Source organism: Camellia sinensis, chromosome 9 (genome assembly GCF_055761805.1).
Source record: "Camellia sinensis isolate YWXY chromosome 9, ASM5576180v1, whole genome shotgun sequence".
Lineage (NCBI taxonomy): Eukaryota > Viridiplantae > Streptophyta > Magnoliopsida > Ericales > Theaceae > Camellia > Camellia sinensis.
In genome coordinates, this window is record NC_138969.1 from 186,749,087 (window position 1) to 186,821,175 (window position 72,089).

A 72,089-nucleotide genomic window follows, 5' to 3' on the forward strand; every position below is an offset into this window, starting at 1 on the left:
TCAATGAAATTATGCATATAAGTGAAATGGTAGGATGCTCCAAGAGGGATAGGGGAATGAAACATTTAAATGAGTTCTTTGGCAAAACTGAGCTTCATGATTTACCTCTCCATGGAAGGAAATACACTTGGTGTAATGCCCAGGAATTAGAGAAATGGAGCAAAATTGATAGAATCTTGCTAACCCCTGAGTGGCTGATTAATTTCACTATGAAACTCTGGGGATTGCCCAGGTTAGTTTCAAACCACTGCCCTTTGTTGATGATGGATAATGAGAGAGATTGAGGGCCAAAACCTTTTAGGTTCTAAATTGCATGGACTCTCCATCCTAATTTTTCTCAGCTTTTTGTTACCTTTTGGTCAAATACTACCTTTGCTGGTTGGTCTGGATTCACACTTCTACAAAAGCTCAACCATCTTAAGTTGATTTTAAAATCGTGGAATATTGAGGTGTTTGGGAATACTCATTCCAAAATCAAGTCATTAGAGGAAGAGTTACATGCATTGGACATCATTGTAGAAGAAAGGGCACTGGTTGCTTTAGAAAGGCAAGAAGAACGGTGGTTAGAGGTGAGGTGTGGAAACTTTACAGAATGATAGAGTGGATATGGCATCAAAAATCTAGACTGAAATGGACTCTCAACGGGGATAAAAACACTAAGTTCTTCCATGTTGTTACTAGTACCAAGCAGAGTAGAAATATGATTACCTCTTTTTCAGTTAATGGTGTGTCTTTTGAGGAACCTAACAGGGTCAGGTAGCAAGTTTTACACCATTTCAAGACTCAATTCATTGAATCATGGATCAAGAGACCTATTTTGGGAGGGGTGTTCAATACTATTGAAGCAGATTATGTTTCTCAACATCTGGTAGTTGAGTTTAGTGCAGCTGACGTCCTAGCAGCAATTAAAGATTGTAACAACAACAAAGCTCCAAGTCTTGATGGGTTCAACCTATTGTGCTATTAGAAATTCTGGAAAGTTATGAAGCCAGACATAATGCAATTTTTCAAGGAGTTTCACTCCAACAGCAGGCTCACTTATGGCATAACAGCACATTTATAACTCTCATCCCCAAGTTAGAAAATCCAGTTGGTTTATCTGACTATAGACCTATAAGTCTAGTGGGATCCATTTACAAAATCTTGGCCAAAGTTCTATGACATAGATTGACATTAGTGCTTCCCTCAATCATTGGTGAAACTCAGACTGCATTCATAGGAGGGAGAAATATTCTTGATGGGGTGTTCATTGCTAATGAAGTGGTGGATGGTTAGAAGAAGGCCAAAAGGCAAGGATTGATTCTTAAATTGGACTTTGAGAAAGCATTTGATTCTACCAACCAGGAATTTCTATTCTCTTTGATGTCCAGTTTTGGCTTTGGGGATAAATGGATGTCTTGGATGAAAGTTTGTGTATCCACAACAAGAATTTCCATTCTAGTGAATGGATCACCTACTAAGGAATTCTCCCCCCAAAGAGGTCTTAGGCAGGGAGATCCACTCTCATCTTTCCTATTCAACGTAGTGTTTGAAGGGCTTAACATTCTCCTAGTCAGAGCACTTAACCTTGGTATTCTTAATGGTGTGAAAGTTGGGACTAATAATGTTCTTATTTCTCATTTGCAATTTGCCGATGATTTTATTCTTTTTAGTGAAGCTAATTAGGATCAATTGGCATTGTAGACCACTCGAATTTCGCTCCGCGCGTGAGGGTGTGAATTGTAGTTCTAACTACCACAGTTCGGACTCCTGTCACGGTTCTGAATCTAATCTCACAAAGTGCAATGTAAGACTGATAAATCACCAAAGAGTTCAAATCTGGCAAATCGTTTTGGAAAATCGATTTTAATCAAAAGCGCCAAACATGGACTGCTTTGCCAGATTTCAGAGTCGCCACCTAAATATTTTATTTTAGGAAATTTAGGAAACCCTGACTCATGCCTAAGGCCCTGTGTCCGTCATCACCAAAGTTGCCTCGGCTCGGGAACTTGGGTACGAGAGGGGAAGGTCCTGAAATGAGTACCCCCGCTCGTCCGATCAAAGATCGGCCGCTACTAACATGATATGTTGTTTTTTAAAACACATGTGTTCTTATTCCGATTTATTAGCTAACATTACTACGTGATACACACAGCACACAAGTATAGACTAAATCACTCGACTTGGAACAAACCACCTCATGTTTGTTTTTCGAAAAATGGTTTGGAAGTGCTACTCGCAAGTAGGCTAAAACGCGGATTTGCCACCCTCAAGTGGGCTTTAGAAAAACACGATTTTGCCACTCTCAAGTGGGCTTAAAAATACATTTTGATAAATTGTTCCAATTCAAGTAATAAAGCCTTCACCCACAGGCATTCATACAGTTAAACATTTAAGTAGTTAGCCTCATGGCAAGCATGCTATCATGGCAGTCACTTACACACATGCAAGGATGCTAAAGCATAAAAGTGTACTTCGAGCCAAAAAAGAAGCTAGTTAGAAATCATGCATGATCCTAGCTATGTCAATAGTGCCTAATGCAACACATGCAAAAATGCAACTAAAATAGGCTCGGCTATCTAAGATGGCATATGAATGCGACATTTGATACATGTATTCAAAGAAGTGTATTGAAATACAATGTGATTTGAATGATGCGCCGAACCCGGTGCGTGCAACACGAATGAATGATGCATCCATGGAAACATAAGTATGCTAATTGAAATATGCCCTAAACTAACCATCGAAAGCTGATAAGTAAAAGGGAGAAAGAAATGGGGTTGGAAGACATGCATCACACATACGCACGCTTATTATAACACTTGCCCTCTCGACGAAGGGTCCAAAAGAATAAGCTAGGCTAGCTACACTAAGCTAAGCTACTTAATTATTACAAACCAACTAATTCACTAACTTAGCTAATTAATTATTACAAACCGAATTGAATCAACTAACTATTCTAAGTTAATTAAGTACAAACCAAATTAGTTAATTAAACACTTAACTAACTAATTACAAAATAACTAGGCTAATGAACTAGTTTAGCTAAGAAACTTAAACAAATGGCCTCGGGAAGCGAGGGGGATTGCATGCTCAGTCGGCTTCGCTTGGAAATCCACTACCGTGCCTTAAGATGCCTCTGTTTGCACACTTCTGTAGTTTTCAAAATTATGCCAACTTGCAGAATGTTCCTGACCCACCTTAGGAACATGCTGAGGGATGGTCAGCTAAGAGGGATGGCCATCAGCCAAAGTTGATGGCCATCGGCCACTTCTGATAGCCGACTGGCAACCTTGGTGGCTGGTCGGCAGCTTGGATGGTCGGTCGACCACTGCTTCCTGCAATTTCTCCTTTTGCTACAGCAGAGCACAAATAGAGGCATGACAGTGTATTTGCAAAGGAATGTGTGTCCAACCACACTCCTTATCATGTCTCAAGCTCAAAGGAGTGTAGTGCTCGACTCTAAAGCCATCAATCACGCATCTCGATGCATGATGGCCAAGGAGTCAAGCTTGCACAATGTTGATGAATGCACAAATAACACATAGGACTCGATGAACCTCCACCTTATCATGCATGATCAAAGGTGTCGGTAACAAAGAAATGAGGCGCGTTTCATCACTTCGAGTATGAACCGCCCCTCGTTTCTCGTGTTTGGATTAACATCCGATCCAAACACAATGCAATGCAACACACATGCAAATAACATGCTAATCTTGACATGTTAAGGTGGTATGCGTAAGACTCTTAACATGCAAACAATGCATGCATGGCATGTTTACGAGCTAAGGCATCAAGGCAAGTGAAGTGTATCACACATGAAGCATGTACTACAATGCTCAAATGGTCAAACCAACCCCAGACAGATGTTATGCATGCCAAAACAATGGCCAAAACTCAACAAAACTTAGGCACGAAAAGCATGGAATGCATACTCAACTCATGGCTCGCAAGCAAGGCATAAAGGCACAACTCTTAAATGCAATTAAAGAGTGATATGCATGAGAATATGGCAATGCTATATGCTCTGAAATCAAGTGTTTAATGATGCCAAATCACACAAATAACACAAACAAGGCATGTTAGAGGGTCTAGAGCATAAGGCTAGTTAAGAGAATCACACAAGAGGCATGCAATACATAGCACAACTAACCAAACCAGCTCTGGACAGAGCTCAAACAGGCCAAGTTAAGGGCCAAGAACATATTGAAATGGAACCTAAGAGCTTAGACAAGCATGCTTGCAAATTGGCTCATGATCAAGGCATAAAGCATAACCCTCCAAAGCATTGAAAGAGTGATACACGCGAGGGTATGACATTGAAACATGCTCTGAAATCATATATTAAATGATGCTATATCATGTAAATAGCCCAAGCAATGCATGTCAGTCGACCCAAAACACAAAGCTAGAGGAGGGGCTTTACACTATGGCTATACAAAGCAAAGCATATATGATCAAGACCACCCAAATCAGACCTAAAGCATGTGAAATCATGGCAAAGAACATGCTGGAGTGGAGTCAAAATAGGCTAAAATGATGGTCCAAAGCATAGAGCATGTTAGGCTAGCAAGTAGAATTACACTACAAGTGTATGAAGCATTCAAGAGACAACCAAACCAGGCAAAAACAGAGTTATATCAGGTCCAAAAACTCACAAAAACATGCTCAAACTAAGCCTTAAGAGGATAGAAATACATGCTCACTTGGTAGGCCCTCTATGCATACAAACAAGACATAAAGAGAGGGGACCACCCCCCTCTCATTCTAAGCCTCAAAACCAACTTTCTACCACTGAAATTCCTCTGAGTTTCAGTGGTAGAAAGGCCAAACAAAGGTCACAACAAAGGCTAAGAATGGTGGCTCAAGAGGCTTTACAAGCCATAGAGCAAAAGAGAGGAAACATCCCCTAACCAAACAAGACTCAAACCCACATTTCAAAGCCTTAAAAATAGAGTTTTAAAGAGGCTAAAACCAGCCTTAAAGTAGCATGCAAAGGTGGTTAAGCTATTAATCAAAACAAAGCCTAAAAGGGGCATATGCTTACCCTTAAAGACCCTTGAAGAACAACAGCAAGCTAGCAACCTTTGAGGCAAAACCAAGCCAAAATCACTCAAATGCAACCTCGAAGAACCTCAGCTCAAGAGTGAAGGTGTTTGAGTAGGTGTTTATGTGCAAAAGTGTGAAGAAATGACACTTTTGGTTCAAATATAGTGTAAATATAGAGAGGGAGGAGAAATATATATATAGAGAGATATGTTTAGCCCTAATGCAATTTTTTCTGAACCTCTAAAAGGGGAGAGGAGCCTCCCCTCTTATAGAATCCATGTCTAAAGCTTGTTGAACAAGCTAGAAGCTTGGTGCAATCCCTCCATAGACGTGTATGGAGGATGCATTCTATGCTTACCAGCTGGCAACAAAATATCTGCAAAAGCAAAAAAAAGGGCCTCGACAAAAAAAAATGGCTGACCGGCCATTAATGGGGCTGACCGGCCATCAGTGATGCCGACCGACCACCACTTATGGCCGATGGAAAGAGGGCACAGCCGATGGGCATAGGGCCTGGCCGATGGATTGTAGGGCTGGCTAACAGGCCACCCCCTTTCCTCAGAAATAAATCCACAAGCTCTTGGTACACAACCAAGCACAAAACAGACAAGTTGAGAGGCTCCAAGGCAAGGTACACAGCCGAGACCTTCAGGAACTCAAAACCAACACGAGCATGGATGATCATCGAGTGTTCAATCGATGACGTCCAAGTCTTGAGGACGGTGAAAAATGAGGTGTCTACAGTTGCCCCTCTTTGACAGAACTCGAAAGTCATAAGATGACGAGAGTGAATGTCAAAGCCTAGAGATGACCCATTTTTGACAAGGCCGAAGACTTAGACAAACATACAAAATAACGATACAGAGATGCGCCCGCGGGCTGGAGCACATTGCAAATGACATGCACAATGCAGAACATAACTTATGATTATGCAAAGAGGACTGTAATGAAGCATCATGCAATTGTTATGTAAAGAAATACTACAGCAAACTCGTACATAAGCAAGTAAGTGAACACACCAAGCGCGGGAATTACAGGCCGAACTACATTTCATGCAGAAAGGATGTAAGCAAATTATACAATTCTCCCTACGTCTCACGTGGAGAAGGCTAAAAACGACTACCGAGAATACCCAGAGTCTCAAACACAACATCTCTCAGCGTATCACATGCAGAGAGGAAAAGGTAACATCTCTCAGCGTATCATACGCAAGAGAGGGAAAAGCAACATCTCTTAGCGTATCACACGCAGGAGAGGAAAAATCAACATCTCTCAGCGTATCACACGCAAGAGAGGGAAAAGGTACACCTCTTAGCGTATCACACGCGAGAGAGGGAAAGGTGCACCTCTCAGCGTATCACATGCAAGAGAGGGAAAAGGCACACCTCTCAGCGTATCACACGTAGGAGTGGGAAAATGTACACCTCTCAGCATATCACACGCAAGAGAGGGAAAGGCGACACCTCTCAGCGTATCACACGCAAGAGAGGGAAATGCGACACCTCTCAGCGTATCACACGCAAGAGAGGGAAAAAAGTACACCTCTCAGGGTATCACACGTGAGAGAGGGAAAGGCAACACCTTTCAGCGTATCACACGCGAGAGAGGGAAAGGTATACCTCTCAGCATATCACACGCAAGAGAGGGAAAAGGTACACCTCTTAGTGTATCATACGCAAGAGAGGGAAAGGTACACCTTTCAGCGTATCACACGCAAGAGAGGAAAATGCGACACGTCTCAGCGTATCACATGCAAGAGAGGGAAAGGAAGCAGTGCAAGCACTGAGGAGTTGTATAGACATCAGAGTGCGTCCCAATGCTTCTAACAAGGGTATAGCGTAAACACCGAGCGCACCTGAGTGTTTCTAACCAACGAGCTGCTAGTGTAGACATCGGGCGTGCCCAAATGTCTCTAACTGACAAGGTATCGGTGTAAGCACCAGGCGTACCCGAATGCTTCTAACCGACGAGAGGGTTTCGAGGGGATAGGAATGATCTTACTTGGAATTCCTCCGAATGAACCGCACACACCATATCGTTTGGTTATGCCAGCTTCAAATGAACCGTACATATAATATCGTGCCTGCATAAAAGAGAAACTTTGACAGGTACAATATAGTAGAGACGCAGATTCAACGTCACATTAGGATACAATTTCAATGTGAGATAAATGCGTGCATATACGATGCAAATGGAAAGGTTCATAACAATGCATGGGAGACGTGCATAACAATGCAAGCGAAACGGTGCATAACAATGCAAGTGAAAAGGTGCATAACAATGCAAGTGGAACGTGTATAAGAATGTACATGGAACGTGCATAACAATGCAACTGGAACATGCATAACAATGCAAGTGAAAAGGTGTATAACAATGCAAGTAGAGTGTGCATAACAATGCAATGAACGATGCATAACAATGCAACTAGAGTGCATAACAATGCGACTAGAGTGTGCATAACAATGCAACTAGACTGTGCATAACAATGCAATGGAGACGTGCGTAACAATGCAAGTAGAAGTGGTGCATAACAATGCGAGCCTTACGGTGCATAACAATGCAAACCTTGCATACATGACAAAATGCACTAACACAGCACATTCAAAGGCAATTCATCGATCTTGCGGTATACAAAAGGATACAAAAAAGGATACACCTTGTTCGTACTGAGTGCCACGCACTGGAAACACAGTTCTGAGCTTTCACGAAAACTGCTTGAGCTCAAAGGTGTATTTTCTTGAATTTTCTTGAGAGATGAGGATACAAATCAACAGAGAAACCCCAAACAAGGGCATTGGAGGTCCATCGGCCACAATAGGGATCCATCGGCCACCCATTGGCCACCAGATAAGCTAATTGGCCAACAAAGTGGCCGATCGGCCAAACATGGCAGATTTGGGATAGTTTGGTCCATTTGCCTCGAGTCTTTAAGTATAGGGTTCCAAACCCTATTATTTCACTTTCTCAAGCTCGAAACTTCTTCCCCTTGTGCTCTAGGTCAATTTCCTCCTTCGATCCGTGCTTTATACACACTTTCAAGCGTCCCACAAACATTCGATTCGCGAAACCCTTGAGATTTCAAACACTTTGAACCGATTGAAAAGTGTTTTTGTTGCCTCATTCTTGACTTCCATCACTTGGGGTTTGTTTCCCCCAAGTTACCCTTGATCTTCATGCCCTCTTCCGCACTTTGACCTTTTCTTCCATCTTTCACCCCTCGGAGTTGACTTTTTGTTGCCTTTTGGCATTCTCACCTATTTTCCGCATCTTGGACTATTTTCTCATCCTTCTTGAGATGGCGGATGACATTCCACATGATGGGGCTCCTCCAAGGATGGAGATGGATCCCAAGTTTGAGCCTTTGCTGCTCGGTATTCAACCCTTTGATCCAGGGTCTTATGACCTTGACGTATACGTGTTCCCCCTCGACGGCATTCACCAGTTCAGGAGATTTGCGCGAGGTGCTCTGGAGGACCTTCTGCTACGTGAGCCGGAGTTACACTTATCCTATGGCACCGCTGAGGTATACTCTTCCTCTTTACTTTCTGCAATGCAGGTCAAATGTCTTGGATAGCCAATATTGCTCTTCATTTGATTAGTCCAAACACACTTGCACATCACATGCCTAGTTTATTCTGAGGACATTCATACATGACACTTCTGTCAACTCGAACATATGTACACACTGCATTTTTATCAATTCTGAACACATGCATGCATTATATTCCTGACCCTACTTTGCATTTGTTTATCTTGGACACAGGGAGATTCATATGCCTTCCGGGTTATGGGACACCATTGCATGAGACTGGTACATGGAGCTACCCGATGATGTTCGCCACATCGTCGATGAGGCCGGTTTTGGTGTATTCTACATGGGACTCTCGCGCCTCACTGCGAGTCGGCCTCTTCTAGGTGCCTTAATGGAAAGGTGGTGGGACACCACCGATTCCTTCCACCTTTCTACAGCAGGGGAGATGACGACGACTCCTTTCGACTTCTCCATGCTCACCGACATAGGAGTAGGGGGTGATCCGATCCTTTTCAACACTAATATGGGCGAGTGGGATGCTGCTCAAATTTTTTTGCTAGGGACTCGCCCACTTCTCTCCCGACCTGGGATGGTGCAATATTCGTGGTTCGCTGATCAGTTCAGGGGGAAGAAGCCGATGACCCGCGAGGAGGTCGAGCACTATGCCCGGGGGTTCTTCATGTTCTTGCTTGGCACTACTCTATTCGTCAACCGGGCGAACACCATTGGCCTCTACCTCTTGAGTGCACTGGTAGACGTGTCTCGCATCCGGCGCTACGACTGGGGCGACACAGGCTTGACCACACTGTACGGATACATGAGTTCCTCATCTCGCTAGAGTGGGCACCTGCTAGGAGGTTACTGGAGAGCCTGAGAGGTACATCTTTCCCTTCTGCTTTACGGTCCTGTTTTACATTATCTGTACACCACACACACTGCATAACATGCAATCTGCTTTACACTAGTTGTACACTGCACACACTGCACAAGACACTGCACATCATTATCTGATTTCTGCTTTATCTGTATACTGCTTTACTGATAAACATACTCATTATTACCCTTTCACATTATGTAGTTGTGGGTATATGCCTACTTTCTGAGGCTTGCCCCAGAGCCAGAGGTAGAGGCGTCCCCCATGGTTCCATATTCACATAGGTACGATGTGAGATGTGAGCGGAGGCTGCGAGAGTCTTTCTCATTTTTCCGCCGATATTTTGACACTGTAGCTGCAGCGGAGGTATTTCCAACCATACAGTTCATTTGAGCTTTGCTATAGATTTCCCTTTCAATAACAGATAACAACATGTATATCCATCATTTGCAGATCACCTGGCAGTGCTGGGTAATGCTGCCTGACGCAGTTAGAGACCGGTATATGGGCGCTCGAGAGACTTCCCGATTCCGGGTTTTGCTTGAGGGTCCAGTCTGTCGAGCGTGGTACTTGGGTGAGCGCTTCCTGCGACAGAGCCTTGGTTTACCCGAGCCGGTGGTTTCGATGCCACCTCTTTCGCACATGAGGCAGACAGAGAGATACACCCCGCAGGAGATGGCCGATTTCACGATAGGTTGGGATGCCGACTTCTTCAGGCTCGACGGCGACTACACCGTCTTCATCCAGACATATCTCATGCAGACTCTGGCCAGTGTTCGCCGAGGTGAGAGAGAGAGACCTGTAGCCACAGCAGGAGGAGTAGGAGGATCCAGGGTGACCCAGGCCCATGGTAGGAGGGGTTTCCAGAGAAGACAGAGGGCGGAGTGGCCAAACCTTCATACTACTATGACATGCCGAGGAGGGGCTGGAGAGACTTATCAGATTCCCATCGCTGCTCCCCCCATCTGATCATGAGCTTATCGGAGTTCGAGGCTCGACCCTCATATATGTTATACTTTACATTCTGTACATTCATTTCATTTCAGTTGATATCCTGCAGATTACTAATTACCTCAACACTTTTGCAGGCTTCCATAGAGTACACTAGGCAGGCTCTGGAGCTGTCGGCTTCAGTGATGGGGGTGCTGCAGAGGAGCATGGACCTGCTCAGTATTTATGGTATTCCAGTAAGTTCTTTCAACCTCCATCCCAAAACCCTCTATAATCTACTCCATATTGATCTGATGCATCACATTATCAATACTGCATTTGATACACCACACACATATACCACTCACGGCACCGATGCACTTCATCTCATATTCTGGCCACGACGTTCATATACTGCAATCATTCATCGATCACGGTGTTCATATACTGCTCACAGCATTCATATATTATAATCATATACTGCATTTGATACCATACTCAGCTTCGCATAGCATAACTGATGCATTTGCCAAATTGTTCTTTTCAGGCCCCATTTCAGATACCAGCCACAGCGGGCGCCTCAGTGGGACCTTCAGTGCCTCCTCGAGCAGCAGGGGGAGCGGGACGAGGGATGCCGGTACACAGCCGAGGCAGATATAGGCATACTCATACCGAGAGTAGTTTGCGGGAGCCTGCCCTAGATGATGATAAGTCTGACGATGAGACAGTGAGTCTACAGTCAGAGTCGTCTCAGGATAGAGATGAGGTTGGAGATGGTTCGGGTTCAGACTCAGGTAGCGGAGCTGACGGCGGTAGTTCTGGACCTTCGCTGAGGAAGAGGACGAGGAGGGCTTCCCGTGCTTGAGACGACTGGCGCCGATTCAGATGTTTTGTTTTTGCTTTATTTTTTTCTTTTTGCTTGTAGAGTTTGCACATTATACCGCCTCAGGTAGTTTTATTTTCTTTAAAACTTTGTACTTTTACAAAAAACAAACCATGATGGAATGAAAACAACTTTTTGATTGAAAAAGTGTTACATTTTACATTCTAAGCATCGTATCGCATCACACAGCATGTAAACGAGATTGAACTTTGTTTGAAAACTACACACTCAAATTGCATTGTCTTAATCAGGTAGTGAACCAACTGACAACTGAAAGAACAAAACAACTCGATAAACAAAACCAGGACTTGACATGCTAACCAAATGTGAATACAACTCAATAAACAAGACAATAACTTAACAATCAACGCAAAATACAACTCGATAAACAAAAATGCAACAACTCGATAAACAAATTGAAGTAACACAGGCGCGACTTCACAAAATCATCACAAAAAGCATTCGAAATGGAACAAGACACAAGTTCTCAACACTTCCAACACATAGACAGCTCAGAGAACAAAGGAAGAGGCTATCGGCCAAGGTGGGAGGCCGCCGGCCACCATAAAGAGCTATTGGCCACAAGAACTAGCCGATCGGCTATAAAGATGGTCGGTCGGCCATCAAATTGGCTGGTCGGCCATTAATGTTGAAAGTGCCCAGATTATTGCCACCTGTCTTCCACTTAACACCTTATCTTCTACAAAAGCCTCAGCTTCGTAGTTTTCTCCATTTCAACTCTGTTTTTGCTCCAAATATAAGTATTTCTTGTCCAAAATCTCACAAATTGGATTGCTAACTTGGATGGCTCGGAAAAGCTAAATTTTCGGGGCTTCAGAATAAATGCACTATTCACGCTGAGCCGCAGCCCGCTGTGTTTTCCGTTCCTCCATGCCGCGGCTAGGTGTTGGAATCCGGTAACTCATGTTTTTAGCTTTGGCGGACAAGAGATGTGTCCCACTTTTGAAGATTTCCAAGCTTTGATGGAGTCTCGACGCGAAGAAGAGATCATGCCCCAATTCCGTTTCGGCCATACCTAAGCCTTAGGACGGATGTGCGGGCTTACTTTGCATGACGCTCAGTCTTTGATTCGCGACAGAGAACTGGACATTCCGAGCCTGATTCATCGATTTTCTGATGCCGGTGACCGTAGCGATCATCATTGGCAGAGTTTCCGGCGAAATGCGCTTTGCTTGTGCATGTTATCTCATTTCTTGCTTGCCCCAGGCTCCGGTGGGTCTAGCGTCCGTTTGATTGAGGTTGCCCAAGGCTTAAAAGAGGGCAAGAGCTGCATTGCCATGACACTAGCTGAGACACTGATGGGTTTGGATGCCTTCCATCGCCGAGAGACGACTAGATTCGCAGGGAGTCCACTACCGCTGTAGGTAATGTTTCCCACCCTATCTCACATATATTTCTCACATCACTCGGCCCTCAGGCTCAGTTTTTCTCTCAAAAACCCTTTTCTCACTTTTCTCTCCACGTACACCTCTCTATTCTTTAATCTCTCATTTTTCATCCCTCCCAGATATGGTTGGTGGATAAGTTGAAGGTTGTGGACTCATGCCCAGCATATTCATCTTGCGGCTATTTCTTCCGGCAACGCCTAGTTGATGCCCCAAACGAGGGATGGTAGTGCGAATGGATGCGCAGTCTGTCCGCTGTCAGCATTGCTTGGTGCTGCCTCTGGTTTGACTTGCCGGCGATGAGCTATAGTATGTCTCGCCAGCCCAGGATTCAGTTGATTGGCCTGACACACTGTGTCTTTTACTTCCCATTTCGAATCCGGCGTCAACTTGGGCATGATCAGACTTGCCCGGAAGATGGGGTAGAGTACCCTACTGCATTTCTAGTCCGAGGCGCACAGCTAGCTCGGTATGCCACAGCATGGAGAACGAGAGAGCTTCTGGCCTTCGCTCCCACTTTCAATTGCACCCTCTCTAATGAGTGTATAGCTTAGCTCGATAAAGAGGTGCAGGTTGGGCCTACTTTGGCATTAGAGGCTTCCATAAGCTCTGGGAGGGGGCACTGGAACACCTGACTTATCCATGCCCCGAATTTATTGCTTTATTAGTACTTTCAAGTTTTCTTTATGAATGTAATAAAAACAACTTCAATTTGTATTCAAGAGTAGGAGAACTCTGCATTGAAATCAATGTAATTGAAGGTTGTGGGTACTGAAAATTTTTCGTTTGGTCTAAAAATGGTCTAAGTCGTAAAAAGATTAATTTGAGCAAAATCAACTTTTATTAAAACTTTTCAAAACCATTTTCGATATGGATCACAACTGGACACGCTCGAGATCTATCATTGAGATGTATAACCTTAGATCCAGCAACCAGAAAGTTACCCCTAGTTTGAATAGCACTGTACTGGAGATCACAACCGAGACCTCGAATGCAAAATAGACAAAGAGGACTAACATAATCACATGGACAAAGTCGATTTGGAAGTGTTTATGGTTGGACTTCGGAAAGAAGTTGCCTACGTATCCCAAAGATGGAAATCAAGCCTTACGTAGTTCGGTTCAGGTTCACTCGTATATTAACACTCTCCTTTTGCGCTCTAACTTTTGCCAAGGCTACCCTTTCTGGATTTTCAACCTTGCGAGCTCAGTTTTTATTATTTCAAATTTTTCATGCTCTAACGTTTGCCTGGGTTACCCTTTCGGGTTTTCGGCCTAGTGAGCCACTCAGGGATAGTATTTCTTCAACTTGTCCATGTTGATCGGCTGGGAGAACTCAAGGCCATCTAAATCCATCAGAATGACAACTCCACCCGACCAGATAGACTTGATGATATAAGGGCCAGTCCAATTGGGTCTGAACTTGCCTCTAGGGTCGTGGATGGGAGCTCGGTTGTCTTTGAGCACTAGATCCCCCTCTTTCAAATTCCTGGACTTAACCTTCTTGTTGAAAGCCGTGACAATTCTTTGTTGATAACCCTAGACGTGATACAGTGCTTTCGGCCTTCTTTCATCAAAGAGCATGAGTTCTTCGAACCTGCTTTGCTGCCTGACACTCAGTCAATACTCGTAATGACGGAACCTCAACTTCGATAGGCAAAACAGCCTCTATCCCATAAACCAAGGAACACGGAGTTGTCCTAGTAGAAGTTCGAATTGAAGTCTGGTAGCCCCAAAGAGCAAATGGCAGCTTATCTGGCCAGTTCCTGTAGGTTTCCACCATATTCTGCAAAATGTGCTTGATGTTCTTGTTGGCGGCCTAAATTGCTCCGTTGGTTTGTGGCCGATATGTAGATGACTTATGGAAAGTCACGTTGTACTTCTCTAACAGGTCGATCACCTCCTTCTTGAAGTGGGAACCATTATCCGAAATAATCTCATTCGGGACCCCGTAGCTACAAACGATGTTGTTCTTGATGAACTTAGCGACATGCGATGCCTTCAACACCGCGTAAGATGGCCTTTTCAGTCCTCAGTGGTGGCATTTCTAAGATGGCCTTGATTTTGGAAGGATCAACCTCGATACCCCTTTGTGTGATCAAGAACCCCAGTATTTTCCCTGTTGAAACACCAAATGTACATTTCTAAGGATTCAGCCGCAACCGATACTCTCTGATTCGTTGGAAGAATTTCTGCAAGGCGGTGTAGTGGCCCTCTCTTTCCTTGGACTTGACAATCATGTCGTCCACGTACACCTCAACCTCCTTATGGATCATATCGTGCAAAATCATGGTCGCAGCCCGTTGATATGTAGGCCCAGCATTCTTCAACCCAAACGGCATCACCCTATAACAATAGGTTCCCCACGGGGTGGTGAAAGCAGTCTTCTCCCTGTCTTTGGGTGCCATCAAAATCTGATTGTAGCCAGAAAACCCATCCATGAACGAGAGCAACGCATGCCTAGCCGTGAAGTCTACTAATTCGTCGATATGTGGCAGAGGAAAGTCGTCCTTCGAATTGGCTTTGTTCAAATCCCTGAAGTCCACACATATCCGAATTCGGCCGTCCTTCTTCGGCACCGGAACTATATTGGCCAACCAAGTAGGGTATTCAGATACCAAGAAGAACCCTGCGTCAATCTGTTTGGTGACCTCTTCTTTGATTTTCAGAGCCCAGTCCGGGCAGATCCTTCGGAGCTTTTGCTTAACAGGTTGGGTCTCTGGGTCAAGAGGGATCCGATGCTGTACAATCTCAGGATCGATTCCAGGCATGTCTTCGTAGGACCACATGAAAACATCTTTGAAATCTTTTAATAAAGCGACTAAGCACTCGCGCTCCTCCAAAGACAACGTGGACCCGATCAGGACCAACCGCGGGTCCTTCTCTGTACCAACATTAATTGTGGTGATTTCATCAACCAAAGGTTTTACAAACCTCTCTTGCTCTTGATCAATCAAACGTTGTAAAACTTGAGGTATTTCTTCCTCGTCATTTTCATCAAAATTTTGAAAATCTTGATTAATGTAATAAATTAAAGGCACAGAAAAGTACTCGAAAGCCATAATCGTACCATTCTCATTAATAAAATCCAGTCCGCTTGATTCTTTTGTTACAACAGACTCAAAGGAGAAAGAAAAAGACGACCTTGACAGGATAGTGGCATCCGGGTTGTCACCCCTAAGAATACCGGACTTAGACTTAGAAGAGTTGGAATCTGATTCCGACTCCACAGACTCAGTGGAATTAGATTCTGGCTCACTACTTGACCCGAAACTGCTCGATAAAAAGCCCTCATCGTATTGCCAGATGAGGGAGGGTGCGATGGATGCATCAAGAATGCCTGAAGATGGCCCACAGCCATTTCATCCCTAATCATGGAAACTAAGAAGTTATCCCTCAAGCACTCCGATACGATCTGAGGATTTGTGATGAGACAAGCCAGTGCTACCCCCATATCAAAATTTGTGCTCTCAGAATCCTCTTCCTTGCACTGCTCAGCCTCAGCTGATGGGTCTGTCTGCTCTTCGGCAACTTCATCCCCGGACAACTGAAGATCAAAAAAGATTTTGAAACCGGGCAAGCCCCGCTTCTCTGAATTTATCTAGGGCTCTAGAAAGCCACAGAATGGGAAGTCTTCCCTCTCCCGGACAAAGCGTCCGTTTAGGGTCCCCTGGATAGGTCGGTGCATCAACTCGTAATGCTTCCCGGCTTGTTTGGCTCTGGCTCTTCCGGCCATCTCTCTTCCTTTCCTCGCCCAATCCTCTTTGGTAGGGAAATAACCTAAGCTAAAGGTATATGGGTTATGCGGCACTTCGGCCGATGCTGCAACGCCCTTCCAGCCACTTCGCCCTAATCCCATTCCGGGCATGTGCTGAAGCTTGTTTATAAGGTAGACAGACTGTGCACTGACGTATAGCCCCTCATTAACAGCTATCATATTTTGTATAACCCGAGCCTTAGCTAGGGTGCATTCTAACAGAAATACATCCTCCACGCCATACTCAATCTCTAGAATTGGTGTAGAAACCTCTGGCGGCGGCTATATTGAAAAATTCCCAAAAATGATTGCCACCCCTTTCTCGTGGGGGTACTTCAGCATTTGGTGTAAGGTGGAAGAGACGGCTTTTACTTGGTGCAGCCACGGCTGCCCAAGGAGTAGATTAAAAATTGCGGGAACATCCAAGACATGAAACTCAATGTCCTATTGCCCCTGACCAACCTAAGTCTTAATCCGTACGGTCCCCATTACTTCCCTACTGGTATTATCATAGGCCCGTATCACCTGGGCAGTAGGCACGAAATCCGCGGGCTTCAACCCGATAGCATATGCCGTTCTCGACGGACAGACATTGATTGCGGACCCTGTGTCGACTAGGACAACCAGTATCCATTTCTCTCTACACTCGACAGAGATATAGAGCGGTTTGTTATGATTTGAGCCCACAGGCGGCAGTTCCCTGTCAATGAAGGTCAAGGTCGGGGAAGCTCCTCCCAGAAAAACCAACCCTACCAACTGCTCTGGAGTTGTATCAATTGAAAGCTTGGCCTTATCCATGGTAGAAGGGACAACTTGTCTGTGAACTCTCGAGGCCATAAGCAGTCCCCAGATGGAGATGTCTGTTTGGATTTTCTTAAGCTGCTTCAGTATAGCCTCCTCCTCCAGCAGCTTTTCTTTCTGCCTCCCTACTTCTTTGTCCTTCCCGGACGCCTCCGGTCGGTCCAAGTGTAGGGGCTTGAAGTACCGCCTACTTCTGGTCATATGGTCAACCTCCTCAACATGCTGGGTGTCATCTGGTTGGTTCTGCCCCCAATTTTCGTCAGTGCGGGCAAGACGTAAGTCATCGTCTTCCCACCATATCCCGTCGGTAACCGATAGACAGCTGTCCAGTTCCGTTGCAACTGTTTCTGTGCTCACGGCACATTCCATCCCTGTAGGGGCTTTGGCCTTCCTAGCCATCTCAAGATCCTCGATCTTTTCCTACTCAAGTTGCTTCAGTGCAGCCTCCTGTTCAGTATCTACTATACTCAAACAGCCGAATCCTGAGCAAAATTCTTAGCACTGGTGCTCTCTAGTGATTCTTCTTGATTCTCGGCCATTCCGACCACTATTGATATCCCAGCTTCTGATCGCCCCTGTTCTAGCTGAGGCGCCTCAACATCTGGCTCATCGTTGAGCCACCCCATATTCTCTGCCGATCCATCCAAGTCCAACCAGTTGATGTTCACATCCCCTGAGTCCTGCTCGTTGAAGAATTACAGATTGGAAATATCCTCTTCCAGCTCTGCTAGGTCATCTAACCCTTACTCGGTCCATCTTCCTGGACCACACTTATTTCTGCCCTAGCTGGCAACTCTACCCTCGGCTTAACCTGATTTGTTGATGTGATATAACCACTCGGGTTGTACGCAAAGCTCCCAGACCCCTCAAGCTCTGAATCAACATTCCCATCTGCCTCCAAAGTCATCCCGGTTCTGCCTTTGAAAGTCACCACCACCTGTTCAGATTAGGTTAGGGAGGTGCTCAACATGCACAAGTCTGTGCTGTCTGGGATGAACACCTCAGGCTTGGGTAGGTAAGAGGGTGTGATGTATATGCTTGGGTCATATGGAATGGCCGTGGTTTGGATCAGGTTGATGTGTTTGGAAGGTGGAGCTTGGTTATGTGATGGGAGTGGGTTGGTGGTGACATTTGGCTTTTGTGGTGACGCAATTACCTTATTGTCAATGAGATCCTGGATCTCATGACGCAGCCTAAAGCACTAGTCGGTGTTGTGACCGTGCTGTTGGTGAAAGGCACAGTATTTGGCCGGGTTATGGGTTGGTGGAAGGTTATTAGGTAATGGTCGCGGCTCCAACAGCTTCAGATGCCCCTTCTTGATTAAAACCCCAAAGGCTTTAGACAAAGGCATATACAGCGGGGTAAAAGTCCTCTGGCCCTGGGGTGGGTAATTTGGAGTTTGGGGGTTTGAAGTGGAAGTACGAACAAAGGGATTGGCTATTTTTGGAGTGGTGGTAGTGACCATACCCACATCGGAAGTTCTGGTAGCTGCCGCACTACTCGTGCCTGCATTCGAACTGCGGGTAAATGCCCTTTTGGGCTACTCTCTCTCGTGGTTGATCAGACCCTGCTTCATGGCGTCCTCAATCTGTACCCCAATCTCGTGCAAATTAGCAAAGGTGGGGAGGGGTAAGACGATCATTTTTTGCATCAGCTTGGGTTGGAGGTTGCACACAACCATTCGTATCTGATCCTTGTCGACCGGACTGATGGTCATCATAAAAGCTTTGGCCCTCCAATGGGTTACAAAGTCAGAGAAGCCCTCTTTCGGCTCTTTCTAGTTGTCTCGAGATCACGAGTTGTGATCTCGATCTGTGTGTTGTATGAGTATTGGGCAATGAAGGCCCCTGGTCATTTCTTCCCAACTTCTCTTGATAGTATCTTCCAACTTCGCATACTTGATGGCCGCGACACCCGACAGGGTCCAGCCGAAGAGGGAAAGCTTTTGTAGTCTGGAGAGGCCCATTGGCCTTAGGATATCTGAGAACAACCGCAGGTGTACTATGGGATCCCCAGAACCGTCAAAATGGTCTATATGCGACATCTTGAACCGGTCCGATAAAGTCACTACCGAATCGGTGTATCCATCCTCTATGTCCGGAATGGAATTAACACCTTGAGCTTTTTTGAACAACTTTTCAAACTTGCTCACTTTCAGTGCTATTGGATCCACTTCAAATTTAAACGGTGTATCCACTAGGTTAGCTGGTGCTTTGGACAGCTGAGGTAGGATTGGGGGTGGAACTGGCCCCGTTGGGACGTCCGTATTTTCCTAGACGTTTGCAGTATCCCCGAGTGTTGGAACTCTAGGTGGGGGTCGGGGCGGGGGTGGATGCGAAGCAGATACTCTAGCTTGTTGCGGTTGCTGCTGTTGTTGGAGCCTGGCAATCAGCTCTGTCTGTTGAGCCACAACCTCTGCCTGAAGCGTGGCAAACTCTGTCTGGCGGGCAGCATCCCGGTACATGGCCTGCATGGTTTCTTGGAGCTGACGCATCATGTCCTCCATGCTTGCCATAAGGTGCTGATCTAACTGCGCAGGTATATCTCTCTCTTTGGTAGAAACGGAAACCTCAGCCTGACTATTCACTGGTGGGGTGGTAAGGACCACTGATCTGGTAACTGCTGTACTGATGAACTGCGCCTAACTGACTTCCGTCTAGTAACCGAGGGTAATAAAACGAACACTGCTTGTCCGTTAACTAGATCCTCGGATCGATGAAGCCTTCTTCCTCTAACCCAGAGTGCTTGGGGAATATATGCCTGGTCGGAAGCAATGGTGCTAAACTACCTTGCAAAAAGATAAATAAAGCATAATAAGGAAACAAACAAGCAGAAAAACAGACAGCATTTCGAATTAAAATAAAGACAACACACAGTTGGCATTTTGTAAGCTGAACACACTGTTCTTAACACTGATCACTGTTCCCAAATCACTGCCCTAAATCTGATACCCTCAGGTAAAACTGATTCTCCCAAATACTGATGCCCATAGGCCTGATACCCAGACTTGCAAACTGATACATACAACCTGTAGAGACACACTCTGACAGCACATATCAAGCAAGTGAGAGCCAAAACACCCCTATAGAGGGGTAGGGTTTCCCTGTCCTATTTTGTCAGGAACTAGGGTTTCGCTACGCACGCAGCGGTTTCAAACAACCTACAATCGGGTAAGCAACCTGTCCTAGTTTGGAATGGTCACTATGGATTCTGATATGCGCTAGGTCGAATGGTCAAAAAGGGTGCCTCAGTAAAAACCGAGGTTTGTGTTCCCATCGTGGCAGAGCCCATAACCGGTCAGCCTTATGGCAAGCTTCTCAAAGCAAGCCTCCGACAAATCATTCAGGAATAACATATGGCAAACACTGTGACATAGGTGCACTAATGCAAATGCAATGCCAAGCAACACATACGTGTAGATAAAACAAGATATCATGAGTTCGAGTCAAGTTCTCTAAATCCCCAGCAGAGTTGCCAGAAACTGTAGACCGCCCGAACTATGCACCGCGTGCGAGGGTGCAAATTTTAGTTCTAACTACTACAGTTTGGACTCCTGTCACAGTTCTGAATCTAATCTCACAAAGTGTAATGTAAGATTGATAAATTACCAAAGAGTCCAAATCCAGCAAATCGTTTTGGAAAATCGATTTTAATCAAAAGCGCAAAACATGGATTGCTTTGCCAGATTTCAGAGTCGCCACCTAAATATTTTATTTTGAGAAATTTAAGAAACCCTGACTCGTGCCTAAGGCCACGTGTCCGTCATCACCAAAGTTGCCTCGGCTCGGGAACTTGGGTACAAGAGGGGAAGGTCCTGAAATGAGCACCCCCACTCGCCCGATCAAAGATTGGCCTCTACTAACATGATATATTATTTTTGAAAACACATGTGTTCTTATTCTGGTATATTAGCTAACATTACTATGTGATGCGCACAACACACAAGTATAGACTAAATCACTTGACTTGGAACAAAACATCTCATATTTTTTTTTCTAAAAATGGTTTGGAAGTGCTACTCGCAAGTATGCTAAAACGCGGATTTGCCACCCTCAAGTGGGCTTTAGAAAAACATGATTTTGCAACTCTCAAGTGGGCTTAAAACTCACATTTTGATAAATTGTTCCAATTCAAGCAATAAAGCCATCACCCACAGGCATTCATGCAGTTAAACATTTAAGCAGTTAGCCCCATGGCAAGCATGCTATCATGGCAGTCACTTACACACATGCAAGGATGCTAAAGCATAAACACTCACAGTGTATTCTGAGCCAAAAAAGAAGCTAGTTAGAAATCATGCATGATCCTAGCTATGTCAATAGTGCCTAATGCAACACATGCAAAAATGCAACTAAAATAGGCTTAGCTATCAAAGATGGCATATGAATACGACGTTTGATACATGTATTCAAAGAAGTGTATTGAAATACAATGCGGTTTGAATGATGCGTCGAGCTCGGCGCATGCAACACAAATGAATGATGCACGCATGGAAACATAAGTATGCTAATTGAAATATGCCCTAAACTAACCATCGAAAGCTGATAAGTAAAAGGGAGAAAGAAATGGGGTTGGAAGACATGCATCACACATATGCACGCTTATTACAACACTTGCCCTCTCGACGAAGGGTCCAAAAGAATAAGCTAAGCTAGCTACACTAAGCTAAGCTACTTAATTATTACAAACCAACTAATTAACTAACTTAGCTAATTAATTATTACAAACCGAATTGAATCAACTAACTATTCTAAGTTAACTAAGTACAAACCAAATTAGTTAATTAAACACTTAACTAATTAATTACAGAATAACTAGGCTAATGAACTAGTTTAGCTAAGAAACTTAAACAAATGCCTCGGGAAGCGAGGGGGAATGCATGCTCAGTCAGCTTCGCTCAGAAATCCACTACCGTGCCTCAAGATGCCTCTGTTTGCACACTTCTATAGTTTTGAAAATTATGCCAACTTGCAGAATGTTTCTGACCCACCTTAGGAATATGCTGAGGGATGGTCAGCCAAGAGGGATGGCCATCAGCCAAAGTTGATGGCCATCGGCCACTTCTGATAGCCGACCGGCAGCCTTGGTGGCCGGTCGGCAGCTTTGATGGCCGGTCGACCACTGCTTCCTGTAATTTCTCCTTTTGCTACAGCAGAGCACAAACAAAGGCATGACAGTGTATTTGCAAAGGAATGTGTGTGCAACCACACTCCTTATCATGTCTCAAGCTCAAAGGAGTATAGTGCTCTACTCTCAAGCCATCAATCACGCATCTCGATGCATGATGGCCAAGGAGTCAAGCTTGCACAATGTTGATGAATGCACAAATAACACATAGGACGATGAACCTCCACCTTATCATGCATGATCAAAGGTGTCGGTGACCAAGAAATGAGGCGCGCTTCATCACTTCGAGTATGAACCGTCCCTCGTATTTGGGTTAACATCTGATCCAAACACAATACAATGCAACACACATGCAAATAACATGCTATGCAAATCACATGCTAATCTTGACATGTTAAGGTGGTATGCATAAGACTCTTAACATGCAAACAATGCATGCATGGCATGTTTACGAGGTAAGGCATCAAGGCAAGTGAAGTGTATCACACATGAAGCATGTACTACAATGCTCAAATGGTCAAACAAACCCCGGACAAAGGTCATACATGCCAAAACAGTGGCCAAAACTCAACAAAACATAGGCACGAAAAGTAAGGAATGCATACTCAACTCATGGCTCGCAAGCAAGGCATAAAGGCACAACTCTTAAACACAATTAAAGAGTGATATGCATGAGAATATAGCAATGCTATATGCTCTGAAATCAAGTGTTTAATGATGCCAAATCACACAAATCACACAAATAACACAAACAAGGCATGTTAGAGGGTCTAGAGCATAAGGCTAGTTAAGAGCATCACACAAGAGGCATGCAATACATAGCATAACTAACCAAACTAGCTCTGGACAGAGCTCAAACATGCCAAGTTAAGGGCCAAGAACATGTTGAAATGGAACCCAAGAGCTTAGACAAGCATGCCTGCAAATTGGCTCATGATTAAGGCATAAAGCATAACCCTCCAAAACATTGAAAGAGTGATACATGCAAGGGTATGACATTGAAACATGCTCTGAAATCATATATCAAATGATGCTATATCATGTAAATAGCCCAAGCAATGCATGCTAGTGGACCCAAAACACAAAGCTAGTGGAGGGGCTTTACACTATGGCAATACAAAGCAAAGCATACGTGATCAAGACCACCCAAATCAGACCTAAAGCATGTGAAATCATGGCAAATAGCATGCTGGAGTGGAGTCAAAATAGGCTAAAATGATGGTCCAAAGCATAGAGCATGTTAGGCTAGCAAGTAGAATTACACTACAAGTGTATAAAGCATTCAAGAGACAACCAAACCAACCAAAAATAGAGTTATATCAGGTCCAAAAACTCACAAAAACATGCTCAAACTAAGCCTTAAGAGGATAGAAATACATGCTCACTTGGTAGGCCCTCTATGCATATAAACAAGACATAAAGAGAGGGGACCACCCCCCTCTCATTCTGAGCCTCAAAACCAACTTTCTACCACTGAAATTCCTCTGAGTTTCAGTGGTAGAAAGGCCAAACAAAGGTCACAACAAAGGCTAAGAATGGTGGCTCAAGAGGCTTTACAAGGCACAGAGCAAAAGAGGGGAAACATCCCCTAACCAAACAAGACTCAAACCCACATTTCAAAGCCTTAAAAATAGAGTTTTAAAGAGGCTAAAACCAGCCTTAAAGTAGCATGCAAAGGTGGTTAAGCTATTAATCAAAACAAAGCCTAAAAGGGGTATATGCTTACCCTTGAAGACCCTTGGAGAACAACAACAAGCTAGCAACCTCTGAGCCAAAACCAAGCAAAAATCACTCAAATGCAACCTCGAAAAACCTCAGCTCAAGAGTGAAGGTGTTTGAGTAGGTGTTTGTGTGCAAAAATGTGAAGAAATGACACTTTTGGTTCAAATATAGTGCAAATATAGAGAGAGGGGGAGAAATATAGAGAGAGAGATATGTTTAGCCCTAATGCAATTTTTTCTGAACCTCTAAAAGGGGAGAGGAGCCTCCCCTCTTATAGAAATCCAAGTCTCAAGCTTGTTGAACAAGCTAGAAGCTTGGTGCAATCGCTCCGTACACATGTATGGAGGATGCATTTTATGCTCACCAGCTGGCACAGTTGGCAACAAAATATCTACAAAAGCAAAAAAAAGGGCCTCAACCAAAAGGAATGGCCGATCGGCCATCAGTGATGCCGACCGGCCACCACTTATGGCCGATGGAAAGAGGGCACGGCCAATGGGCATAGGGTCTGGCCGATGGATTGTAGGGCTAGCCAACAGGCCACCCCCTTTCCTCAGAAATAAATCCATAAGCTCTTGGTACACAACTGTAGACACCCCATTTTTGACCAACCTTAAGACTCAGACGTCATTGATTGAGCGCACGGTGATGGTGCATGTTGTGCTCATTCTGAGGTTTCGGAGTTTTGGCTGAGAGCCTTGCCTCTGGGCCTCGGAACTCTTTGTGCTTTGGCTCGATTTGCGGACCAAGTCTTGTTTTCCCTTCCCGGAGGGAGGGAGTGGTCTTGTAGATCATCTCTATGTGGTCGTAGACTACTTTTTGTGGTCATAGGCCACTTTTTCCGTTTGGAGACTAGTTTCCAGTTTTTGGAGCCTTTGGTCGCGCGCCTTGTCTCGGGACCGCTTAACATTCTCCGTTTGGCGTGGTTTTTGAACCACACCTTGTTGCCTCTGCCTAGAGGAACACTGTGGTCTGGGAGACCACTTTTGTGGTTGCATACCACTTTTGATGCTCGTCAGCTAGTTTTCGGGGCTTTTAGCTGCTTGTTTTGCCTCCTAATTTCTCAACTTGCATCCGCTTTGGTTTGTTTTTGGTACAAACCTTGTTTTCCTTGTTTGGAAGGTGGTACAAGGGTGGGAGACCAGTATTTCTCCTTGGAGACCACTTTTCCTTTTTTCAGCTAGTTTTCTTGTCAGATAACTGGCTTTCTTGGTCTTTGGACCATCTTTTCTAGTTGGCCACCACACTACCACCTTGCATTTAGTGTGTTGACCTCTCCCACCTATGGCCGACCAGTTTTTGCTTTGGTTGACCAAATTTTTTGTCACCAATAAAACAATATTTTGTCACCAAAAATACTCATTTTTGTCACCAAAAAGTTATTCAGTACCATATTCATAACTTTAGATGATGAATAAATTTGTCACTCATGTTGATCATTGATGAGGAAATAATTTCGTCATTGTAAGATGTAAAGTTGACGAAAATTTTCATCTCCAAAAGTCATACATGGGTGACGAAATATATTTCGTCGCAAATATATATATATATATATACGTGACGAAATTATTAGTCACCAAACAGCAAAATCAAGGAAACTTTCATATATAAGCTGTAATATATTTTGTCACAAAAAATGTTTATTGGCGACGAATAATCACTTTGTCATAATAACAAATACAAATGACGAAACAAATTCGTCACTAAACTCGTTCCATATTTTATATTTTAATTTTAATTATTATTTCACAAATATCCTTACTCATATTCCAATAACCTTTTAATTGTACTAAGAAATTCACTAGCTATTATACACCACTCCACAAAACAATTCACTAAAAAATTCATTTTATAAATCAAAATATATCCATCAAACAATTTTAATAATAATCCATTAAGTATAACAAAAAAACCATCAAAGCAAATCCCAAAATGAACAAACATGGAGTTCACAAAAAAATAAATAAATAACACCCGATCTTGATTTGCAACTACAAGTATCAGTTCAGGAAAAAAAAAATTCAACACTTGATCTTGATTTGTAAGTATGCTTCCAAACGTCATCAAAAACCAATCTGCAAAGAAAATAAACAAGAAAAACATTAACATATTATTAATTACATTGTATAGACCTCTCTATTCATGTCAATACAAATTGTGTACACAATGAGTCTAGCTTAACAACTAAAATTTCCTTTGTACACGGCAAGCTCCTATTAATCACATCGTTAACTTAGAGCAACACTGCCTAGCAAAAATACACAAAAAAGTAAACGCATAGTTTTGTCTCTACTTTGGTTAGTGTGTATTTTAACAAGGGTCATGCCAAGTAAGAAGTAACTAATGAATATATTTTTATTAAATACATTTTGAAACTTGTTAAATCTTAGTTAATCATTAGTGAAACTACTGTGTCTTATCTCGCTTACACTTTGTTTTACTAGGAAGATAAGAAGATGCATATTGTTGCTAAGCCTGTATTGGTTGTCCTGGTTTTATCCAAAAAATTGATTGACACTCTTTTTCTTTACCTGATTTAATCTCCATTTTTTCCACCCAGGAGATTGGAGTGGGTGTTGGTGTAGAAATGTGTACTTTTATTCCTTGAATGCTCCTTTGAAATAAAATATGGCTTTTATGACTTTGAAATTTAAAGAAAGTGGGGAAGTTCCAATGCTATGTGTGAAGTAATTGATTAATAGTCAAATTTGATATTTTCTATGACCAAAGTGCAAAGATGACTTATAATTGCAGCACTTACGACTAGTGGTATGTTCTTATGTTTTCCAAGGATAAGAGGACCTAATAGATACAGGTTTAGGTAATCAGAAGCGACATGAAATAATATGTATTACTTTAAACTATGTCCTAAACAGAATGGACTTGCTGAGTTATGGGATTCATCTTAGTGCCACAAATAATTAGGACAACGTTTCATTGTATTGAGTTGTACTATTATTGTCTATTGAGACAACTGACTTGTTATCTCAGTGTTCTCCTCACAGCTCATGATCTGTTATACCCCACATTTCTACCTATAAGTATAGGAAAAGTAAATATTCTTGTTGTCTAAAGTCTCTTTTTGTGGCGATTAGGTGTTTAGTGTGTACATTATTGATTTTTTGCAACACTATTCACATACTGTCCTAGGTAAAGACCGGGAGAATCGGATACCCTAATGAATCTATTTTCATTAAATACATTTTGAACTTGTTATATTTCAGTTAATAATTGGTGAAACTGCTGTGCTTTAACTAGAATATACTAACGAACATGGCAAAAATAAAAACATAAAACAAGTGAAACTTACCAAAATGACAATCTACGAGTTCATGGGATACCACCCCCTCTAAATTGTACTTCGAAACTTTGCTTCTTAAGAAACTCCATGATGCTTGATGTCATCTCCAAATGCTCCTCAAGCAACTCATTTATCTTTCCTATAAATGAGTGATGCACCCCTGGCACAATTTTTTATCTTTAACAACTTGCATTAATCGAAAAGTATAATTATTCAAAAAGTAAACAAGTTGAATGCAAATTTATAGTACCTTGCTCTGTAGCTCCTTCACTTTCACATCAATATGAGTTGGATTTGAAGCAGAGCCAGACACAATTTCTTCAAAGTGCAGTGCATCCTTCACAAGCCCTCTAAGGAAAACAAAATAATAATAATAATAATAATAATTAAAAATAATCAAAATAAAAATAATCCAAAATTTATGTCAATGCATCATCTCCAAAATTAATTATAGGAGAATTTCCAAGGTTTGGATAACCTTCAGATTTAATTCAACTATCACAACTCTGAAGAATCAAGAAAAGAAATCTTTTACCACCAAATAGTTAGTAGTTGAACAAACTATCCAAATTATTCAAGTAACCTAAGATAACAATTGCCTCTAAATTTATGTTGGAAGTCAAGTAGAGTGTCTAATTTGGTTATACTTGAATCTCTTGGCACAAATGTCATGTGAGTAGACTGCAAACAAAGTACATAAATTTTACATTTTTTTTATGAAGAAAAAGCCCTATAGCACAAACCCTCAAAGTGGGATTTAACACGAGTGTGACCACTGAGGAACTCGAAGCTTTGGCAAAATACAGAAGATTAATGTGGCCCCTGCACGATGACTGTTTCTTTACAACAGTAATGGATTTAACAACATCCATTGCTAACAGTCTTAGTAACAGTATTGACCCCTACATAAGGATTGTTTTACATTGGGAATAGTATTGTTTCTTAGAATCTACTATACAAAATCAGAGAACAAAATAAATGCAGCAAGTAAGTATCACATGTTAGAAAATGACACTGTTCATAATGAATTAGTTTGGTAAATATGCACAAGAGATGTAATATGGTTTATGAGGAAAAATATTCAAGTGCTAGATCTACTAGAACCTTTTGCAAAGCTTTCTGAACACCAAATTTCTGTGTTGAAATGAACGAATCAAGCACGACACAAATTGCCATGTCCACATCTACTGGAGTAAAATGCTGTATGACGTGCATTCTTGCATGTGCTTCAGACATCCGAATCATTGATTTGATGTGCCTCACTGCAATGGGAACTCCTTGTCCATGCTACAAATGAATAAAAATCAAGGCATACATCATAAGATGACATGTATGAAATCACCAATAGATTGGACCATTAGGAAGAAGAAGAAGGAGAATCTAACCGAAGATTCTCTCTGTAGTTCAGCATAAACTTGTGTGAGCTTGTTAAGGTCAGCATCATGCAAACTTGGGAATACATTTAACTTGGCAAAAGTTAAGTACTTCTTTAGCAAATCTTGAGGGAGTATCTGAGGAGATAAACATAAATCAAGACATTGAAATTCAAGCATTTTCAAAGGAACAATACTAGATAAGATAGCTCTAGTATGGACCTCAGGATCAGTTGGCATGGAAGATGTTTCAATTTCATCCTGTGAATTGCTTATGGACTTCTCATGTATGTTAACACCTTTGGGTTGAGGCTTGAAATGACTACCAACTACAAACTTTGCAAGCATCTCATCCTTGACTGGGTCCACCACATCCTGGAACAAACAATATTTCCTTTCCTATTAGACGTGTCTCACGGAGTTGTAGAATAAATTTATTGGATGAGAAAAATAACCTTAACAACACAAAGGATATCAAAACATGAAATGATTGGATCAGTCAATTCAACATTCTGTGAGAAAGTCTTTTGAGGAATCATATCTGGAGGAAAAAAAAGAGAAAAAAGAAGAAAGAAAAGAATTTCCATTAGATCCACGAGTAAGCATTTAAAAAAGAAAAAAGAAAAGACAACAAAACCGAAGGCAGAAAATACAACAAGTGGCAACATTGCAAGGTTAGCAGAACAGGATCCCATGTCTAATCAAGCAAATCTTTCATAAAGTACAGAGAAGTGGGATAAATTTATGAATGGTAGGAATGAAATTGGGCAGAGATATAGCTGCCATTTAATCTCTCTCTTCACCCTCTCTCTCTCTCTCTCTCCATGTAATGAGTTGGCATTTGCTAGCATGATCTTCATTAAACAAGCCTAAATACTAAGCCACAAAGGATATTGCCAACCTTATAATAACTCTTGCCTCATCAAATTAAATTTATTATCTTGCGTATTTTTCATACCTTCCACCAACAGGATTTGCAGCAGCAATAACAGAGCACCGAGCTTGGAGAAAAGTGACAATCCCAGCCTTTGATAGGCTAATACTTTGCTACTCCATTGTTTCATGGATACTTACTGTAGACACCCCATTTTTGACCGTCCTCAAGACTTGGACGTCACCGTTTGAACACTTGGTGATCATCCATGTTTGTGTTCGTTTGGAGTTCCCGGAGGCCTTGGCTACGCGCTTTGCCTCAGGATCTCCGAACTCGACCGTTTAGTGTCTGATTTTGCACCAAACACTTGTGTTTTGCCTTGGAGGGGCAGGGAATGCCTTGTGAGACATCCCCACACATCACCGGCCATGGCCAGAAGCCACCGGCTGGTGTTTTGTTGCCATCGGCAATATATATTGCCGGTCGGCGTTATTTGTTGCCGGTCGGCACTCAATTTTGTCAAAATGGCATTTTTGAGCAGCCGACTACTGTTCATCTACTTTTGGTAGATATTTTGTGCCAGCTGTGATAGCTGGCACCAACTCTGTTCCCCTCCATACACGTGTATGGAGGGATTTCCCTCTAAGCAAGCTTATTTGACAAGCTTTACAAGAGAGAGCTCTATAAGAGAGAGTCTTCTCTCTTGGCATTAGGGTTAGACAACATTTTAGAGGGTTTTGATATTAGGGTTAGGAATTTGTATCTATCCTATATCTCTCTCTCTCTCTCTCTTGAGCTTAGTGTGTGTGTTTTGTCTTACTTTTGCTCACAAGCACCCACCATTACACCATCTCTTGGAGCTGAGGCCTCTTGAGGGTTGTTTTTGAGGTTTTGAAGCTGGTTTCAACCTAAAAGAAGCTGCCGGTCCACCATTGTTGAAGGGGTCTTCAAGGGTAAGAAACTAGTCCCTTTATTCCCCATTCTTGCATACTTGTTTTGCCTATCTTAGAACTGTTTTTGTGCTTAGTGTATAACATAAAAAAGTTCTGTTTTTAGGCCCTCTAAATAGTTTGTTTAGAGTATTTTGTTGTTTGGAGGTGTTTGACCCCTCTTAGGCCTTGAGAGGCCCCATTTTGTGCTATTTTGTGTGAGCTCCGGGACCTTGGTGTTTGGGCCTCCTCACCACTGAAATCTTGAGGGATTTCAGAGGTGAGGATGGTGCCTTGAGGTCCCAAGAAGGAGAGGGCCACCCCCTCTCCTTGTTGTCCTTGAAATAGACCATTTTTGGCCTCTTGAGGGAGCATCTAGCTAAGCTTCATGTTGACCATGCCTTGGATATTTTTTGTGCTTATTATGTCATAATATGCCTCTGTTTTTAGTTGGTTTTGGTACATCATGCATGCTTAGCATACCTACCTTGTAATGCCACTTTGATGCCTTAACATGCCTTAGGTTGTAAACCCTTACTCAAGCATGTTTTAGGTTTAGTTTTGTGAAGCTTTTGTGCCTATTTCGCCATGCTAGAGGTCTGTCCATAGTTGTTTGGGTCGGCTTTGGCATGCTTAGTATAGCCCCTTTGCATTTTTGGCTCGTTGGCCTTGAGTGTGTGAATGTATAGCATGCATTCTTGCTTTATTTCAGTGGTTTGGCGCCATTTGTAGCATAATTTCAGTCCCTTTGACATGCTTGTATGCTTGCCTTGGACACCTCTTTAATGCTTTGAAAGCTTGTGTAACATGCTCCATGTTTTGGCATTTGTGCATGCCTTTGAATTTAGGTCATTGGGATGCCATCTAAGTGATCTTTAGGCCTTGTCTTAATATGCTAAAATTATGTTTTTAGTCATTTAATTCATGCCATGTGTGGTTGCACTAAGTGTAGTTCAATGCTTCTTTGGTAAGCCTTAGGAATTGGACCATATTTGCATACATGTGTGTGTGTGTGTTTTGAGCCTCATTTCCTTGGCTTTGGCCACTGTTTTGGACCTAACTTAGAGCCGTCCAATTAGTGTAAGTCCGTCCCTTGCATGCCATTCAAGTGTTGTTGCATTATCCCATGTTTGCATGCTTTGGTTGCATGTGTTGCATGCTTGAGATCATTTGCATTTGGCATGCATTCTTTTGGTCAATTTACTAGCATGTTGCATGATTAGATCACGCCTTGCATGCTCTAAGTAGTTTGCATAGTTGTGGCATGCTTGTATGTTTGTTTGCCTAGTCTATGCACCTAGTGCGCATCACTTGCTTGTATGTTCATGTTGCATGCTAGCTCATATGATTAAAGTTGCATTGCATTGGCATGCATGCTCTACCTCTTGACCAAGTCATGATGGAGGTAGAAGCCTCTTAGATTGATTGTGTGCATTGCATTTCATTTGACATCAAAATGTGCACTCTTGGTCTCTTGGGCCATCACGCATGGAAATGCGCGATTGATGGTCCGAGAACCAAGGAGCATGTTCCTTTGAGTCATTAACATGATAAGGGACATGATTGATGCATATATGGCTTGGATTGTATTGCCATGCTCTGCTTTGCCCTCTGTTGCTGTCAAATGCAGATTCTGCAGGAACTTTCTGCCGACCGGCAGTGCTAGGTGCCGACCGGCAATCTTTCCATGGCCGATGGATGCATTCACAGCCGGTGATCACATGCCACTGCCGGTGGCCATTCTATTTAGCCGGTGGTGTCTCCCGATGTCCAGGGAAGCAATCCTGAGACTTTGGCAGTCTTCAGAGGAGTATAGCAGGGAAAACAGAGGTAACCCATGCATGGCAGTGCACTTCCGAGCAAGACCCGAGTACGCGTGCATTGAGCTCCCTCCCCGAGGCGGTTTACTGTTTTTCCTAGCTTAGTTAGTTTGTTAACTAATTAAGTAATTTGTAATAATTAATTAGCTAGGTTAGTTCATTCGTTATTCAAATTGTATTATTTATTTGGTCCCTCCGAGCGAGGGCGAACCTGTAATAAGTGTGGGTGCGTGTGTGTGCATGTCTTCCAATCCCCACTTCTTTCTTCCTTTTTACTTACCTGCTTATGATGGTAGGTTAGGGCATGTTTAAATTAGCATACCTTATGCTATGCATGCGTGCATCCATACATTTGTCTCGCATGCACCGGGCTCGGTACATCATGCTAACTGCATTTGTACTTCAATTCCAAATTGAATACGTGCATCAATTGATTACATTTCACATGCCATGCTTAGGTTAGCCGAGCCTACTCTAATTGCATTCCGTATGCGCTGCATTAGGCATTTGAACATGGACTTGGATCATGCATTGATTGCTAACGAGTTCCCTGTTTTAGCTTGGAGTACTATGTAAGTATTTATGCTTTAGCATCTCGCATGCGTGTGAATGTTAACATGAGAGCATACTTACCATGTGGCTAGATGCTTATGTAATGAACCGTTTGAATGCCTGTGGGTGAAGGTTGGGTTGCTTGAGTTGGAATAGCTCGTTGAAATCCGTATTTTAGCCTACTTGCGAGTAGCAAATTCCAAAACATTTTTCAAAACAAACGGATATGCAATGCTTTTTCCCAAATTAGGCAATCTAGTCTATACTTGTTTGCTGCGCGCATAACATAGTAATTCTAAGCTAATAAAATGGAATAAGAACACATATGTTTTCAAAAACGGATATCATGGTTAGTAGAGGTCGATCTTCGGATCGGGCGAGAGGGGGTGCTCATAGCTGGCCTTCCCCAATCGTACCCTAGCTCCCGAACCGAGACAACTCCGGTGATGACGGACATGTGGCCTTTGGCACCGAGTCAGGGTTTCCTAAATTCTCCCATAAAAAATATTTAGGTGGCGACTCTGTATCTGGCAAAGCAGTCCATGGTTGGCACTTCTTTTCAAAAAATCTGTTTTCTCAAAACGATTTGCCGGATTTGGACTCTTTGGTTCAGATTAAGAACCGTGACACAAATCGAGTCCGAACTGTAGCAGCGAGGGCCCCCCATGCGGGCGCGTCTACAGTTTCTGGCGACTCTGCTGGGGATTTTAGAGAGCTTGACTCGAACTCGTGATATCCTATTTTGATTTCATTTATGTGTTTCTTTGCATTGCATGTGCATTGGTGTGCCTAGGAACACAGTGTTTGCCATCTGCCATTCCTGAACGGTTTGCCGGAGGCTTGTCTTGTCAAGGCATGACCATAAGGCTAACCGGTTATGGGCTCTGACAGTATGGGAACACAAACCCCGGTTCTACCGGGGCACCCTTTTCGACCATTCGACCTAGTGCATAGTCGGATCCATAGTGACCATTCCAAGTTAGGACAGGCTGCTTACCCGATGTTAGGTTGTTTGAAGCTGCTGCGTGCATAGTGGAACCTTAGCTCCTGACAAAATAGGACAGGGAAACCCTACCCCAACATAGGGGTGTTTTGGCTCTCTTTACTTGCTATGTGCTTTTAGAGTGTATCTCTACAGGGAAAGTACATATCAGTTTGCAAGTTTGAGTATCAGACCTGAGGACGTCAGTGTCAGTTATGAGAATCAGTTATCTGCGGGTATCAGGTTCAGTTTTTGGGGACAGTAATTTATGGGGAACAGTGATCAACGGTAGAGTACAGTTGTTCAACTACACCCGTGTTTGATCTGTTTGGGCTGAAATGCTGCTTGTTGTCTCTTTCAGTTCGGACAGGTGGTACAGGATAGCTAGTGCTCCCCCTTACTGAGGCAGGACTAATGATGACGCAGAATTTGGAAGAGATCGTGGTCATGATAGCTGCATTAGAGCAAGGGATCACTCTGCAAGGTGAGACCAATACTGATATGCCACATCCACCTAGGTCGCCTGTTGCGCACCCGGTCTGGGCCCCCCAGCTATACCAGGCTCGCGAGCCTACTACATTTGAACTAATGGGGATGATAGGTGATCTCCAGAGGTCTGTGGCGGATCTCGCCTATGGAATATCAGCTTCACCTCCAGCCGCACCATATGCCGGGAGTTTTGTACCCCAGGAGCCCCCGCTGTTGGGGCGAATTGTGATCGAACTTAGCTAACCGGAGATGGCCTCCAGCTATGGCAATGACATATCAACATCAACCCAAACCCTCGATCAGGCTGAGGCCAGAGGAAAAGACAAAATGAAGGCAGATGCCGATCCCATTGAACAACTACTGTGGGCAGTCGAGGCTTTGAAAGTTGGGGGGATGAACAAGCAACAGATATCCGCAGTTGTGGCAAAAACTGTGGAGGATGCTTTCCCCACTCCCCCTGAGGGTAGTTCAAGCCAGTCAGAAAATCGGGATAGGCCCCGTCATGCCAGAACAGTTCCTCCTGTTCTCGCCCCTGCACGTGGGAAGGATCAGAAAGCTAAGGTGGCGCCTGCCGACTCTTTCGCTTGTGCGGCTAGTAAGAGCGCTCAGACTCCAAAATACCTGCCCCGGGGGCGCAGGACCTTTCATGCTCTCTACATGCCTCTGTCCAAGGCACTTCATATCCTTGTTGAGAGGGGACACCTTAAACCCTTGGAGCCTCGGCCTCTCCCGAAGAATCTCCCTGCTACGCATGATGCTGCTCAGTACTGTGCGTACCACCAGCAGACAGGCCATGCCACCGACAATTGTTTCTGCCTCTGTCATGAGGTGCAAGATTTGATTGACAATGAGGTTATCCTCCCGCCCACCTCAGCCAAGTCCGTTACCACCCAGTTATTGGATTTTGAGGACACAGATACTGCGAGTATGTAATCAAAAAGTGAACCACCTGCGGGCGGCATTTGGTATATTTTGGATGTGGCGTCTGGCATGCATTTTTGAGCATTTGTGAATACTAGCTTTGTAAATTCTGGCTAGGGTATCGAGTCAGTCTTTTGTTTTGAGTCTGTCTCTTTGTCTTGAGTCAGTCTTTTTACTTAAGGGTCTGTCTTGTTGTAGCGAGTTAGTCCCCTTTGTATAGAATACCAGGTGATTCCGGGGTTGTTGCCTCGAACACAGTTTTGTCTTGTAGTTACCTGTTTTTGTTTTTTGAGTCTGTTTCTGCCGAGGGGCCAGTTACACCAACAAATCTGAATGAAACAGCTGCTGCTATCTCACTTTCATGCTCGCTTTCAGTGTAAGTTAGTTGTGCCAGAGAATTCGATTGGGCTGACAGTACATCTCGCCTGCTCTCCTGCACGCCAAACTCATTGCATTAACCTAAGTTTTTCAAAAAACCCTTTTGAACACTGCGGTGATAAAAACGAAGAGGAAGGAATTCCTCGGGTTTTGCAAAACTTTGATCATTTTGAGAGAAGGAGAGGCATGCTAAGCCTTTTTATGAATGAAATCATGCTTGTCAGCGTGAGTACTGGGAAGGACCTTGGCTTGATCCAGATTAGTTCCACACTATCTTCAGCGCGAGCGATTTGTCGCTTTCTTAAAAACCTTCAAAAACAAATGTTTTGCGCGGCCCTGTGAAGACCTGTGTGGAATCGCTCTTGAGATCACGCAACCTAGGATCGCTCTCAGCCCCAAGATTCAACCCGTCCGTTTCGAACCTCGAACCCGTTCAGAAAGTTCAAACGGTCAAATGTCATGCAAGGCCCGCGTGGCCAGTTCTGAAGCAGCCCTCGAGCAATAGGCACCCAAAGCCGAATCAAAAAGGTTAGATCTCACCAAAAGAAGCTCGTAGAGCAACCATGATGGATTCTTCTGCGAATCATTGCAACAGCCGTTCTCCTAGACACAGAGAGGCTTCAACTTCAAAAACCATTTGGCATGGACTTGTTACACTTTTACCCTTTGAGAGGCTCGCTGGGCCGAAAACCCGGAAGGGCGACCTAGACAAAAGTTAGAGCAAGAGAAAAATACGAAAAAGCAAAAATACAAAAATGAAAAGAAAAGAAAAGAAAAAAATGTGAAAAAGAAAAGAAAAAAAAAGAAAATGAACAAAAAGGAAAATAAAAAGAAGCTCGCAAGGTTGAAAACCCGCATCGGGCGCCTTGGCAAAAGTTAGAGCCTGAAAAAGTGAAGGTTAAAATACCCGAGTGTACCTTAACCGGAATTGCGTAAGGCTTGATTTCCATGTTCGGGATACGTAGGCAACTTCATCCTGAAGTCCAGCCCCCAACGCTTTCATAGCGTCTCAGTCCATACAATGGTTTCAACTTCATCCCAAAGTCCAGTCGCCAACACCTTCCAAGGTGACTGTGTCCATATATTTGTTGTGACCATCTTCGTCATCTCTGTGTCCAAGAGTTCGACCACCACCAATGAAGACTGTTTACGGACTGCTGCGGCACCATCCAAACAAGGGGAAACTTTCCGTTGCCACGAGTCGTCGCGAGTCGCCATTCAAACTAGGGGCAACTTTCCGTTGCCATCCACTCCCTTTAAGCCAGGGGCAATTTTCCATTGCCTCCGATCCGAGGTTGCGCATCTCAAAGAGTAAGTTCCATGCTCGTTGAGCATTGACTGTTTGTAACATAGTTTTTGAAAATTTTTACTAAGGTTGACTATTTTCTCGAAAACTGTTCCATTTTCCAAAACTGGACCATTTTCTTGAACCCAAAAAGGAAAATTTTCAGTGCTTACAGCCTGACTTGCATGGTTTTCAAATCAAGAGTCGAACAAGTACGTTAATCCGACTCTCATTTTAATCAAAACTGTTTTAGTAGAAAGCAAAAACAAAGAATGGTTAAAATGATGAACTAGGGGCACAGTTGAGCCAGGCGTTCTGTCTCCCTTCCCTGTCGTCAACATACTTGCCAGGAGGGCACTCTACCCACCAGAAGAAATAGCTGTGCGCTAACGGCGTTGGGCATGAACCCGCAACTCCCTATTTATCCATTAAACACCCCGGGGAGGGATTAAAATGAGAGAATAAAGAATAGAGAGGTGTAAGTTGAGAGGAAAAAGTGAGCCAAAGGGTTTTGATAGAAAAATCAAGCTTGAATGCCAGAGTGATGTGAGAATCACAAATGAGAAAAGGGTGGGAAACAATACCCAGAGAAATCGGCTCCTCGTGATCCGAGGTCCCCCGTCTTCGTTAACGCGTCCGTATGTCGTGTTTTTTGTTCTGTTTACCTCAACTTTTGTTTTAGGTCTCTTCCGAGCGTGTCTCGTTGTGTTTAGGTCGTGTACCCTTTTGTTCGAGTCCTTTTCCGCTGTATCCAGTTGTAGGCTCGATACCCTAGTTAAGAAAACCCCTTTTCCAAAAATTAATCGTTTATGCTCGAAGTGCTGTGCCATTCTCTGCATCCGAGCATGTTTCAACCCTAGCCGGTTTCACCTTTGAAGGCCGTCTTGTCAGATTGGGCTGTTTTGTTTAAAGTTTGCTGTGTGCAGAATGAACCAAGTGTGGATTATGGGCTATATGCAGATTAATCCTCAGCAGAGTATGGGCCGTGTGTTCAGGTTAAGCAGTGGTTTATATGGGTTGCTTTGCTGTTACTTGGTTTGGTTACCTTGTTTATTACAATGCAAGTGTTCAACATTCAGACCACAGATCAATTCCATTTACATTGAGGTGTAACATGATGTGATGCGATGCAATACATGAGATATGTAAATGTAACACTTTTTAAGCAAAAAGTTTGTTCATTTCATAATCTATTTTTTTAAGTACAAAGTTTTGAGGAAAACAAAAATCTGCCCGTGGCAGTACAAGATAATCTAACTACCAGCAAAAAAAAAAAAAAAACAAAAAAGAAGAAGAAGAAAAGCAGCAATCTGGGTCATCATCAGTAGTCTCGGGCCCGGGGATCTGCCCTCGCCCTCTTCTTGGACGAAAGTCCAGGGGCATCGTCGTCAGCGCCGTCATCTGAGCTTGAGTCTGAGTCGTCTCCAACCTCCTCAGATGACTCGGCCTCTGCCTTTGCCTCGGACTCATCATCGTCATCGTCATCATCATCAGGGGTCGACGCCCGAGAACTACTCCCGACATGAGTACGCCCTCCCCTGGTACGGGGACGTGCAGTGTCTCCACGCCCTTCTCGAGCAGGAATAGAGGGCCCAGTCGGAGCACCACCCACCGGAGGGATCTGGAAGGGAGGCTGAAAAGCACAAAGGGCAAATACATCAGAATACAGTGTATGCAGTGTATCAGTGCAGAATGCAGTATACAGTGTGAGAATACCGTGAGCAGTTTATCAGTGCAGAATGCAGTGTGCTGTGTGTGAATGCCGTGAGTAGTTTATCAGTGCAGAATGCAGTGTGCAATGTGTGAATGCCGTGGGTAGTTTATCATTGCAGAATACAGTGTATAAATGCAGTGTATGCAGTGTGTCAGATGCTGTGAGATCAGTGCGTCAGGTATGGTGTCATGCATCAGATTATGTAAATCAGCTTATGAATGGTTTGAGACTATCGTCAGAAGAACATACCGGAATACTGTAGAGGGCCAGGAGGTCAAAGGTCCGCTGCAGTATCCCCATCATGGAGGCATTCAGCTCCACGGACTGCCGGGTGTACTCGGAGGACGCCTGTAAGAGTATAAGATATATCAGTATTCCGCGGAATATCAAATAAACTAAAATGAAACATGCAAGATGCAAAATGAAGTAACACATAACGGAGGCAAGTCGGGGATACCGGCTAACTCATGACCAGCCGGGGGAGGAGCAAAGGGGATCTGGTAAGTCGCCCCATCCTGCCCTCTATATGACAGTACAGTGGGCAGGGCAGGCCAGCCAGTCCCCCGTCCTCCCCGAGCTCCGCTCCTGCCGTGCGCTCGAGCCCTCCTCGATGTGCCCGCTCTAGCCCCAGCTCTAGCTCCAGCTGCCGGCGCCGCTGGCCTCTCCCCCTTAGCTCGGCGACCACCGCTCAAGGGTCGCATGATGAAGGTCCGGACGTACTCTGTGTAGTCGCCCTCGCCTCTGTGATACTCCTCACCCCAGCCGGTGGTGTACTCCCTCATCTCTCGGGCGGTGAACCTCTCTGTATCTCTCATGTGGCCAGGAGGCGGACTCGACACTATCTGCTCCGGTAAGCCTAGGGTCTGACGCAAGAAGCGCTCGCCCAGGTACCAAGCCCGACAGACCGGGCCCTCCAACAAGATCCGACAACGGGCAGTCTCCCCTGAGCCCTTATAATGATCCCTCACCACGGCCGGCAACGGAGCCCAAGGCTGTCAGGTGATCTGAAAATGAAATGCAGTTTATTATCTACTGTTATTGAAAACATACGGTACTAAGCAAGGCAAAAAATAATAAACTCTAAAATTTGAACATACCTCCGCGACGGTGATGGTGTCGAAGTATCGGCGGAAGAAAGTAAGAGACTCCTGTGGTCTCCGTACACACCGCACGTCGAAGCGATGAGAGAAAGGGACGCCGAGCGGGATCTCCTCATCGGGTATTGGGGCAAGCCTAGGAAAGTAGGCATACACCCATAACTGCAGAACAGATATCAGTATGACTATCAGATAAGGCAGAATACAGAATAAAGCAACAATAGCAGAACCGTGTGTCGTGCAGTGTATTGTGCGGAGTGTACAGTGTGTGCAGTGTGCAGTCAGTGTAAAACAGAGTATATGTGTGCCGGGTGTGCAGTGTACAGTCAGTGTGGGGCAGTGTACAGTATATGTGCAGTGTGCAGAATACAGAAAGCAGGAAGCAGAAATGTAAAAAGGGAAGAGGACGTACCTCCCAGGCTCGCCAGTAGCCACCAAGGAGCTGTCTGCTGAGGCGGGAAGAAGAGCTCATATAACCGTACAAAGTGGCCAGAGCGGCGCCACCCCAATCATAATGGCGGATCTGCCTGACGTCCACCAGCGCGCTCAGTAGGCATAAGGGAACGGTGTTCGCCCGATCGGCGAAGAGAGTCGTCCCGAAGAGGAACATAATGAAGCCCCGCGCGTACTGGTCTACCTCCTCCGGGGACAGCTGCATCTCCTTCGGAGACATCTGCGCCTCCTCTGCCAAGGACGGCCGGACCCGAAAACGGCTCTCGAACCAGGAATACCTGACGAATCCCGCTCGAGCGAGGGGAGGCTGAGCGCCAAGCAGGTACAGCTGGGCAGCGTCCCACTCATCTATATCCGTGTCGAAGGGGATCGGATCACCCCCTACCCCAATGCCAGTAAGCATCGAGAAGTCGTAAGGGGTCATCGTCATATCCCCTGCGATGGAGAAATGGAAGGAGTCGGTGGTATCCCACCACCTCTTCGCAAGAGCAGCGAGCAAGGGCCTGCAGGTAGTCAGTCGAGAGAGCCCCCTGCAGAAAATGCCAAAGCCGGCCTCGTCGACGATGTCACGAACCGCACCTGGCAGCTCGTGGTACCAATCCCGAGCAACGGTGTTCCCATACCCGCGGATGGTATGGGAATCCCCCTGTAATCAAGAACAACAATTGCAAGGCAATATTCAAAATGCAGTTCTAAGAAGCATACAGTGAACTACAGCGTGTGATGTGCCAGCGTGTTTGGGTGGTTCAGGGCAGATGTAGCATACGTGCAAGTTTTAACAGATTCAAACAAATTTCGGGTGCCGGTGTGCTTATAGTGAACTACAACGTATGATGCGTCAGTGTGTTCGAATGGTTCAGGGCAGATGTAGCATGCGTGCGTGTTTTCAGACTCAAGCCAATATCGGGTACCAGTGTGTAGGCAGTGAAATACAGTGTGCGCTGTGTGTTTGGGTGATTCAAAGCCAGTGCAGTGTGTGTGCATGTGTCAGTCTCAAACAGATATCAGTTGCACGTATGTTTGCAATTAACTACAGTATACAGGGTATCTGAGCTAAAGCAGTTAAAGAGCATAACCAGCTACGACAGTTTTGCATCCTACATTGCAGAAAGTAAAGCAGAGAAAGAGAGTTACCTCGGAAGCGCCGAAGAACAGGTGGGAGGTAGGCTCACGCAGTAGTAGCTCGGGAGGCACGTGCCTATCAAAGCTCCTGAACTGGCGTAGTCCGTCGGGGAGCATCTCATGAACTGCAGGCCTGTAGGTCTCCAGATCGAACGGCCGGATACGGAGTGGCAAGGGCTCGGCCTCAGGGTCCATCTCAAGCTCTGGAGGAGCCCCGCCCTGTGGAAAGTCGTCTGCCATCCCGAAGGGGGTGTGAAAATGGCCGGAAGGCGAGAAAGTGAAAAGTCAACAAAAAGTCAAACCCCAAGAGGGTCGGAAAAGGCCGGAAAAGCCGGAGTACGGAAAAGGTATGGATATCGAGAAAAACTCGAGGAAAACAAGCCCCGAGTGGCAAAAATCAAGAAAGAAACACCAAAACGAAGTTTCTTTCGGTTGAAAATGTCCGAAACGCGAAGGAGATCGCGAATCAAACAACGAAATGGGAGCTAGAACGCACGAAAATGAGAGAATCGAGGGAGGAAAATGCTCTAGAGAGAGAGAGAGAGAGGGGATTTTCGACCAAATAGAAGTGAAGAAAATAGGGTTAGAAACCCTATTTTAAAAGACCCGTGCCGAAATGACAGAACTGCCCCGATACAGGGAGTTTTTGCCAGTCGGCCACACTCTTTGCTGGTCGACAATATATTGTGCCGATGGAATTTTATGATGGCCGGTGGACGGCCGGTGATGTATTCTGATGGCCGGTGGGCATCCGGTGGCCTCCTACAGTGATTTTGGAGCCTCCTACACCCTTGTTTGAGTTATGTGTGGGGTCCAGGGCCTTTAGTGCTCAAAACAGTGCAAAACAGTGCGCTTCCGACGCTCAACCGGCCTCCGTTTTGACCTCGGGTCGTGTCTTCTGTGCGTGGCACTCGAGTTCGTGCAAGGTGTATCCTTTCTGTATCCTTTTGGCTTTTACGAAACTCAAAAGTTGCCCCCCTGTGCATCACATATCAATCGCACTGTCTTGTGCATTTCAAATCCATTGCACTGTTTTATGCACTCGCGTTGTTTAACGCATCGCGCTGTTCTGCGCATTTCATTGCATTTTGCATACATTCAATTTCATTACCTGCGTAGACCGCATGTGTTGCTTGCGTAGACCGCATGATTGTTTAATTTTATTACCTGCGTAGACTGCATGTTTTGCTTGCGTAGACCGCATGATTGTTCAAATTCATTACTTGCGTAGACCGCATGTTTTGCTTGCGTAGACCGCATAATTGTTCAATTTCATTACTTGCGTAGACTGCATGTTTTGTTTGCGTAGACCGCATAATTGTTCAATTTCATTACCTGCATAGACCGCATGTTTTGTTTGCGTAGACCGCATGTGTTGCTTGCGTAGACCGCATAATTGTTCAATTTCATTACTTGCGTAGACCGCATGTTTTGCTTGCGTAGACCGCATGATTAATCAATTTCATTACTTGCGTAGACCACATGTTTTGCTTGCGTAGACCGCATGATTGTTCAATTTCATTACCTGCGTAGACCGCATGTTTTGTTTGCGTAGACCGCATAATTGTTCAATTTCATTACCTGCGTAGACCGCATGTTTTGTTTGCGTAGACCGCATAATTGTTCAATTTCATTACCTGTGCAGACCGCATGTTTTGTTTGCGTAGACCGCATAATTGTTCAATTTCATTACTTGCGTAGACCGCATGTTTTGCTTGCGTAGACCGCATAATTGTTCGATTTCATTACTTGCGTAGACCGCATGTATTGCTTGCGTAGACCGCATGTTTGTTCAATTTCATTACCTGCATAGACCGCATGTTTTGTTTGCGTAGACCGCATAATTGTTCAACTTCATTACCTGCGTAGACCGCATGTTTTGTTTGCGTAGACCGCATAATTGTTCAATCTCATTACTTGCGTAGATCGCATGTGTTGCTTGCGTAGACCGCATGTTTGTTCAATTTCATTACCTGCGTAGACCGCATAATTGTCCAATTTCATTACTTGCGTAGACCGCATGTGTTGCTTGCGTAGATCGCATGTTTGTTCAATTTCATTACCTGCGTAGACTGCATGTTCGTAATCATTTCATTACTTGCGTAGACCGCATATTTTCGCTTGCGTAGACCGCATGCTTGAAACCAACTTCATTACCTGCGTAGACCGCATGTTCTGCTTGCGTAGACCGCATGCTTATGTTCAATTTCATGGCTTGCGTAGACCGCATGCCTATGATCAGTTTCGTTGCCCGCGTAGACCGCGTGCTCCACTTACATATCTGTGCTTTCACAGCATTGTTATGCTTCCCACTTGCTTTGCGTTGTCACGCATTTTCAAATACATTAATATGCGTTGTACCTGTTAAGTTTGTTTTTTTTCCAGGCACGATATTGTATGTACGGTTCATTTGAGGCTGGTGCAACCAGACGAGCCGCACAGGTATATCCGCGGTCTAGGAGACCTTAAATCCTTGGAAGGTGCAAAACCTTCGGTGCATTGATGTGCACAGTTCGTTTGCATTGCCATGCATGTCTTAAGCCTCACTTTGTTGCGCATTTCAAGTTCACTTGCATTGTTATGCATTTCTCGTGCAATCTACACGGTCTAGGAGACCTTAAATCCTTGGAAGGTGCAAAACCTTCGGCGCATTGATGTGCACAGTTCGTTTGCATTGCCATGCATGTTTTAACCCGCATGTTGTTGCGCATTTCAAGTTTACTTGCATTGTTATGCATTTCTCGTGCAATCTACACGGTCTAGGAGACCTTAAATCCTTGGAAGGTGCAAAACCTTCGGCGCATTGATGTGCACAGTTCGTTTGCATTGCCATGCATGTCTTAAGCCGCACGTTATTGTGCATTTCAAGTTCACTTGCATTGTTGTGCATTTCTTGTGCAATCTACACGGTCTAGGAGACCCTAAATCCTCTGAAGGTGCAAGTCCTTCGGTGTTTGTCGTGCCTGAACGACTTTTGATAAGTTGCATTATGCGTGCATCTTAAAGCCGCGTGTTGTCGCGCATTCCATGCAACATGCATTTTATACATCATTTGCATTTCAAAAATAAAAAAAACACATGCATTGTCACGCATCATCGTAAATAGTTGCATTGTCATGCATCATTAGAACATAGTGGATACTGCATTATAGCTTGCATTGATTCACTACATCACTTCCATCTATGGCTTGCGCCTTTCCATGATTGAGCTTGGTCTGGTATGTGCCCATACTTTTTACGTCGAAACATAGTTTAGTGGACCGTTCTATGTTAGACGCGGCTTGTATGCGTACATGCCTTTCCTAGGCAAGATTTGGTTTGGCCCGCGTGCCACATCCACTGCATTATAGCTTGCATGCATTCACTGCATCACCTCCATCTATGGCTTGCGCCTTTCCATGATTGAGCTTGGTCTGGTATGTGCCCATACTTTTCACGTCGAAACATAGTTCAGTAGACCGTTCTATGTTAGACACGGCTTGTATGCGTACATGCCTTTCCTAGGCAAGATTTGGTTTGGCCCGCGCGCCATATCCACTGCATTGTAGATCGCATGCATTCATTGCATCGCCCCCCCGTCCATGGCTCGCGCCTTTCCATGATTGAGCTTGGTCTGGTATGTGCTCATACTTCTCGTGTCGAAGCATAGTTCAGTGGACCGTTCTATGTTAGACGTGGCTTGTATGCGTACATGCCTTGCCTAGGCAAGATTTGGTTTGGCCCGCGTGCCATATCCATTGCCATTTCCCCCAGTATTTTTCATTATATATTACATTGTAGTGTAATTTTTGCATCCAGCATTAGGGTCGTAGTCCTTTCCTTAGCGGGTCGTCTCCCCACTTATGTCATTCCCCCCCCCCCCAATACTTGTTCTTGCGTCTGTCTACATTACTCATAGTTCAGCAGACCGTTCTATGGTAGACAGACTTGTTACCTCCATCAATCTATTTGACATTTGTGTGGTTTCGAACCACTCGTGATTGGATCATGATTCAATTGCTTTGCATATAGTTTGCATTGTTTCAATTACATTGCATCTTCATTTGCATTGTTTATACATTGTTTTGTATATATTGCATATCATTTTGCATCCATTTTTGCATTGTCATGCATGTTGCTAATAACATCGTACCTGTTGAGTTGTTTTCTTTGCAGGCACGATATTGTATGTACGGTTCATTTGAGGCTGGTGCAACTAGACGAGCCGCATAGGTATTGTATCCTCCGAGTGAGACGTATCGAGAATTGCATAATTCTCTTACATCCTTTCTGCATTGTAGTGTAGTTTGGTGTATGCTAGCTTAAAACTGTCGCATGTGTGCTTCATTACAGCTTTCTTTGCATGATCATAAGTTATATCCGGCTCTGTGCATTGTCTTGCATTTTGCCCCTGCCTTCGGGCGCATATCTTGTCTATCTTGCATGTTTGTCTAAGTCTTCGGCCATGTCAAAAATGGGTCGTCTCTGGGCTTTGACATTCACTTCCGTCATTGTTATGACTTTCGAGTTCTGTCAAAGAGGGGCAACTGTAGACACCCCATTTTTGACCGTCCGCAAGACTTGGATGTCACCGTTTGAATACTCGGTGATCATCCATGTTTGTGTTCGTTTGGAGTTCCCGGAGGCCTCGGCTACGCGCTTTGCCTCAGGATCTCCGAACTCGACCGTTTAGTGTCTGATTTTGCACCAAACACTTGTGTTTTGCCTTGGAAGGGTAGGGAATGCCTTGTGAGACATCCCCACACATCACCGGCCATGGCCAGAAGCCACCGGCTGGTGTTTTGTTGCCATCGGCAATATATATTGCCGGTCGGCGTTATTTGTTGCCGGTCGGCACTCAATTTTGTCAAAATGGCATTTTTGAGCAGCCGACTACTGTTCATCTACTTTTGGTAGATATTTTGTGCCAGCTGTGATAGCTGGCACCAACTCTGTTCCCCTCCATACACGTGTATGGAGGGATTTCCCTCTAAGCAAGCTTATTTGACAAGCTTTACAAGAGAGAGCTCTATAAGAGAGAGTCTTCTCTCTTGGCATTAGGGTTAGACAACATTTTAGAGGGTTTTGATATTAGGGTTAGGAATTTGTATCTATCCTATATCTCTCTCTCTCTCTCTCTCTCTCTCTCTCTCTCTTGAGCTTAGTGTGTGTGTTTTGTCTTACTTTTGCTCACAAGCACCCACCATTACACCATCTCTTGGAGCTGAGGCCTCTTGAGGGTTTTTTTTGAGGTTTTGAAGCTGGTTTCAACCTAAAAGAAGCTGCCGGTCCACCATTGTTGAAGGGGTCTTCAAGGGTAAGAAACTAGTCCCTTTATTCCCCATTCTTGCATACTTGTTTTGCCTATCTTAGAACTGTTTTTGTGCTTAGTGTATAACATAAAAAAGTTCTGTTTTTAGGCCCTCTAAATAGTTTGTTTAGAGTGTTTTGTTGTTTGGAGGTGTTTGACCCCTCTTAGGCCTTGAGAGGCCCCATTTTGTGCTATTTTGTGTGAGCTCCGGGACCTTGGTGTTTGGGCCTCCTCACCACTGAAATCTTGAGGGATTTCAGAGGTGAGGATGGTGCCTTGAGGTCCCAAGAAGGAGAGGGCCACCCCCTCTCCTTGTTGTCCTTGAAATAGACCATTTTTGGCCTCTTGAGGGAGCATCTAGCTAAGCTTCATGTTGACCATGCCTTGGCTGTTTTTTGTGCTTATTATGTCATAATATGCCTCTATTTTTAGTTGGTTTTGGTACACCATACATGCTTAGCATACCTACCTTGTAATGCCACTTTGATGCCTTAACATGCCTTAGGTTGTAAACCCTTACTCAAGCATGTTTTAGGTTTAGTTTTGTGAAGCTTTTGTGCCTATTTCGCCATGCTAGAGGTCTGTCCATAGTTGTTTGGGTCGGCTTTGGCATGCTTAGTATAGCCCCTTTGCATTTTTGGCTCGTTGGCCTTGAGTGTGTGAATGTATAGCATGCATTCTTGCTTTATTTCAGTGGTTTGGCGCCATTTGTAGCATAATTTCAGTCCTTTTGACATGCTTGTATGCTTGCCTTGGACACCTTTTTAATGCTTTAAAAGCTTGTGTAGCATGCTCCATGTTTTGGCATTTGTGCATGCCTTTGAATTTAGGTCATTGGGATGCCATCTAAGTGATCTTTAGGCCTTGTCTTAATATGCTAAAATTCTATTTTTAGTCATTTAATTCATGCCATGTGTGGTTGCACTAAGTGTAGTTCAATGCTTCTTTGGTAAGCCTTAGGAATTGGACCATATTTGCATACATGTGTGTGTGTGTGTTTTGAGCCTCATTTCCTTGGCTTTGGCCACTGTTTTGGACCTAACTTAGAGCCGTCCAATTAGTGTAAGTCCGTCCCTTGCATGCCATTCAAGTGTTGTTGCATTATCCCATGTTTGCATGCTTTGGTTGCATGTGTTGCATGCTTGAGATCATTTGCATTTGGCATGCATTCTTTTGGTCAATTTACTAGCATGTTGCATGATTAGATCACGCCTTGCATGCTCTAAGTAGTTTGCATAGTTGTGGCATGCTTGTATGTTTGTTTGCCTAGTCTATGCACCTAGTGCGCATCACTTGCTTGTATGTTCACGTTGCATGCTAGCTCATATGATTAAAGTTGCATTGCATTGGCATGCTTGCTCTACCTCTTGACCAAGTCATGATGGAGGTAGAAGCCTCTTAGATTGATTGTGTGCATTGCATTTCATTTGACATCAAAATGTGCACTCTTGGTCTCTTGGGCCATCACGCATGGAAATGCGCGATTGATGGTCCGAGAACCAAGGAGCATGTTCCTTTGAGTCATTAACATGATAAGGGACATGATTGGTGCATATATGGCTTGGATTGTATTGTCATGCTCTGCCTTGCCCTCTGTTGCTATCAAATGCAGATTCTGCAGGAACTTTCTGCCGACCGGCAGTGCTAGGTGCCGACCGGCAATCTTTCCATGGCCGATGGATGCATTCACAGCCGGTGATCACATGCCACTGCCGGTGGCCATTCTATTTAGCCGGTGGTGTCTCCCGATGTCCAGGGAAGCAATCCTGAGACTTTGGCAGTCTTCAGAGGAGTATAGCAGGGAAAACAGAGGTAACCCATGCATGGCAGTGCACTTCCGAGCAAGACCCAAGTACGCGTGCATTGAGCTCCCTCCCCGAGGCGGTTTACTGTTTTTCCTAGCTTAGTTAGTTTGTTAACTAATTAAGTAATTTGTAATAATTAATTAGCTAGGTTAGTTCATTCGTTATTCAAATTGTATTATTTATTTGGTCCCTCCGAGCGAGGGCGAACCTGTAATAAGTGTGGGTGCGTGTGTGTGCATGTCTTCCAATCCCCACTTCTTTCTTCCCTTTTACTTACCTGCTTATGATGGTAGGTTAGGGCATGTTTAAATTAGCATACCTTATGCTATGTATGCGTGCATCCATACATTTGTCTCGCATGCACCGGGCTCGGTACATCATGCTAACTGCATTTGTACTTCAATTCCAAATTGAATATGTGCATCAATTGATTACATTTCACATGCCATGCTTAGGTTAGCCGAGCCTACTCTAATTGCATTCCGTATGCGTTGCATTAGGCATTTGAACATGGACTTGGATCATGCATTGATTGCTAACGAGTTCCCTGTTTTAGCTTGGAGTACTATGTAAGTATTTATGCTTTAGCATCTCGCATGCGTGTGAATGTTAACATGAGAGCATACTTACCATGTGGCTAGATGCTTATGTGATAAACTGTTTGAATGCCTGTGGGTGAAGGTTGGGTTGCTTGAGTTGGAATAGCTCGTTGAAATCCGTATTTTAGCCTACTTGCGAGTAGCAAATTCCAAAACATTTTCCAAAACAAACGGATATGCAATGCTTTTTCCCAAATTAGGCAATCTAGTCTATACTTGTTTGCTGCGCGCATAACATAGTAATTCTAAGCTAATAAAATGGAATAAGAACACATATGTTTTCAAAAACGGATATCATGGTTAGTAGAGGTCGATCTTCGGATCGGGCGAGAGGGGGTGCTCATAGCTGACCTTCCCCAACGTACCCTAGCTCCCGAACCGAGACAACTCCGGTGATGACGGACATGTGGCCTTCGGCACCGAGTCAAGGTTTCCTAAATTCCCCCATAAAAAATATTTAGGTGGCGACTCTGTATCTGGCAAAGCAGTCCATGTTTGGCACTTCTTTTCAAAAAATCTGTTTTCTCAAAACGATTTGCCGGATTTGGACTCTTTGGTTCAGATTAAGAACCGTGACACAAATCGAGTCCGAACTGTAGCAGCGAGGGCCCCCCACGCGGGCGCGTCTACACTTACCCTGATCAAAAGTTAACATTTCCAAAATCAACTAAAAATGTTTTAGAAGACTAAATACATAGGCACAGGCATAAGCATTTACTTACCTGTCCAGTTCATTCATCTTGTCAAACTCATCAATAAGGCATATCCTTTTATCAGAAAGTACAAGGGACCCTCCTTCAAGTGTCCACTCTCGTGTGACTGGGTCCTTGGGTATTGTCGCTGTCAGCCCTACAGTAGAAACTCCTTTCCCAGTTGTATAAACAGTCCTATGGCCAGTCTTTTCAACATACATTAGAAAAAAATATCAAACAGATGAAAGCTTGAGAAGTGAACACCATTAAAGAATTAAGACACTTCAGATATGAACTGGGGTATCTCTTACTTGAGAAACTGAGATTTTGTTGTCCCTGGGTCACCTAACAGGAGCACATATATGTCCTTCGCAACCAATGTTTCCCTTCAACATTTTCTCTTGACCTCCAAACATTGCAAGAGCTATTGCAATTTTTATGTCATCGTGGCCATAGATTGATGGAGCAATTGACTTGATAATATGAGATATAGTAACAAAAACTACTTGCTGAAAAATTATATCTGAAGTTTTATAGATCTAATAATTTAGAAAAAATTACACAAAATAGATATCATTGCAATACAACAATGACATGGTCTCAGAAGATATTTACTAAGATACCTTTTCTTCAATATTTGGATCCTAAGCTAACTTCTCAATTTCTTCCTTGTCCTCCCCTATAAGCTTGTAAGCTAAAAATAGGTCTTGCTTCTTCGCGACATAGTTTGCCTCGACTACAGTGGAAAATACTGGAAATCCATTGTTTGTGTTTAATGACAAGTCAAAATTGTCTGTGTAAATTCCAGTGACCTCTTGAAACTAATAGACGGAGTAAGGGACCAAATCAAGAAGAAAAAAATCACAGATCCAAAGAAATTGGAGAAACAATCAATATTACTCTACATATCAAATGAAGTCATTTTTAGTCAAATTTGAGTAACAAAAGCATTACAAGAAAAATGTAGAATGAAGATTAATTAAAAATCTGCATCTATGGGATGTGTTCTACTCTTAAATGGAACACATTATAATTAAAAATTTGCATCTATGAAAAAATCTGCATCTATTGACGAAAATAAATTTTGTTACCTATTATTTTTATTTCTTTATTATAGTGACAAAATTTATAATTCCTCATGGATTATTCTTATTTAGTGATGAAATTTGTTTTCTTCACTAATTTTCATCACCATATATATATTCACAATAAAAAGATTTGCAAGAGAAATTCAGGAGGGAAAAAAAAAAAAGCACAACACACTAACCAATACACTAACAAACAATTCCCCCAAATCACATAACAGACACTAAAGATAATAACATCAACAGAGCACATATCTAACAGAGTTGTTAATCTTCATAATTGATATCCAACAACAACAAAAACTAACAATCATAAAGCACCTAAACAGATAGATATCCAGAGAGCAAGAAAGATTCAAACTTGCTTACGATAGATATAGACATAAGTAAGGCCACACTTTTACCACAGTCGTGACAAGTGAAAGTTCCAACACCCACATAGGATAAAATCTGTCTTCTTCTTCAAAGAACAGAATGAAACCAGAACAAAATTCAACTCTCTCTCTCTCTTGATTCTCTTCCGCAAATCTTCATCATTTTCTTTCATTTTCGTTTCATTGTACTCACAAGATCAATGCCTTTCACTTTCTTAACTCAAATAAAGTAAACCCAAATATATTTACGAAATTTCTGTTCAAATAAAATGGCAAATTTTTTTATTCCAAATTTTTTTCCCCCAAATATTTGTTCAATACGAGGAAATGAAGCACAAATCACCCGGATTGAGTCCTTATTTGTAAATCTAATCCCTGATTAGAACATTAATGGCTAACAATTAACTACCAACAAAAATAGATTATTGCTTGAATTCCTACGCTTTTTTCTTTTCCTTCCATTCCATCCAACACCTGCCTATCAATTCAAACACCATCCATCGCCATTAACACAAGCTCAAAACTGATTCTCCCGTTTGATAATACTACCATCCAATAAATAAATTAGACAAAATCTCTAAAACATCACCAGTCCCCATTCACACACACTCATACACAATAAATAAATAAATAAATAAATAAATAAATAAATAAGATCCAACAGAAAATCTATATTTTACAGGCAATAGTGGTCGATTTCATCTCAACTTAAACGCTTTGTTTTAACTAGATTCATGGCTTTTATTCCTTTCTTCGAGTTCTATTTCTCAAGTCTATATTGAAGGACAAAACCACCACCACCACCGACTCCTACATCGAACCTCTCGGTTTGTTGAGTAAATCAAATGGCAACAATCGTGGGCAATTGAGATTAGCATTGGTAGCACATCATGAGCCATGAACCAAAGAAAGATTTTTAACTCAAAACTCAAAAGGAAGTTTCCTGTTTAAAATCAAAGAAAATTTTTGATGCTTTCATAATACAAGCCAAAACAGAGCTAATAAACAAATGGAATGGTAAATGAAGATGATGAGGTAGCAAATTTGGTTAGTTAGCCTAAGTGACTATTAGTTAGTTTAGGTGTCAAATTTTTTTTTGCAATTAGTGTTGGTTTAATGCTCTGTTTATCATGTTTTTGGTGACATAGACATTCATATGAAAAGAGTCCAAATACAACAAAGAAAGTAGAGTTGTAATCTGTAAAAAAAACTATTGGAGCCCAAATCATCAAGTTGCTATCATTCATTTTAGTTGTGAGAGTACTTTTGAAGGGTATCTTCTTCCTTAACCAAGGATTGTAATATTTCAACTTCTGAAAAAACATGAAAAAAAACTCCTCATAGAACAAAACTATGATCACTCAAGCTGTTATTAAGTTTAATTTGTTCATCAATAATCGGGATAAGGGCAATTTAGGTATTAAGGACAGTCAAAATTTACCTGAAAAAAGTTTGGCAACTACTGTTGAGGAAGCATAGGAAGAAAAATTTGTAAAGGAAAGCACCAAAAGTGATGGAGAAGGAAAAAATGAAGAATTGGAATCCAATTCAGATGGGAAATCAAATTCAGGTGGTGACCGCTCAAATTTAGCAGATGGAGACTCCAATCCAGAACGTGGTGAGACTAGAACAGAAGGTGGCGAAACGAATACTAGTGAGCATTCAGAATCAGAGGAAAGCCCAAGTGAAAATCAACTGAATTTGGAGGAGGGTAAGAAACCAGATAATGAGAAAAATGTAGAGGAAACAAAGCATGAAGATAAAGTTGATGTTCAGATTGAGGAGAAGATTGAAGAGAACCAAGATAATGATTCAGACGGAAGCACTGGTGAAAACAAGATGGAAGAGCAGGCAAAGAGCAGTCTGAGATTTTGAATGAGACTAACATCCAAAATGGGCCTTGGTCAACTCAAGTGGCAGAGTCTAAGAATAAGAAGGAATTGCAAAAAAATGTCTTGTCAAAAGATCAAAATGAGCATAAGTGGAAAATTTGTAATATCACTGTTGGGCCAGACTATATTCCATGCCTGGACAATATACAAGCTATCAGAAAACTTCCAAGTACAATGCACTATGAACATCGAGAGAGGCATTGCCCAGATGAAGCTCCAACTTGCCTTGTTGCTCTACCCGAAGGATACAAACGACCAATTAAGTGGCCTAAAAGCAGGGAACAGGTAGATATTATTTATGCTCATTATACAGAAAAATTATTGCAATTGAAGTTTTAGTTTGGGTTAAATGGGATCTTCTGGTGCATTCTACAGATATGGTACTACAATGTTCCACACACAAAGCTTGTAGAAATTAAGGGGCATCAAAATTGGGTTAAGGTTACTAGAGATTACCTTACCTTCCCTGGTGGTGGGACTCAATTTAAGAAAGGCGCCCTTCATTACATTGATTTCATCCAAGAAGTTAGTCCTTGTCATTGTTAAGTCTGCCATGTTGCCTTGTTTTGTTGGTATAATGTCTAATTGTTGACTTTGTCATACAACTTTTTCTGTCTGTACACATGTTTTTGTGCATCATTTGAAAATTAGAGAAAGTAAACTCATTCATTTTTTTCATTGTTATAGTCAGTGCTACAATTGCAAGCTGTTGTATGTGCAAATTTTTGGGGATAATATGAGGTGCATTATAAAAATATTGCATGAGTTACAGTGTAACTTGTCACAACTGCTTAAGATGCTCCTACAATTGAAAGACCTACTGTTATATGTGTATGTGCGTGCTATATGTACTGACGTGCACAATATTTTGACCAAGGTTAATAGTTCACAGTGATTGTGATCCTAACACAAACCTTCTGTTTCCTCTGGGTTTCTGATCTGTGATTGACAAGATGAAGCTCTGAGTAGAGATAGATAGGGGTGCATCCATCTATGGAATATATTTAATTTTATTTCTATAAATCTCTTATCTCTAAGTCTGTGTATTCTGTATGAATACTTGTTATATCCTGTATTTCTTCAAGTATTAATTTTCTTCACCGAGTGTATAATTTGGGATGATATTGATCTTTGATGGTGGCAGTGGACAATATTGTGGCTTGATGGCGTGTGTGAGTGATGAAGCTAGAGATGTTATTGGAAGAAGGATGCACAGGAGAGTAACCTAGCATACTCCCCCCTCCCCCCCTCCAAAAAAAAAATAAAAATATGAAACGGGATCGTCTCAAAGCACAGGAGAGGCATAGCAGTGAGGGATCACAGCAGTGACTCCAGCTCCAAAAATGCGTTGTGTGAATCGATCATTCTTGTTTCTCATAAATTTTAGTGTCCTTTTAAGGACTGTTCGGTTGTGTTGGTGGATGATTGTGGTGAGGTTGTAACTGTCTGAGTGCCCTAATTGTGACTCAATTAAATCGATGCAATACAAGAAAACAAATAGAGATAAAAGTACCTGGGTTTGATGCAGAGAGTGGAGCCCTATTTATACAAGAAGGGCGTAGGCGTTGAAGGTGGAGTAGCGAGGGCAAAGAGCAATGGAGAGGTATTACGTGCGTTTGGTTTGAGAGAGAGAGAGAGAGAGAGAGAGAGAGAGAGAGAGAGAGAGAGATGATTAACAGAAAAGAGGCAAACCAAAAATTAAAACCATACTCTGAGAGAGAGATGATAAACATAAAAGGGGTAAAAAAAAAAAAATTAATACCCTATATTTTTTTTCATTGCCACTCAGTACATCAAAATTTTTCAATCAAAATTAGTGACAAGATTATTTTCTCACCAAAAGATCTTAAAAATATTAAAAATTATTGGTGACAAAAATATATTCCTCATAAATAATTTTATAATTAGTGACAAATTTTTTTCTCACCAAAAGTCCCACAATTTTGGCGCCACCTAAAAAAATTAGTAGGAAAATTTTTAGTGACAAAAATAAATTTCGTCACCTATTATTTTTATTTTTTTTATTATTTCTGACAAAATTTATAAATTCTTCACAAATCACTCTTATTTAATGACGAAATTTATTTTCTTCACTAGTTTTTGTCACCATAGGTTACTTTTGTTGTAGTGATGTTTGCCTAGCTTATGGCTTAGCTCGTATGCTTGTATGCCTAGGCCTTTGAGCCCTTATCTCAGCATGTTTTGGTCCTTGTTTTGACTTACTTGAGCTCTGTCCATGCTTAGTTCATGCATTTGTGCCATGTATTGCATGTCTTCTTTGTGTTGCTCTTTGCTAGCTTTCATGCCTTAGGACCCTAGCATGCTTTACTTATGTTGTTTGAATGATTTGGCATCATTTCTTGCTTCATTTCAGTGCACTTAGTATTGTTACACTTCCACTTTTGTCACTCATTGAGCACTCTTGAGAGTTGTGCTCTTTGGCCTCTTTGATGGCCAATGCATTGTGCATGCATGCCTTGCTTTATGTGCCTTCATTTCATCACCAATGGCCACTGATTTGGGCATGATTGAGGTCTACCTTTCTGGTTTAAGTCCATTGAGTATACCATGTATATTACATTGAGCATGCCATGCTTGGTATATTACATAAGTTACCCTTGTTGCATTGCATTGTGCACGCATGCATTACATTATGCGTAGAACCTTATGAATGCCTTGCATTGAGTATGCCATCTAGTTTTTAGTATTTAGCATTGTGTATGCTAGTTGTTACATGCATTGGCATTGTTTGCATGCCATTAGCCTTGTTAGGTTGTTCATATTGCATTGCATGTTTGCTTGCTTAAGCCATATTGCATACTTGCATGATCGAGTCGCATTGTATATGCCATGCTTGCTTGCATTGTGTTTGGAATAGGTGTTACTCCAAACACGGGAAACGAGGGACATTTCATACTTAAAGTGATAAAACGTGCCTTAATTTCCGGTCGCCGATGCTCTTGATCATCCATGATAGAGTTTTAGGCTTTATGTGTTTACTTGTGCATTCATTTCATATTGAATTGTGCAACTTCGCCTCTCGGCCATCATGCATTGAAATGCGCGATTGGTGGCCCGAGGGTCGAGAACTACACTCCATTGAGTTCATGACATGATAGGGAAGGTGATTGTGCACACATATCTTGCAAATACATTGCCATGCCCTTTCTTGCTCTCTGTTGCAGAAAACTGGGATTCAGCAGCAACAACTGGCCGCTAGCCAGAAAAAGTAGCTGGCCGACCACTTTTCTGGTTTTTCAACAACCAAAAGTGGTCGGCAGGTGTTTCTAGAGACCAAAAATGGTCGGCCACCCTCCCCCAAGATTCCCAAGGTGAAGTTTCAGCTTTTCTGGAGCTTGGTGCAAGTTTCTGAGAACAAATAAAAACAGAGGCAAATCAGGGCATCGCATTAGATTTCCGAACGAGGCGACCGGGCATGCATGCATTCCTCTCCCTCTGAGAAGCTCTTGCTTTTATTGCTTTCCTTAGCTGCCATGCTTAGATAGCTAGCTTTTGCTTTGGTTTGTACTTTAATAGTTAATGCGTTTAGCTATTTCAATTCGTTTTTGTAATAATTAGTTAACTAGGATTAGTTAATTAATTGCGTTGTAATAATTAGTTTAATTAGCTTAGATTAGCTAGTTAGCTTCTTATTCGGTCCCTCCATCGAGAGAGCCAATTATTGTAATAAACGTGCGTGTGTGTGATACATGTCTTCCAATCCCCATTTCTTTCTCCCTTTTACTTAACCGCTTATGATGGTTAGTTTTAGGGCATGTTTAAATTAGCATACCTTATGCTCGCATGATTACATCATTCATCTGTATTGCATGCACTGGGCTCAGCACATCATGCTAACTGCATTGTATTTCAATTCCAATTTGAATACATGTACCAAGTTGCATTTCACATGACATTCTAAAATAGCCGAGTCTATTTTAGTTGCATTTTCGCATGTGTTGCATTAGCCATCTTAACATGAACTAGGATCATTCATTGATTTCTAACTAGTTCTTTGTTTTGGCTCGGAGTACACTGTGAGTGTTTACACTTTAGCATACCGCATGTGTGTTAATGTTGCCATAAAAGCATGCTTGCCATGAGGCTAACTGCTTATTTGATATAACTGCCTGAATACCTTTGGGTGAAGGTTGGATTACCTGAATTGGGACAATTCATCAAAATCCGTATTTTAGCCTACTTACGGGTAGCAAACTTCAAACTATTTTCCAAATAAACGGATATGCGGTGCTTCATTCCAAATTAGGTGATCTAGTCTATACTTATGTGTTATGTGCATCACATAGTAATTCTAGCTAATCAACTGGAATAAGAACACATGTGTTTTCAAAAATAAGATATCATGCTTAGTACATGCCGATCTTTGATCGGGCGAGCGGGGGCGCTCATAGATGACTTTCTCCAATCGTACCCAAGTTCCCGAGCCGAGGCAACTTTGGTGATGACGGACACGTGGCCTTAGGCACGAGTTAGGGTTTCCTAAATTTTTTCAAAATAAAATATTTAGGTAGCGACTCTGTATCTGGCAAAGCAGTCCATGTTTGATAATTCTTTATAAAAAATTAGTTTTCCAAAACGATTTGCTGGATTTGGACTCTTTGGTGATTTATCGGTCTCACATCGCACATTGTGAGATTAGATTCAGAACCGTGACATTTGAGTCCGAACTGTAGTAGCTCAGAGAACAAAACAAGGTTTCATCGGGAGTTCTCCGAAAGCGCGTCTACAACAACCAAGCACAAAACAGACAAGTTGAGAGGCTCCAAGGCAAGGCGCACAGCTGAGACCTTCAAGAACTCAAAACGAACACGAGCACGAATGATCATCGAGTGTTCAAATGATGGCGTCTAAGTCTTCAGGACGGTCAAAAATGGAGTGTCTATAGGCATCTATTAAAAGAATTCTCAAATACTTTGAAGTACTATCGGGTCTCAAAATTAACTATCACAAGAGTGTTGTGTGTGGCTGAAGATATTTTGATTTCCTTTGCTAATCTTCTCAACTGTAAGGTGCAGGGCCTCCCTTTAAAATTTTTGGGGCTGCCTTTAGGTGCTAATCCTGGCAGGAAATCTACTTGGAAGCCTGTTATTGACAAAATCAAATCTAGATTGTCTGGTTGGAAGAGAAAATTGCTATCCTTTGCATGTAGACTAACTTTGATTAAATCTAGCCTCTCCAACTTACCTGTTTACTTTCTTTCTTTATTTAAAATGCCTAAAAGAGTGGCTAGAGAAATAGAAAAGATTGAGGCTGCATTCTTATGAGGTAGTAGTGATCTCAAGAGGAAAGTTCACCTAGTGAAATGGGAGGAGGTTACAAAGAGTATTGATCAAGGGGGTTTAGGCATCAGAAGGGTCAGGGATGTCGATGATTGTTTACTACTCAAATGGTGGTAGAAATTTGGTAACCAAATCAATGCACTTTGGAGAAGAGCTGTCTGCAGTAAATATAAGATTAAAGAAAATTGTTGGCATCCTCCAATGAAGTCTTCTTACAAGCATTCTAGAATGCGGAGTGACATCTTATCCATTGGGACTCTTAATAGGCCTATTTTTAACTTCTTTTTGGACAACTGCATCATCAAAGTGGGGAATGGTCATAGAATCAGTTTTTGGTCTGATATAGGTGGTGTGGTGCCCTATGACTGAAATCTGCTTTTCCTCTTCTTTTTAACCTTTCTATTGATCCAGAAGGTTCTCTCTACCAATACTTTGCTAGGAAATCAAGCTCAAGTGATTGGAACTTCCCCCTATAGAAGAGAGTTGTATACTTGGGAAATGGCTGAAGAAGCTAGACTCAATGCTATATTATCCTCAGTTCTCTGTCTTTGCTCTTTATTCTCACAGCTCTTCTCTCCTAGGTCCCCATCTCAGAATCTGTAAGTTTATCTGGCACTCTGTATTGCCCCCTAGAGTGTCATTCTTCTGTTGGTTGGCTTAGAAAAATAGGGTTAAATGTTCAGATTTTCTGCTCAGGATTGGTATTCTTGACAACAATGCCTCATCCCTCTGTCCCTTCTACAGTTTTGAATTGGAATATGCTGCTCATGTTCTGCTCCATTATCCCTTCTCTTGGTTAATTTGGTCTGCAGTGATTGAAGATTAGGGTTTTCTTTGGTACACTCTTGAATCAGTTGAAAGTCTACTTAGTTGGTGGATGGGTGGTAAATTTCAGAAGCTTGAAAAGTCAATTTGGAGAGCCATCCCATTAATTGTTCTCTGGTCACTTTGAAAACACAGAAATGAATGTAAGCTTTCTAACGCTTATCCCAACTCATCTGGTCTTGTTAAACTCATCAAATACAAAACAACCCTTTGGCTCAAAGCCTCCATAAAGAATTTCCTTTACACAATTGATGATCTTGTTTTCAAATGGAAACAGATCAGGAAAAGTGCTTGAATTTCTAGTTAATACATTGATTGTTACTGCCCTTATGTGGTTGGAGCTTGCTTAGGTTTGTTGATATCTTCTTTTGCTATTTGTTGCTGTCAAATTCGAGTGTTTTAAACAGAGGTGCTGGCACATAGTCTTGGTTCTACCTGTTGGTCTGCTATGCACTGCGGGTTGTTTTGCTGTTTTGATCAGGACCTATCTTTCTTTTGATCTTGTTTGTCTCTATTTTTGCTTTGTTTGTTGGTTCATCACTAACTAGGAGGTTGGAGCTTTATCTAGCTCCAAACTCCTCTTTATTGATGTATTTTACCGTACTTCGTTTGTGTTTTATCAATAAAGTTCTCTTTGCCGATAAAAAAAAAAGACAAAAAAAGGAACAAATCCAAATCTAAATCAAATTAGGTGTAATTCAAAAAATAAATTTGATTTAGAAATTTGATTTTTAGTGAACTTTTGACCTTCACAAATTGTTGTGATTCTATCCATTTGAGTGGGTTGCCTACATATTTAAATCGGAGAACAAGTTCAAAACGAAATCATGTCAGACATAGTTCAAGAACTTGGAATCTGATTTTGACTTTTGGGAATTTTTATTTTTAGGCTTCGTTTGTTTCAGAGTAAAAAAATATTTTACCTGTTTTTTGTTGTTTGGTTAACCAAAAATAAGTAAAATATTTTTGTACGTAAAATATTTTTTATCATATAGCATAAAATGATTTACATTTTAAGATTATATAAGTCAAAATTTTTTTTTTCTCATCTTGGTTGATATTACTTGACGTACATGTCAAGTCTCACTACTTTCGTACATATTGAACATCTTTGGTCTCTCTCTGTCTCTGTATATATACACACATATATATATATATATATATATAAATATTATGATTGACTTGAGCAATTGACCGGAATTAAGGTGGCGGACTATATGCATATATTATGTATGAATATTATATTCTTTTGTTATTTTAGTAAAGTTTATTTTGTAAATTAAATTTGAAGTCACCTTCCGAAGGCTTGATTCAAGAGGCCAAGATAAACTTGGAAAGGCTGAATCCATAAACTGGTTTTGAGTTCATGGTTCCGATTTTGAACCGAACCAGACAGTTTAATTTAAAACATTCAAATTACTTATCATACACCTTGATACATAGAAAAAAACCTTATACATATAAAAGTCATCTCCAAAACCCTATTTTTGAATAATATGTTTATTTGATTATTTCAATTAGAATAGTGGGCATGGTTGTTGAAAAACTTATCGCAAGTCAATGTTGAACAATATGTTTGAGTTTTGTATGCTTAATGTTATATTTGTGTAGTTAACTGTTGCGCTGTATTGATAATAGTTTATTTGATAAGTATGTTTTATTTTTAAAATATTATGACAGGTTGATGTTTTTGGAAAATGATTTTTTTGGTTAACAAATTATATGAAATTGTGGTTTCAAACCGAACCGAATTGTGTTTAAATGATTTGGTTCAGTTTGGTTTTCATGATTTTAAAGGTTTGGTTCAGTTCTAATTTTATTGAGCTGTAGATAGTGAATTAGTTCTGATTTCCTCCAAAATCAGTTCAGACCGGACCTGCTCACCCTAATTTGAATGAGCATTAACCTCCCTATCAATCAGAAAAATGGGCTCAAAAGAGGCCCATTATTTCTGTTTAAAGAGTCCAGTGTTGCAATCCCCCAGAATGTACCTCTCCTTCACAAGTAACAATAGAGCGCCGGATAATTAATAATTTTTTGAAGATTATATTACAAATTAATCAAATTATTAAAATTTATATATTTTTAATGATTAAAATATGGGAGAACTTACGTGTGGGGTCTAATAAGTGGATTTATTGTCTAATAAGTCCTATGAAAAAAATTTGTTATAAAAAAAAGTCACTAATTGTAAATTTTAGTGACAATTTATAAAAATCATGATAAAAAAAATCACCACTTGTTAATTTTTAGCGACATATATAAAAAATTGTCAAAAAAAAAATTATTTTTAGCGACAATTTTGTTAAGACTTATTTTCAATAGGACTTGTTAAGAATTAAATCCAACTATTAGGACTTATTGATGATTTATCCTAAAATATATCCAGTGTTATACAACTTTTCATATAAAAGCAGTGAACTTCTTTGGAAAAAAAAATATATATATATATATATATTATATATATCATATCAGATCTTGCTAGAACAGAAGCCCCTAACACAGAGCTGCAAAGCCTGTGATATCATTGCTATGTTGCTTTATGTTTGATCTCTTTCTGATGAATTTTGGTTGTACCTCTAGTATCATTTTTAAATCAATAAAAAAAAATTTGCCGACAAAAAATATTAAAAAAAAAAAAAAAACCCTCCAGCCTGTCAATGAATTAACAATTACCAACACTTGTGTTCCATATAAAAATTATGCAATTGAAGAAAATAGTCGTTGCATTATATTCTAGACTTCGTATATGTAGAGGACATGCTTTCAATCAACAAGTATAGTGAATCATCATTCTTTGTCCTCAGGGGCAAGTTTTTTTTTTTTTTTTGATAAAAAAAAAAAGACATATTAACCCTGTTAAATTAGTCCAAACTGTTTTAATGCAGAATAATACACCGGTCAACCTTTCTTTGTTTTATTTTTAGGGTTTGCCAGATAAAATTGACTGGTAATTTGTTGTGTGCTCACAAATTATTATTATTTATTATTTATTTATTTATTTATTACAATTGGTAGGAGAAAAAGATCCATAACAGGAGTGAAACAAATGAGTAAAGAAAAATACCTAATATGAAATAAATAATCAATCAATTTAAGTATACAGTAGCCAAACCAACTTTCTCTACCTTCACCAAACCGAAAAGTTATTTGATGCTTAAAGATAATGGGGCTTATTATTTTATCTTACTATTTGAAGAGATAGAATGAAAAATAATAATTAATGATTCATTTGGTGTGTCATATGGTTGCCTAATAGGCACCCGATAATTTTTCTACAAAATGAGTATATTTTTCTCCTCTAGGCCATATGTTTCCTTTCTTTTCTTTTTCTTTTTTTATATAAATTTGGTAGAAATCGAAAGATAAACTCTATTAAATAAGTCAAGGCTGATTGATGCATAATAATATACAGTAATACATTACCATTCAACTTTTTGCTTATTGGTTTGTTTGTTTAAGGGTTTTGTTATTTTGAAAAATGTTTGAATGCCACAATTTTTGTGGTTTAAATGGCTCGAAATTGCCAAAACGACGTTATTTTGGCAATTTCGAAGTTGTTTTGTACTCAAAACGACGTCGTTTTGACAATTTCGATCCATTTGAGCCACAAAAATTGTGGCCCTCAACCATTGCTATGTTATTTTACCCGATTAAAATTGATAGTTACAATATTGTGAACTCATTGATGTTTATTTTTTGTTTTTCCTAATCTTTCAATCAAATTTATTAATATATATTTTTAATCCCACAAATGACAAAAAAGTTTCTCCCTATAATTTAAATGACACTTGGACATTTATTAATGCATTTGATTTTTTTTGTAGGTTGCAAACGTGATTCACCAACCATCATTTTGGTTGAGTTTTCAAGACTGGTTGACACAGATTATACACCAACCATCATTTTGTTTGTTTGTTCTATTTTTAGGATTATGATATTAGTCATTGATGATTATTTTTTATACTGTCCTAATCTTTCAAACAAAACTTTTAAAACATATATATATATATAATTTTTTTTTGTAATAATTTGACTATTGTGTCTATTTCTAATCCTGCAATTGACAAAACAAGCTTCTACCTATAATTTTAGTGCCAGTTGGACCTCAATTTACATTTCTTTATGCTGAGGCAGTGGATTAAATAATTGATGCATTACATTTCTTTATGCTGCTGGCAAAGATCCGTGATGAAGGAATAGTTTAAACGCATAGTTTTCTTTCTTCTAATTTATTTATTTTGGTCTAGGTGGATTGATCAAAGTTGTGGACCTGTACGAATTTTATCTAGTTTCTACTTTCATATTTATGTCATTGTAAGGATAGACATGGCTTTCTAAAATTAAAATAAAATATGACTGAAACAAGTCTGATTTTGTTTATCAACTTCATAATTGATTAATAAAATATTATTGTAAGGATTAATTAGTTCTCCACATGAACTTCAAAGTAACATGATAAGATAATATAAAACAAATGAACAAATTGGATTAACATCAATTCCACGTTAGGTGAATTTGACAAAATTAACCTGTTTGGTTTCAGATTTCGAAATCTGTTTTTTGAGTTTTCAACTTGCATTTTTTTTTAAAAAAATTTTGGTGAACTTTTTTAATATTTTAATCATTTAAAAAAAAAAAAAAAACTTTTTAGATGCACCTAACTTAGATATATACCTAAAAATTAAAAATATTTGTGAAGAAATATAAATAAAAAAAATACAAAATACAAAAAATTAGTGAATTTTCAAAAAAAAAAATTTGTTTTTTTTTTTGTATTTGATAAAATTTTTTAAAAAATTTCACAAATATTATACTTTTTAACTTTATGTAGATTATGTGCATCTAAAAAGTAAAAATAAAAAAATAAAAATATAGTAATAATAATAATAATAATTAAAATATTTAAAAAATTCACTAAAAGTTTGAAAAAAAATGCGAATTGAACACTCCAAATACAATTTTGAAAAATCGAAACCAAACAAAGTGAAAAAAATCCCTTTCAAAAGTGTTGGTATTATCAGCTTTTTGAAACTTAAAATCAAATATGAGATATTTATGTTGCATTTTATTTTGAGCAATGATATAGATATTAATCTGTGTGTATGTTTTGAGTTTTTTGAATTAAATTTTTTGAAAATTGACTTGTTTGGTTTTCGTATTTTTTTGTTTTGAGTGAATATTTCTTGAATTTTATATATTTTTTGTATTTTTTTAGATATACCTTACTTGGATGTATCTAAAACGTAAAAAATTTGTGAGAAAATATTTTAAAAAATTAATAAAGACATAAAAATATAAAAAATCGACTGAATTCTTGTATTTTTTTTTTTATATTTTTAGTATTTAGTGAATTTTTAAAAGATTTTTTTATAATTTTTTTACTTTTTAGGTGTATTTATGTTAAGTGTATCTAAAAAGTAAAAAAATTATTTAAAATATTAAAAAAATTTAGTAAAAATAAAAAAATACAAAAAATAAGAAAATAAAATTTTTTGAAAAATATTTTTTAAAAAGAAAAATGTTTGGGAGCACTAATTAATGCTCCCACTAATTAGGTGCTAGTGGATCCCGTCATTAATGATGTGATATTTTGGTCTTAAAATTACGTTTTTTTTTTTTTTACTTTTTTAATATATTAGTACTATTAATGATAATATTTTTAATAGGATGAATCATTGTTGTTTTAAAAATTAAAAACACGCCAGGTGAACACTCTTATTAAAAATCTTCTTAAAAGTATATGCGTCCAAACATGAATGGACAGCTAAATATCTTTACTTTTTCGAAAATCAATCATGTTTAACCTTTTGTACTTTTAGATATGTTTAACCTTTTGTACTTTTAGTAAGATTTTGAGTAAGGATGCTATGTTGATAGAATTACAACAATGATTCATCCCCCTTTTTCCTCCACCCCCTTTGACTCCCTCTCTCTCTCATTGGTCACCTTTTCTTTTTTTTTTTCTTTTTTTTCCTGCTCTTCCAATCACTACCTGCCACGTGGCAAAAGGGGGTGAGGGGGTGACCCCCAAAAGGGGGTCCCAAGCATTATTCATAGAATTATTCTTTTATTTTGGGTAGTACTTTTATTTTTTTATTTAAGTGGAAGTCATGTTGATTTGAGATATTGATCTAGCGATTTATGGAGATTAAAGCTTATCTGTTTGATTATTTGGTAGGTTTTTTTTTTTTAATTTGTTTTTTATTTTCTACTTATAAGTTTAACTGGTTAGTTAAATAAAATGTGTTTATAGTTTATTGTTATGTAAATATTTAAAATATATTCAAAAGTTATAATTAAGATAAAAGAGATAAAAATCTATTGTGAATATGTATTTAAAGGTTTCAAATAAGCTGAAGAAGTTACAAATTGTAACTTAAAGAAAATATCACTTTTTTTGACAAATAAATTAAAAAATAAAATAAATTATAATTTAAAATTACAATCAAATACTATAAAAAAATGTTTTTTAACAAATAAACTAAATAAATTAACTTATTGGTAGAGGGGTTAGTCTAATTACGTCAAAATTGCAGGGCTCAATATATATAATTAAACTTTAAGGGAGAATAGTTATTGACTATATATTTTGTATAAGCTAATTATAGCCCAACACGTGGCTCTTAAGGGGTAATTTGGGGTATTAATGCACATCTCCAGTCAACAATAGACACATAGCAATTTGTATCAGCGGCAATGGATTTGCGCAATATTGGAATAGTTAGAAGATGTAAGATGGCATGGCTTAACGGTTTCTCATACTTCAAATTGAAATTCAACTGGAAAACCCAATTGTCAGAGTAACGTAGTGGGAGCAAACTTTGTGAAGTCATGTCCAGCAATCATAGAGGGCCACTTCGACGGTTATCTAGCCATTTCGACGATTGTTAACAGAGGGTATAAATAGAAGGGAAGGCTAACGGAAGAGAGATCCAGACTCAGATCCAGAAACCAGTCTATTTTGCTTATTTTTCCTGTCGTTTTCATTTCCAGTCTTTTACTTCCTATACTATACTTCAATTCCTAGGAGTAGTTACAAATAGTTTGTTGCTGTAAACCGCTTCGAGGCTGTGAAAGTGAGAAGGTACTATTGTAAGTTCTTATTGCTTGATGAAATTCAGTTCTTGAAACTGTTTTTGTTCACTATTATCATCAAGATCTTTAATTTTCTCATAAGTTAAGCCACCAGTAAAAGTATTCTTCATTCAGGTTAAAAGAATTTCAACATATTTATCTGATAATTGGTTGACAATTAAAATTTTCTATAAGGACTTATTGATCCTTGTTGGCACGCTCAAATTAAATTATTAACTTTCGAAAGCCAAAAGAGCCAAACACATATTTTTTGGCACGCCTGGTGAGACTAAAATGGTGAATACACGAAGGATTTAAGAAGAAATTGAACACTCTAAAGAGGGTATAGAAGGGAATCTAGATTTAAATAACCCAAGGAACAGTGGTGAGACACGTCCAGTGGATGGGCTTGCTCTGAATGTTCCTTCATAATTGGTCAAAGAGACCAAAACTTCAGGACATATACCAAAAAGCCAAAATATTGGATCAGGCCAAGAAACTGGACCTTCAAGTGTTCCATTCACCCAACCAGCAAATCCGTCGGGAGGTTTGGTTGATGTTATGGGGCAACAATTAATGTATACGATGGAGAGATGGGCAGTATTCTTTTTGGATTGGATGAACACATATCAACCACCCATCATTAGGCAAGCTGAAGAAAACATAAACATGCTTCAGCAAAGATTGGCTCAAAATGGACAGGTTATGCAAAACAATGGGCAAACTAGTGGTCAAACCAGTAATCAAGCACCTGAACGACCATCACCAGTGCCATAATCTTGGTACGGACCCATCCCTAGAATGCTACTAAATTAAAATATGCCTATGCCCACCTACAAAGCCATAAACATTGGTGGAATAGGGTCAACACAAGGAAATGGCAGGGCATATACTAATCCTATACTTGAATTTACACTTGTGGGGTTGGATAGGGCACCTTTAGTGGGAAAAGAGACAACACCTGTCCTTTCACTAGTAGTTTCTTTCACAGGACCTACACCTACTCAAAGAGGTCATCCATACCCTTAAGCTTATCAGGCACAACAGGAGCAGGCTGCTCCCCAGGGATAACCAATCCCAAACATGTCTTTACTTGGACCAAGGGGACTCCAAGCAAAAGTGGTTCCTCCAAACCCAGTGTTCACTTCCCCAATAGTGGCCCAACTAGTACCAAATGTTGTACCTAGGGACCAAATTGCTGACATAGTTAGGGAAATGTGTAGACCTATGGCCTAGGGGGTCCAGACCCCTGTATACAGGAAGCCTTACCCAGAATGGGTAAATAGGTTATATGAGTACCCGAGGGGATATAAAATACCATATTTTGCTCTCTTTTATGAAAACGGAAATTAGTCAACTATTGAGCACATTACCAGATTTACAAGCCAATGTGGTGAGCTCACCAATAATGATTTCATGAAACTAAGACTTTTTCCAAACTCTCTAACTGGGGCAGCTTTTGTATGGTACACAAACCTCACACCTGGTTCTACTCAAACTTGGTAACAAATGGAGGAGGTGTTTCATGCCTAGTTTTTCCAAACTGAACCTGAGGTTTCTATGGCAAACTTGGAAAGACTGAGCCAAAGGCCTGATGATGAGGCTGCTTAGTTCATTGCCAGATCCAAAAGAACAAGAAACAAATGTAGGGTCATATTACCTGAACTTGAATTTGTAAGATTGGCCCAAAATGGGCTAGAATTTAGGCTTCGAAAGAAGTTTGACTCAATAGAGTTTCGAGATCTGGTAGAACTAACCCATAAAGTCATTAGATATGAAACTTTACTTGAAGAAGAACAAGATCGAAGTAATGCATCCTACATGACCTATTATAGGGACCCTAACTTTGAAATTGATGCAGCGAAGATCATAGGAAAAGGATCTATGACCTGTGAAACATTAATTCAAAAGGATACTATCATTGATCAACAACTTAAAAGAAAAACCTTCATAGGAAATATTCTTTTGATGTAACAAAGGAAGATAACATATTTGATCATTTGCTAGAAGCACATTTTCTAAAATTGTTTAAGGGAGTTAAGATCCTTACTCTTGGAGAACTTAAGGGCAAAATGTACTGTAAATGGCATAATTCTTAGTCTCACTCAACTAAAAAATGTATTATTTTTAGAGACAAGATCTAGGAACAAATCAGGAAAGGGAGGTTACAGTTTCTAGCCAGAACAAACAAGGTAATAGGAATTGACACAAATCCATTCCGTGAAATCAATGAAGTAGTAGCCAATGTTGGCACACTAGAATTCCTTGCTAAAATGGTAAAGGAGAACCTCTCTCTGTAGGAATCAGACGAGGTCAATGTGCAGATGCATGTTGCCAGCCAGACTGCCCTCAAGAAGAACATGTAAGGATCACCATCAAGTAGGCAAAGCTTTGTGAACCAAAAGGATGACTCCAACGAGGAAGCCTTGGATGATGATTCCCTCGAAGCAGCTGTGATGCAGCGAATGAATCCCAGATGCAGATTAAATTATAAATGGCTAAAGGGCTTCCAATTGATGGAAAATAGTACTACAAGGATGTACAGAAGGATTGAAGGCTAAGTACTACCTACAATAGAAGAGCATACCCGAATGATCTTAGGCAGCAGCCATACTTGGCTGGGCCACCAAATATCAAAAATTTAGCAAAGGGAAAGAGACCTTTGCATGAAATCAGGCCACCTAACTACTATAGGATGGACAACCAGCCTGTGAGAAAGCTTGAATTTGGCTCAAAACAAGACACTAGGGCCAATGACTGGCCTTCGAAGACAGGTTCGAAGATCCCAACAGTAGGCCTAGCAACTAGCCCACTGGGTTCATGGGTACCAGGGGTACCAGACTGGTTTGTCATGCAAAACAAACCTAAAATGATACTAACCCAGAGAAGGGCCTTTGGAGGTAAGGAAAGGATGATCAAGCCCCCTTAGTGGCTCTAAATAATTAGGTTCTACTAAAAAACCCAAAGGAAATGGAACCAGACTTGGTCCATGTTATCTCTAGGTTTCAGAGAAGGAAGATCCAGAGAAGATACACTCAGTATCAGAAGGATCTGAAAGGGGCTGGGAAAGATACGTCTTTGGCACAGTCAAAGGGTTAGGTGGGAAAAGAGGAAAGCTCAAGACCTAGTCCCAAGACCAGCATGAGTGCCAGTAAGGAATAATCAGTTGCAAGTAGAGAGCAATTGATTACCAGTAGAGAACAATTGGCTAAAGTTCATGCTGAACTGAGAGCCAAAGAGAGATCAAGTCTAGTAGGCCTCGAAAGGCCTTGATAAAAAGTGATGATGAGAAAAATGAAGGAACAGAAATAGGCCAAGAAAAGATATTGGCCGAAGAAGAAATGTTTAAAGCCTTCATGGCTGAACAATCATTCATAGTTGAACAAACATGGTCTGTACCCAAGGCAGATCAACAAAAGATTGTCATTAAAGAACCTGCCAACTTAAAGGTTCCGAAATGTAGCATGAAGGATGTCTCTCGGACATCAAAGTAGACTAACACGAAGGGGGTAGAGCAAACCAACACAGAAGGGGACCAAGTATAGCCGGTAGTGCAGTTTAACTCATTTTCCCTAATGCCAATCAATATGGTCTACGTGTTGCCCCAACTGTTTCAAGTTGAGGAAGGGGCTCACGAGAGTTAGGAGGATGACCCCATGGAGGTTTCCAGTGAGGATTCACAGGTCAACATGGTGCAGGATAAATCTGAGGTAGCCAAGCCCATGGAGATTGATGAAGAGAATAAGGAGGTATGTGTAGTTAACCTCTCATACCCCTTCGAATATCCCACAACATCCATAACCCAACATGTTAAGCCTCTATACATCAAGGCCTATTTCGATGGGATAGAAATGAACAAGGTGCTAGTAGATAATGGGGCAACACTGAAACTACTCCCACAGATATCTTTGAAGAAGTTGGGAAAAACGAATCCCAGGTTGATCCCAACAAGCACTACCATTGTTGGTTTTGTTGGAGACAAACAGATGGCTCAAGATATACTGCCTATCAACCTGAGTGTGGGAACCAGAGACTATATGACAACATTTTTTGTCATATACAACAATGCCAAGTATAATGTTTTGCTTGGTAGGGATTGGATCCACACGAACAAATGTGTGCCTTCTTCTTTGCATCAGAAGATAATGATTGCACTGGGAAATAGGGAGACAAAGGAGATTAATACAGACCCACATCCCTTCTTTTCCCATGCAGATTTTGCAGAAGCCAAACTGTACACTGTAGGGGTGATTCCACTCAATGTATTAAGTATCACAACCCAAACTTGCCCCTGTAGGTTTAGCATCGTATTAAGTATCCATAGAGCTGTGTTGACGTATTTGAGACAGAAATCTTCAAAACAAACTTATATATACATGTGACGCCATAAATACATTAGTCTTACATCACCCATTTACACAGATAAGGCTAAAAGGGGACTTAGCCCAATGTACAGATAAGCAAAACAAAACAAATACATCTGTAGCAAAGTTACAAAACTTGACATCTCAAAGGGAACCTCCCTGGGAGGCACAGTGGCTAGCTTACCCAAAACTCCAAGCAGCAGCTTAGGCCTGGTCACGCACCTGTTCACCTACATACATAATATAAACAGTGAGCGAAATCCCAGTGAATAATAACAAAGTAAAGGTTTTGGTAAGCGATGTCTGGAATAGATTTCAAATCTCTAATCACATTGGAACATAGTCATGTTTATATCAGAAACAGAGTCATATTCATGTTCGTATTCAATTCATGTGTGGTACATCCATTAGCATTAACATATCTCTTTGGTCAAATATATAAAGTTCCATAATGGAACCTCCGGTACCGGGTAACATATCTCTTACATGGGCCACGGTATTATTCCCCCGAGCAAGGGCCTGGGCCACAGTCTTATTCCCCCGGGCGAGAGCCTCATGACCATAAGCGACAGTACTATTTCCCTTGGGCGAGGGCCTCTACTAAGGATACCACAAGTACTATTCAAAGCATGGATCATCATTCATGGATTCCCAAAATAGCCTTTTCAGAAGCATTTCACATCATACCATAATATTCAAAAAGTATTTTTCATATCAAGCATAGCTTTACTAAGTTATTACTCACAAATTGTTGTACAGCTCACTAGCCAACCAACGGATCAACAGCTTACGACATGTGATCTACATAAATATAACAGATACACATCTTGAAACACACACTTAGGTCGTACTTAACTTAATTCGTTTTATTCTTAGAGTGTTTCTAGTCCTTATACTTCATATTATGTCTTAATCTTGGCCTAAGAATGCCTAGGATACAATGTGGATACCAAAATGCATTTGAAAACAATTGGTCAAAAATGCTAGAAATAGGGGTCTTGCTCGAGCACAACTTCCTTTGCTCGAGCAGACATGCAAAATGTGAGTGGTCGCTCGAGCGCAACTTCCTTCGCTCAACCAGTCTGTAAACTTTGAAAAAGTTCTAGTTGTGTGAATTCTCCGCTCGATGGCAACTCTTGTCGCTCGAGCGGTTTGCAAAACATGAAAACTTCTGGGAGCAAGCAATTTACTCTTGAGCTAACTTTTGGTTGCTTGAGCAGAAGTGCAAAACAAAGGGTGTCGCTTGAGCGTAAGTTTTGTAGCTCGAGTGGAGAGCAGAGTTCTGGAATTTCCAAATTGCACTCCCAAGTTCAAAACTCAAATTCACAGTTATAAATCATGTTCTTTTGGGCCAAAAAATTAAGGAAACATGTGTAAACTTGTAAGACATGGTGAATTCAAAATCATTTCGTAAAATCAAAACCCAAAAGTATACCA

The 72,089-nt window shown here is 41.3% G+C and overlaps 1 protein-coding gene across 1 annotated transcript; it reads right to left on the minus strand.

The window, feature by feature from the left end:
* Window positions 1–27,058: 27,058 nt before the first annotated feature.
* On the minus strand, window positions 27,059–51,367 carry LOC145799990 (DNA replication licensing factor MCM2-like). The gene is made up of 11 exons (XM_082889641.1): window positions 51,259–51,367; window positions 50,086–50,258; window positions 49,766–49,941; window positions 29,692–29,780; window positions 29,189–29,274; window positions 28,956–29,108; window positions 28,746–28,871; window positions 28,465–28,647; window positions 28,165–28,262; window positions 27,611–27,710; window positions 27,059–27,094 (listed from the first exon to the last, which is right to left on the minus strand). Exons 1-11 carry the CDS (start codon window positions 51,365–51,367, stop codon window positions 27,059–27,061), a joined length of 1,329 nt encoding a protein of 442 aa, XP_082745767.1.
* Between the last annotated feature and the right edge of the window lie 20,722 nt (window positions 51,368–72,089).

Coding starts and splice junctions, on each gene's coding strand:
- LOC145799990 (XM_082889641.1), bottom strand. CDS start 51,367: ATGAAAGAAAATGATGAAGATTTGCGGAAGAGAATCAAGAGAGAGAGA. Junction 50,259..51,258: donor GAAGACAGATTTTATCCTAT/GTGGGTGTTGGA, acceptor ATAAAACTTCAG/ATATAATTTTTCAGCAAGTA. Junction 29,275..29,691: donor GCAAATCCTGTTGGTGGAAG/GTATGAAAAATA, acceptor TTTTTCCTCCAG/ATATGATTCCTCAAAAGACT.